The sequence below is a fragment of the Rutidosis leptorrhynchoides genome, chromosome 4 (assembly GCF_046630445.1).
Source record: "Rutidosis leptorrhynchoides isolate AG116_Rl617_1_P2 chromosome 4, CSIRO_AGI_Rlap_v1, whole genome shotgun sequence".
NCBI lineage: Eukaryota > Viridiplantae > Streptophyta > Magnoliopsida > Asterales > Asteraceae > Rutidosis > Rutidosis leptorrhynchoides.
The window spans coordinates 385,545,897-385,617,985 of record NC_092336.1 but is presented as its reverse complement, the minus strand read 5'-3'; the positions used below and the strand labels follow the sequence as shown (position 1 = coordinate 385,617,985).

General features: G+C 34.8%; 2 protein-coding genes and 1 long non-coding RNA gene across 7 annotated transcripts; 2 read left to right on the top strand and 1 right to left on the bottom strand.

The window, feature by feature from the left end:
* Positions 1-8,733: 8,733 nt before the first annotated feature.
* LOC139844010 (uncharacterized) lies at positions 8,734-13,226 on the bottom strand. Its single transcript, XM_071834205.1, has 8 exons — positions 12,920-13,226; positions 11,666-11,775; positions 11,454-11,510; positions 11,028-11,327; positions 10,691-10,938; positions 10,271-10,577; positions 9,917-10,190; positions 8,734-9,189 (listed from the first exon to the last, which is right to left on the bottom strand). Exons 1-8 carry the CDS (start codon positions 13,106-13,108, stop codon positions 8,935-8,937), a joined length of 1,740 nt encoding a protein of 579 aa, XP_071690306.1. The 5' UTR covers positions 13,109-13,226; the 3' UTR covers positions 8,734-8,934.
* Positions 13,227-36,284: 23,058 nt separating this feature from the next.
* On the top strand, positions 36,285-38,328 carry LOC139844007 (uncharacterized). 3 transcript variants are annotated; one of them, XR_011757779.1, is made up of 4 exons: positions 36,285-36,730; positions 37,516-37,628; positions 37,810-38,067; positions 38,231-38,328. XR_011757779.1 is itself a non-coding variant. In XM_071834204.1 (4 exons), the coding sequence occupies exons 1-3, from the start codon at positions 36,694-36,696 to the stop codon at positions 37,970-37,972; spliced, it is 318 nt and encodes a 105-aa protein (XP_071690305.1). In that variant the 5' UTR covers positions 36,285-36,693; the 3' UTR covers positions 37,973-38,067; positions 38,231-38,328. The 3 variants fall into 3 exon arrangements, 1 of the variants encoding a protein (XP_071690305.1); XR_011757778.1 differs by having other exon boundaries at positions 37,516-37,709; positions 37,805-38,067; XM_071834204.1 differs by having other exon boundaries at positions 37,805-38,067.
* Positions 38,329-38,444: 116 nt separating this feature from the next.
* LOC139844008 (uncharacterized) lies at positions 38,445-59,815 on the top strand. Of its 3 annotated transcripts, none has more exons than XR_011757782.1 (8): positions 38,445-38,492; positions 55,489-55,603; positions 58,132-58,282; positions 58,352-58,406; positions 58,556-58,733; positions 58,840-59,090; positions 59,337-59,454; positions 59,551-59,815. It is a non-coding gene; the product is annotated as an uncharacterized lncRNA (long non-coding RNA). The 3 variants fall into 3 exon arrangements; XR_011757781.1 differs by having other exon boundaries at positions 58,357-58,406; positions 58,835-59,090; positions 59,551-59,814; XR_011757780.1 differs by having other exon boundaries at positions 58,835-59,090; positions 59,551-59,814.
* The last annotated feature ends 12,274 nt before the right edge of the window (positions 59,816-72,089 follow it).

Here is a 72,089-nt window from a genome sequence, read left to right as displayed (position 1 = left end):
AGGTCATGCTCCACCAATCGCATACTCCCATGATGAAGTCAGCGGACCCTAAAGGTCATGCTTCATCAATCACCAATACCATGATGAAGTCAGCGGACCCGAAAGTCATGCTTCATCAATCAACGCCCTTTTGGCCTCGAACGACGAGTAGCGTAACATCGCGCTCTGCTACGCCATAGTGAATCCTAACGGATACCACTAACCATTCACATACACGAGCAAGAACCACCTATATCAAACATAGGCACAAAACAATTATTCTCTAGAAGAGAATCCGACACACACCTCCCTTAACCGAAGGATTTCACCTTGCTCGCCAAACACGTCCATTATCTCTCAATCGAGATTTACCACATTACCACCTCGGTGATAATTCAAATCCAAACCATAAGTACAATTTATCCAAAATTGTAATCTACCACAAATCGACCAAAATCAGGTCTCGACAATATTTTCCGGATCTACCAAAAGCATCATCCGAAATCTCACACTAAAACTTCCTCGTGCGGGAGTGTAACTCCCCCATTTGGAACTACGTCCCATATCCACAAGAACCGTACAATGCTACTTAAGGTAGACTTTACAAAGATTGGGCTCACACGACCCGTCACCATATCTTGCTCCAGCCTTGAGCACACAAAGGATTTCAATCAATCCTTAAACACTTCGAGCAAAAAGTGTACCACGATTACACAAACCATACCTTCGCAATCATCCAATTGCTTTAGTTTGTCAAATTACACCTAGTCACTCATGTACCTAAGGATTTCACTTCGGTACCCTAAGTACAATGTAACCGCAACATAATCGGAGTCGAACACCACGCTAGTAGGTATAAAAGAGGCACCTAATGTCGCGTCATAAAGACTCCATTACCAACATACATCGAGATTCAAAACACTCGATCTCAAGGGTTTCAGCCCACCCGTCGAACCTCACGGTTCATCGACCTCAACACAAAAGCGAACACGCGCTTAACAACCGAACACCAACTCATTTCCATGGCTTGGTAGAAACATTTTACAAATATCAAGGAATGCTTGGTTACACCAAGTCTTACGCCCTTCGCCCGTCAATCAAAACGTCGTCATAGGGTACTTCCATTAGGAACGTCACCCATATCAATAACATGCACAACACAATGCATTTAATAAACTCAACTTCAAACGGCACTTAATAAATAATCAAAAGACATATTTATTAAAACGAAACGTACCTTAACGTCTCCTTGCCGGCCCCGTCCCCGCTAACTTGGGACATTCCGACTTACGATGTCCTTCTTCTTGGCAACTGAAGCACACCATGCCATCGCCTTTTGGTACCGAACATTCCCACGACTTGTGACCCCTTATGCCACAATTGTAACATCTAGACGCACTAGAATCCAATATACCCGTCCGTGTACCACCCGTGCTCACACTCGGACCCTTAGTCCTCTTACTCGGAGCACCATGCGAAACAACCCTTCTCTCGCTCGAAGGTTCACCCTTCTTTGATCGTGAATACGACTCGAAACCTCTAGCCACGGCGAATAATTCCGCAAACGATTTCGCGTGACCCCGGCTAATCTTATTCTTCAAGTCATCATTCAAGGTTCGATAGAAATCCTCCATCAACAACCGATCATTCCCTAAATACTCCGGGCAAAAATGAGTCTTCGCCATAAAGGTCGTCTTGAGAGTATTCAAATCCATAGATCCCTGTTGCAAGTTTCGCAACTCATCACGCAATTCCGACAAGTCGGCCGAAGTCCGGAACTCCTCGAAGAATTCCTTCTTAAAATCGTCCCACGATAATGCCATAAACGGCTCACCACCGACAAGATCAATCTTACCATCCAACCAATCCTTCGCCCTACCCCGCAATAAACTAGTAGCGAGTCTTGTATTTTTCTCGGGAGGGCATTCAATAGTACGAAAACACCCTTCAACATCCGAGATCCAAGTTGTGCTTACTAAAGGATCCGGTTTCCCGTCATACATCGGAGGTTTAGTCCTCATGAAGCTCTTAAGACAATGCTCCATTTCTCCACCATTTCGAAATTCGGAATACTTCCTATCCATTTCTTCTCGAAATGCACTCATTTGCTCCGCAACAGCGGCCGCAACTCTAGCGTTAAACTCAGCGTCGTTCGTCTCGATCCCATTTCCCGTCGCCATTCTAAGGAATGCAAAGCGGTTAGACCACGAACGTGTAAATCACACGCACAACACCGCCCCATCTTGCTAAACATTTGTCGTACATCACTTGCTAAACACGATTTGCACCCGTAATAAGGTTTGCAAGTCCTTATTACGCATACACGCTGTATCGGCTCGTTAGTACAACAACCGTCTCGCTCGATGATATATGCAAACACAAACAAAATTCTACGCGATATAAACACACGCGAGAATTATTATCACATCACAATAGCATATTAATAATATTCGCATTACTAATATAAACGTTAGTCAACCTATAAACAAGGCACTAGCTAGAACCCATTCCGACCCGTACTCCTACAAGTCCCGCAACAAATTAAGCACACACAAAAGTCTAAGTCTAGGCACCTATCTCAAGTCACCTAAATCCCTTAGACCATGCTCTGATACCACTTGAAACAACCCAACCCGTATTAAAACCGGCCCATAAAAATTTTTCCTTTTAATACGCGTTAAATAATACTTTAGGTCCCGTTACACATATTCCAAAACGTATTTGTTATCAAAGTAAGTTCATCGAACTTAAAACATACATTAATGATTTAAACTCCTTAATACAATGGTTCATTAATTAAATCGTAAACCGGTTATAATCATTATGACCCGACTAGTTACGTTTACACAAAATCGAGCATGGTGATTTGGGACTACGCTACCCAAATCCTAATCGAGTCCAAAAGCAAGATCTTCTAAAGCAACCTAGCCGAGATCTCTAATTCCCAAGCTTACCCGAGCCGCCAAGCATGCGAACCTATAAAAATATCAACAACGAGAGGGTAAGCTAACGCTTAGTGAGTGAGAATATACTACATACATATATATGCATAAAATGGACACGCCACAAAATAGCAAATACCGCATACCGGAGCATCCAAACATAAAGGCAAGCTAGTCTAAGCATACCGTAAGATCACTAAGCAATGAGCTAAAGATACATCAACAAAATATAAGTTTGCCAACAACGATGTGAACAATGCCAATAAGCTACACCCGGGGGGTTAGCTACAACACGACAATACAACATTATATGTATACAATATATATGTATATATATGTATATATCTCTCGAATAACATAATTTGCTTACGCTTACAACACAATAACCATGGTTAACCAATCGTACAAGGGAACGATACTCGTAAGAGACCGTCGGAGTTCGTAACATCCATTAGAGTTACTTAAACACCGCGTAATCACTAATCCCCCGGGTGATGTCTTAAACACCGCGACTAATTCACCCCCATGACAATGTGGCGTCTTAAACACCGCGACGAATCCACACGTCAATCAAAATAATGAGTGGTGTCTTGAACACCGCGACAATTCCACTCCCATGACAATGTGGTGTCTTAACCACCGCGACAATACCACATGCCAATCAAACAATGAGTAGTGTCTTAAACACCGCGACACTACTACTCGTTACTTAGAATGTGGTGTCTTGAACACCGCGACAATTCCACTCCCATGACAATGTGGTGTCTTAACCACCGCGACAATACCACATGCCAATCAAACAATGATTAGTGTCTTAAACACCGCGACACTACTACTCGTTACTTAGAATGTGGTGTCTTGAACACCGCGACAATTCCACTCCCATGACAATGTGGTGTCTTAACCACCGCGACAATACCACATGCCAATCAAACAATGAGTAGTGTCTTAAACACCGCGACACTACTACTCGTTACTTAGAATGTGGTGTCTTGAGCACCGCGACAATACCACATTCATACTACACAAATAAATACATTATATACGTACACGCATAATTATTCCACTCACAATATTAACCCTTCGCCATTGGGGTTATATAATCCACATCACACGCCCATGTGATAGAGTACATGCAAGGTGTGCACCTCGTCAAAGATGGTCAACCAAAACGCACAACCGTGCCAATTGGACCTACACACAAGTCCATCAATCCACCTATATGTGAAGTGAGCTCTATAACCGAGAACCACTTCACCCGACCCGCACCCATCCTACACATACATATGCATATAGGATATTAACACTCACCTTAAGCCTTGATGAATGCAACCAAGTAATCCGCAACTCGTCAATGGAAAGTACCTATTCCATTATCACAAATTCAACAACACACTTAGATTGGATTTACAAACCAACCCAATTTGACACTTAGTGCAAATTCGACCCAAATGTAATTCCAAGTACAAACCGCGCCCAAACTAACCAATAATTACTAACACGGGTGAAAATGGTCCTAATATGCCAAGTAAACCCAAACACAAGTGTTAAACACATGTCTCACCCATTTTGACACCAAAACCCTAATTTTGACCCATTAAGTCAAAATCTCACCGTTTACAAGTCTTGACACCAAAACACATTTAACTCGGTTTAATACTTCAACTTAATCCATTTTAAGTTTATAAACCTTAATAAATCAACAATCGGGTCAAAATCATCACCAAACCCTAATTTTGGCTCTAGTCAAAATTAGTCAACTCCAAGAACCCTAAATGTCCCCAAAACCTCAATAATCACTAATACTAGTGATTATACACCATTTACAAGTCTTACAAGCATGAACTTGCACACCAAACCCAAAACCCGACATTAACAACAAAAAAACCCGAATCTTGGTGTTAACCTTCAATTAACAACTAAATGGGTTTCACCTATGAATCATACAATCAAAAGCCCTAAACTTGAATGATGAACACGAAAATGAATTTCGGAGTTAGAGCTTACCACTAGTATCACCGTGTAGCTAAGAACGAGGAGAACACACTTGTCAACTACGCCAAGGATCAACTCCCGATCCTTCCTTTCCAAAAATCCTTTTGAAATCAAATGGGTGTTTGAGTTTGAGAGGAAAAATGAAAAGAAAAGGGAAATTAAAATGAGAAATGAAATGAATGGATGAGGTTAAATCCTCAAATCTGGCTCAAACGCGAAAAGACCAAATTGCCCTTGAACTTCATTTAAATTTACAAGAATCTGGTGCCAGTTCACACCATTCGCCGCGCCGCGGCCTAATTCGTCGCGCCGCGACGATTGCCTCGAACTGGTGACTTTGTTAACAAGCTTTCTGATCTGGATTTATTTGAAAGGCCGCGCCGCGGCTCCCTTTGTCGCGCCGCGACACCCAACGTGGCCTGACACATTTTCTCGCATACAAGACTTTAACACCCAAACATGTATCGAACCCTTCATACGCCTGTCGTACATACACAATACACCTATAAATCATGTACGGGGAAAAACGGGGTGTTACATAAAAACTATCATTTTTATTAAAGTTATCATTTTTAGTAAAATTATCATAAGATATAAAATTATCATTTTTATTAAACTTATTATTATTATTATTATTATTATTACTATTATTATTATTATTATTATTATTACAACAAATATTATTTATCTAAAATATAATTATTACATATCTATACTAATATTACATAGTTTTATATTTTTTAAACAAAATATTATTTTTATTAAATGATACATACTATATAGATATATTATACAATATAGATAGTAATATGATTATATATGTAAAAATTAATCTTAATACATTATAAACTTAGTTGATTAATATAATATGTGTTAATATATGACTGATATAGGTTCGTGAATCCGAGACCAACCCTACAATTGTTCAATGTCGTCATATGTATTTTTACTACAAAATACATTATGGTGAGTTTCATTTGCTCCCTTTTTAAATGCTTTTGCAATATATATTTTTGGGACTGAGAATACATGCGCTGCTTTTATAACTGTTTTACGAAATAGACACAAGTACTTAAAACTACATTCTATGGCTGGATTATTAAACCGAATATGCTCCTTTTTAGTCTGGTAATCTAAGAATTAGGAAACAGACACCCTAATTGACGCGAATCCTAAAGATAGATCTATTGGGCCCAACAAGCCCCATCCAAAGTACCGGATGCTTTAGTACTTCGAATTTATCATGTCCGAAGGGAGTTCCGGAATGATGGGGATATTCTATATGCATCTTGTTAAGGTCGGTTACCAGGTGTTCAATCCATATGAATGATTTTTGTCTCTATGCATGGGACGTATATTTATGAGTATCTTGTGGTCTATTATATTATTGAAAATGATTGTTTATGATAAACTAATGAAGTCACCAACCTTTTGGTTGACACTTGAAAGCATGTTTATTCTCAGGTTTGAAAGAAATCTTCCGCTGTGCATTTGCTCGTATTAGAGATATTACTTGGAGTCATTCATGACATATTTCAAAAGACGTTGCATTCGAGTCGTTAACTTCATCAAGATTATTATTAAATTAATTATAGTTGGATATATTATGAAAGGGTATGCATGCCGTCAACTTTCGATGAAATGAAAGTTTGTCTTTTAAAAACGAATGCAATGTTTGTAAAATGTATCATATAGAGGTCAATTACCTCGCGATGTAATCATATGTTATTGTATTCGTCCTTATGGATTAGGACGGGTCGCTTCATAATACTTCAAATTATATTTCGAATTATTATTTATATATACATACACACATATCTATTTACAATTAATTGTTCGTGAATCGTCGAGAGCAGTCGAAGGTCAACTGAATATATGAACATCGTTTAAAAATTTTCTAGACTCAACATTACATACTTTGTTTATCGTATCGAAATCATATAAAGATTAAGTTTAAATTTGGTCGAAAATTTCCGGGTCATCACATTTTTTTCATTTATAAAGCGTATGGTTTCGATGAATGGATTAAAAGATATAGCCAATTGAATTATTATTCATTTTAGTATTATTATTGTTAAAATGATTATTATTACTATCGTCGTTATTATCTTCGTTATTATTATTATCTAATAATTATTATTATTATTATAATTATTAGTATTATCATTAATATTATTATAATACTTATTAGTATCACCTAATTATTATAATTGCTATTATTATCATTAATATGAATGCGATATAAAAGAAGACTAAAAGTTAGTAAACAAATCGATTAGAAAATAATGAGTATAAGTATCATGATGAAATTAAAATATTGTAAGATATTGACTTAGATAAAAATATCGTTTTCATTATTTTTATCATTATTAATATTATTAAAAGTATTATTAATATTAAAACATTCATTTTTACTAAAATTATCATTTTAATAGAAATATCATTGTTATTATAAAATATAATTATTATTATCATTTTAGTATTATTATTATTAAAAATTATCATTTTGAATAGAATTATTATTTTTACGAAATATTATTATTACTGTTAACATTAAAAAGTATCGTTATTATTAAAATTATCATGATTAGAATTATCATTTTAGAGGAATATTCAAATGAGACCAAACTTTAAGTTGAGATTCAAGGGACCAATCAGATTGCGACACGTGTCGCGATAATCACATGTGATTGAAAAAAAATTTAAAAAAAAAATAATTTCGAAAAAAAAAATTTCAAAAATTTTTTTTTTCGGATTTTTTTTTAATTTTTTTGAAATTTTTTTTTTAATTTTTTTTTCAATCACATGTGATTAAATTTAACATGCAGTAAATCACATGTGATTGGGCATGCCAATCACATGTGATTGTAAAACTCAATCACATGTGATTGTTGCATGTCAAATCCAATCACATGTAATTGAAAAATAAAATTCAGTAAAATGACGAATAATAACGAATTTCACTAAATTTGTGCTAAAACCTTCAAACACCAAGTTTTGGATCAAAACTTGATTAAATCACCGAATTAAAGTGAAATGATCACGAAACGCTAACAAACTTGATCAAATCACCAAATTAAAGTATGTTTCCGGTTGAAATTTTTTTTAAAAAATTGTAATTTTTTTTAATCACATGTGATTGGATTTGATATGCAGAATCACATGTGATTGAGTTCCACAATAACATGTGATTGGGTTTTACAATCACATGTGATTGAATTTGACATGCTAAATTTAAAAAAAAAAAAAAATTCATAAAAAAAATTTTCGAAATTTTTTTTTTTTTAAATTTTAAAATTTTTTTAATTTTTTGTCCAATCACATGTGATTGTCGCGCCACATGTCGCGCTCTGATTGGTCCATTGAATTTCAAGCAAATGTTTGGTTTCAAGGGAATACAACTCTATCATTTTATTATAATTAATATCATCATTAGTAAATATAAATATGGTTATTATTATTAACAGAATAATAATAATAATTATTATTATTACAAAATAATACCACTTTTAATTAGTATTATTATTATAAATATTATTTTATCAAATGAATATGTGATACAAAGATGCGGCATGAATAATAGATGCGGCATGAATAATTTAGAAAAAAAAACAGATGCGGCATTTCATCTATAAAGACCATTTTGATCTGATTTGGTATCACGCTAGAAACAAACTAAACCAAACTAAAATAATCCAAACGACGTGGTTCAGAAATTTCAACACATCAAAAGCAAACACACCACAAAAATAAGACACCTCAAAGATGAACGCTATACTTTTCTACAGAACTGAAATCATATCATTACAATGTACCACTTTCACTAAAAGTTTCTGTATCATTTAGACTATGCCAGATAGCAACTTCCCAGAAACAGATGTATTCATTTCTGAGTATGACGAAACAAAAAAGGTAAACCCAAAAAGGCAATGTCATATTAGTACATAACTATTACTATTATGCACATGCTACACTCTTATATATAGTATATAGTTTTCTTTTTCTGTGAGGAAAACATTCACGAGGAACACGAGAGCATGCACACACCTGGACGATAAGCCCAGGCAGGAGGCAACCGAGCATATCTTTGCATATCAGGTTGCTCATCGTACGGTCTCTCCATTACCTTTAGTAACCGCCTAACCTCTTCAAAGTCACCTTGTTCAGCCATATCTATTGCACTCTGGCATAAATAGTTCCTGAGAACGTACTTAGGATTCACAGAATTCATTGAAGCTTTCCTTTCCACATCCGAAACACCGGTACCAGATAGCTGCACGTAAACAGATAGTTGTATGTAAACAATGCCTTGAATAACCTCAGCATGGAATGGGTCAAATGTGGGATATGTTTTATCTCTAACTAAACAGAAAGTGGGTCAAAAGTTGCCCAAAGTATATGTTTGATGCAGAAAACCTCCGATATTTCTAACCCAAACAATGTTTGTTTTTATTATTGGAATTTTCCAAGTGTTGAGTGCAATAAAAGAGTAACCATTATTCCATTTACAATTCTGGGCAATATTGTATTCTCTATCTTTTAAGAAGATACAACCTTCCAAAATTTTCTACTTCGTGCAGCTAAAATAGAAATGTGGACGCAAATGCAGAAATCACCTTTTTAGGCAGCACAAATGTACCCATGATAAAATATTACATAAATCTACAATCAAAAGTTGTTGACCCAAAATGGAAAAGCATTTAGTAGCTTACCTTGAGTAAAACCTTTTGAAAGTGGATTACTTTTCCTGAGTGAGTTAATACCACATTGCCCATAGTAGAAATTCAAGAGAAGTTGTACCTTTTTGCATTTGGTATATATTGATATTATGTTTGTCAATATTTATATAAAAAACCACAATTAAGTTTATTCGACGAAGAGTTTCTGGACAATTATAGATTCCCCATTTTGACCCGGTCACGAACCAGCCCATTTTTACCACAGTTAACAAAAAAACAAGCCACATGTCAATTTTGATACGAGTTCAGAAGTCATGCTACCTCAGCAATATAACGTTTGACCCAGCTGGTCCAAGCCTCCTTACGCTCTCTGCCAATATCTAGCAAAGCAGCCTTGATTGGAACCAACAATTCTTTATCAGGAACATTGGGATCAGTCTTAATGTTGGAAAGTAATCTGAAGAAGTTCGTGTAATCAACTTTGTCAACTGCCATGTTGTTCAGCAGCTCACCAATAAGCTCTTTATTATACCTGGGCAGGCCAACTTTTTTAGTCATTATGGCCTGATACTCATCCATAAATTTAGTACCATATCTGCAATGAAACATAAAATTAAAGTGTTACTGTCATGATTAAAGTGTTCTGCAAACAAACACGAACTAATGTTTATATACCTATCCATTGCATAATTGAGTTCTTTCTTATTTATGAGCTGGGCAGTTGAAAGAGCTAATGCAAATTGGCCTATATTCCACGACCCAATATCGGGTTGTTCTGCAAAGCAATACCTTCTCCCTGGAAGATCGGTTGTGTTTGGGGTAAAACTAGGATCAAAGGCGTCAAGAAATCCAAACGGGCCGTAATCGATCGTTAGCCCTAATACGCTCATGTTATCGGTATTTAACACACCGTGGGTGAACCCAACACCCTGCCATTTTGCAATTAAGGAAGCAGTCCGTTCAGCAACTTCTACCAGCCAAGCTGATATAAGGATTCAAGATCAGACTAAAGTGCACACACACACATACATAACTTGGATATATAAGTGACAATATTTAGACTCACAATAATCGATTAATTCTTATAACATTCACCTGCATACTTGTTAGAAGTTAGATCCACAACATCGTCGTTTCCTTCACCAGTAGAGAAAGATAAATCATCACTTTTGCTGATATTTTCTAAATGAGGAAAGTGATGTTTGATGGTGTAATCGGCCAACATTCGCACAATGTCAAGATCCTCTTTTCCTCTTTTAGCATGTATCTGGAATGAGCCAAAACGCAAAAACGATTGTGCTACACGGCACACGATAGCGCCAGGCTCATCTTTTGGATTCCCACTGTAACATAAAAGGTAAGGCAACAAACACAACTGAGTTATTTGCACGAAATCAAAACTGAAATAAATTTGCTAATTTGCAAAACTTACTCATAAAACATGTCACGACTCACTAATTTTCCAGTCATTACAAGGCTAAGTGCACGAGTGGTTGGTATACCAAGACTGTGAATTGCTTCACTACAAAGAAATTCGCGAATGCTGCTACGTAAAACGGCTAAACCGTCCGCAAAACGGCTATACGGTGTTTTCCCGGCACCTTTCAACTGAAGCTCCCATCTTTGGTTCTTGGAGCTTAGTAACTCACCGAGTGTGATTGCCCGACCATCACCCAACTGGTCAGCCCATACTCCAAATTGATGCCCACCATAACATTGAGCATATGACAATCTGAATCACAATTAACTGCTAAAATCAGCCTTTTCTTGAAAAAAAAAAAAAAAAAAAAAAAAAAAAAAAAAAAAAAAAAAAAAAAAAGATTTTTCTAAAATATTAACGTGAATGAATGCCACTCACCCTCCTTTTAAAGGAGTTGCTCCCGAAAACAGATATGGAAAGTCGGGTCTTTCAAATCTGCAACACACATAGAAACTTAGAGTGTATTCAAGTGTCGTATATAAAAGAATGGTGGACACAACAGTATAGAAAGATGAAATATTTGAAAACTTCTTATATTGACTTGGCAGAAGTGATCTCTGTATGTATATATTATGTGGTAAATAACTCACTCTTTAGGATCTAAATCAATAATATCAGCAACAGACTGTGACCAAACGACTAACACAGGGTTATCAACTTCAGCAGATGGAAATACTCTTGAATAACAAGCATGAAGTACCTATAAAAATTCAACCACAAAATATAAAATAAATTTACGAATACATACTGTGTGAATACAAATTGTGAGCAATAACATATCTTCTAACGATTAAACATACGTAGCATACGAATATCTGTAAACAATATACTTGCTTATCGTTTGGTGAAAGAATGATCAAAGTGTTTATAATGTAACAAATATCTATCATAGATATTAATCTGTATTTGTGTATTATTCTTTACTTTCCCAGTGATTAGTAATTAAGAAATGGTCAGTTGGTTCTTAATTTTTTGGTTTCAGTTTAGGTTCAAAAAATGTTGAATCGATATTAACTGGTTCTCAATTAATCGAATCGCGGGTTAACCATACATGAACATTCCAAATGAAACATGTACAAACATATTTTTGTTTTTTGAACGACACGATATTATATACTCCGTATAAACGTGTGGATAAATTATATTTATGAAAGACTGATTTTGTTTTCTGTTTTGGCTGAATTGAATGCCGGACAAAAACTCTAGATACAAAACTACGATTTAAGGAAGAATCTCCAAGGAAACAAAACAAAAAGGTTCGTGAATGAGGCAAGAATGTGAGGCGAAAATTTGTAAAAACGGGAGATCACTTTACGCATAACTATTCCTTTCATGTAATGAACTGATACCATCATGCAAAGTAAAAGACATAGTGTTTATGTCACACTAGCATGAATAATAGGTACACTATGACTAATTCCTAAACCCTGAACTGAAACTGAAACCGAAAAAACAAACAGACTTGACTAATTACAAGAAGATTATGCATTATGACTAAATCCTAAATTCACACCGCCACTGATAGGTACACATGATTTCTTCCTAATAAGAGTGTGTCCTAAGGCTATTTATAGGCTGATCTGAGATCAGAATATTAATACTTCATTGACTCAAAACAATTTCTGCTATTAGGAGTGCTAATTTTATTTTATGTCATTATATCAATCAAGCCCTAATTACAAATTATAAACTCATACTACAACTTAAATATTATATCAGTATCAATATCAATTACAACAAGCTACATAATAAATACATTCAATAACATAATTCCTAAATGACATATAAATTAAATATTAAGGCCATATGATACTCTTTATTTAATACTTAATAAAAAATTTAACCTCTCGAGAAACGATATCGGTAAGAGGATCGGCAGGCAACTCACGAACAAATGAATGATCCCAATTTAGATGTTCTATTTTCAACTTAACCCTAGAATTTACACCCGAACTCTGATTCTGCAGTTCACCGGTGACCGGATCAGCAGATAGAGAAGCAGCGGCAACTGGAGGCGGAGATTCAGACGACATTTCAGTTAGTGAGAGTAAGGAGTAGTAAGTAATGCAGAGAAATGGAGAAGCAGATGTGGTTACTTGTATGTTTTATTTTTTTTATACAACGAAAAGTTTGTAATAATAATAATGCTTAGATGACTTTTAACAAAGAATTGATCGACTTAATCGAGTTTGTTGTGATCTCGTCTTTAGCCAACAATTGTACTTTGGTCTTTGGCTGGACATAAGTCAGTAGTAAAATGAAAGATTAATAAATAAATTTGTCAACATTAAAATATAACCATAAATAATATTAAAAGTGTGCTAATGTAAATAGCGTAGTCATACAAGCACTTTTCTTTTTTTCCAATATAGTTTATATATCTAAAAAAATAGGATATGTACTTTGAATTGAAAACTGTACTAATGTAAACAAAAGCTGACCGGTTACCTATTATACCAGTTAAACTGATTATTTGTCATTTTTTTAATTGAAAACATTACACTTACAGTCCATGTGATTTGTTCATTTTGCTTGTGCAGTTCCTAAAGTTAACAGATGTTAAATGGTCCGTTAAATCGAATAAGATACCAAGCATCTCACATTCACTAGATGAAAGTGAACAACTCTGCACTTTTACATTTTTCAATTTCGTTCCAGATTGTTCTAGAGGCTAAAACGGTCACGATGAAGGTGAATGAAGAACTTCAATCATATTCACCACGAATATGCCCTAATTTACATTTGTATAAGAAAAGTTGAAGATGAACTAAAGATGAAAAACGATATAAAAATGCCCTCACTTGCTTTGCACATGACTGAAAAACTGCTTTCGTGCGGTCTCTTTCTTTTTCGGATGAAGGTGAGTGGCAAAGTCTGGTTCAACTAAGGAGTAGGTCGCCATCCATGCAAGCTCCTCCAGTTCGATTATGATTCTTAACTTGACTTATTATAAAAACAACTCATTATCCAAATGAAAGACGATTGATTATCTACCCAAGAATAAAGAGAGTCCCACATACGAGAAAACTTCACAAATAGAGTTGAACCAAGTTACATTGCAAAGGCATAATAATAGTAGGGTCGGGATATCCCCGCCCTCCAGTGAGGGTCTCCCCTCATCCGGCTCTCCGCAAGGGAATCTCCACTCACTGCTTCCCCTAATATCCTCCATTTACCACATAATGGGCACCTCAAGTGATAACGAAGGTCTCGCTATAATGCTTCAACGTAGTGACTGGAGTTGAATTGAAAGATCTGGGCAAGGCTGAGTATAACGCTTGATTTGATTGCAGGTCAGACTATCTTCATGTCCTTCAAGGGGGGACCATGTGGGTTAGACTACGACATTATCTGAATGTGAGTAAGTGGAGACCTGATTGACGGCCAATAGACTAGCTTCAGCCACTTAACAACTGTCAAACCTAGGACCGGCTAGGAAATTCTTTACAGGAAGTGATCGAATCATTACGCCTTGCCCTAATGAACGTCTGTTGGAGATAGAGGTATGGCGAAGAGCTTCGGAACTTTTCTTATTGGATCGAGAGTGCTCGTTATCTGCCTTAGCCGCGGGAAGAATGTTGGGATGAGGTCTTTTTCCAATACCAAGCCTAAAAGAGAACCGAATCCATTGAGAAGACTACCTGTAACGACCCTGGTTTTTCCAACGTTATTTATTAATAATTATTATTATTAATACGCTTGATTAATCGAATGTATGTTATTACATTTACATGTTGCTTTGATTGCCCGTACTTGAACTTTAAATGCCCGAAACGTCTTTGTGACACCCGGAACTTGCACGAATAATATTTTAAGATATTATTTACATTCATGATTAATTTTATTAATCATTTTAATTAACTAAGGTAATAGATTAATTACTTGGGCTTTATTTGGTTTAACTAGAGATTTATTGAACTTGGGCTTTAATTAATGAAATGGACTCATGACTTTGGGCTTATAAGCCCACCCTACTTCCTATATGGACTTAACTAGCCCAACATTGCATGTAAGTATTACTTTCATAAGTAACTAGTTAGTTTGTGCATTTGGAATCAAATTACTTGCTATCCCCATGCACATACACCAAGTAACCACCTTTTTCAAGCTTTACACTCTAGTAACCATTGAACTTATCCTCCCCCCCTTTGTGAAGAGCAAAACCGTCGGCCTAGGTGGTTAGAAGGGGATTCAAAACTTTTTTTTTGCATTACATACTCACTTGAAGTCTTCATTCCAAAATACACACACACTAGCATTTCAAATTTTCTCTCAAACTCTCTCTAGTTCTTGTAAGTGTATGAACTTTATTTCTCTTCTTTTTTTCTTCAACCAAAACCGATTTCCAATCCATCTTCATCATCATTCTTTGTTGTTAAATTGTTACTTGTTCTTGTTTAAGGTTGATTACTTGTAAGTTACTAGTTATTATTTACTTACTTACTTGTCTTTCTTTACTAAGTTACAAGATCAAACTTTCTAGTTTTGATTCTTCATCTTTATCTTGTTATGACAAGAACATCAAGAACATAATCTATCTAGTTATGTTCTACATATTTTGTTTCAAAAGATTTAAAGTTTATAATCTTTATAATTGTTACTTGTGTTCTTGTTTGTTGTATGTTACTAGAATACCACCTTCATGGTTGGTTTAGGCTTATCATTCATTTTCTTTATTTCTTATTGTTAGTTGCTTACTACACATTTGAACAAGGACATGAAACCAACAAGAGCTTACACTTTGGTGCAAGTATCATGGATCCAACACTTGGTTGTGATCTTTCTTAGTGTTCATGAACTTGTTCATAAACTTACATGTAACCTTGGTTCATCAAACACTTACAACACTTGCACTTGAGTTATGATGGACAAACCTTGGTTAAAATGATGTTAACACATCAACGAGTTGTACACTTGAAGCTATACGCATCAAGAATGAGAACCGTGATGAACATCAAGCACCGAGACAACCGGAACTCTCCAAAACCCACTGCATTCTGTCCAAAAGTTTCTGACCTACTGCTTCTGGAACAGACCAGTAGACCTGGGCTGTTCTAACCTTGATTTTTAGATAGAACTTTTCGAGTAGATAACTTTTCATATAGGACTCGTCTTAATCCGAGTTACGGTTTAGGATTTATGGCCCTCCGATCGTTACCATGTCCTTTAACGTTGTGCAGAAATTTCTGACCTACTCGCACTTAGACCGTCGCCACGGTCAAACCAAGACGAGTTTGCTTCTGTAAATTTTACCACACTTAAGGGACTCATAGACGGAGCCATGACCACTGGTCTCACCTTAATTCAGTAAGGGTAGAGGCCGTGGTGACTGACCGAAGTCAGCCTTTGTTTTAAACGACTTTCATAAACGAGTCTTACTTGTTACCTTTTGTTTAATGATGATTGATGATGACCCTTATGACCTTAATTACGTACTTGTAAACCTTTTGAGACGACTTATTGACTTAGTGCTATTTGACTTAGGTTGAGGACGTTTGGACCGTTACTTGCACACCACTTTCCGACTACTACCTTACCATTACTACTAATCATTGTGAGTTATAGCATTCCCTTTTTACTTTAACTTATTTTGGGAACTGAGAATACATGCGGATTTTATGTTTTACATACTAGGCACGAGTACTTAAACTTTATATATGTGTGGGTTATATAACGGCAGAAACATTCCCTTTAGCTCGGTAACGTTTAATCATTGGTTTTTGAACCGTGAACGCGAATCTTAGATATGGATCCATAGGGTTTGACATCCCCACTCGGGCTAGTAGCGCTAGCATTTAACGAGTGTTTAATACTTCGAGGTTATACGCACTTGCCAAGTGCACTTTAAGGGGGTACATTAAACGTTAAGTTAGTTACCGGGTGCCCACGGTTAAGCATATACTTTTACATACTTTTGAAACGCTCGTTGTAGCACTGAAATCTCGTGGCCTACTTACATTACTGTTATACTTAAACTATAGCTCACCAACCTTTGTGTTGACCTTTTTAAGCATGTATTTTCTCAGGTGCTTGAAGTCGCTTCCGCTATCATACTTGTTGTGCTGTAGAACCCGCTGCCTAGAGTTGTTAACGCATGACTACTTATGTTGCATTCAAACTTTTTACTTATGAACTTATGTTATGTAACGACCATTATGGTCACGTACACTTATTTAATGCTTCTACTTAGCGAAGCATACTTTTGATTTGTAAAACAATTGACGTATGTTATGACGTCACTTTTATTAATGAATACAAACTCTGTTTTGAAAACGCATATAGTACTTAACCTTGTAATGATCCTGTTGTTGATGGTCCGTACATGATGATTTAGTACGGGGCGTCACATTTGGTATCAGAGCATTGGTTGTAGGGAATTAGGATGCATTAGTGAGTCTAAGACCGACCCGAGTAGGATTCACTAATAGGGCTAATCTACAACTTGTTAGTTTACTTGTTTCCGCTGAACTTACTGCATGCTGCTGCTTACTGTTACTGCTATATGCCGTATGCTACTGCGTGATTTCACTACTGCATGCTATTACTTGCTTTCGATTGCATGCTAGTTTCGTACGACTACTGATATTGCCATGCTACTTATTGTTATACATGATTTAAACTGTTGGCCTATTATTTGCTTGCTTTATGACATACTGACATGGAAAATTTATTTTTCCTTGTTCAGATGTCGGACGTTCCACCTACTGACATCCCGAGCGGCTCAGGCCCCGTTGTTCCACCCACTGCTGCACCTGTTGCTGCTGCTGCTGCTGCCGACATTCCGGCCCCGACACCCACTGGCGACCCCGGCGCCTCTAGTTCTGGAGCTAGCTCTAGTGTGCCTATCCCGGCGTCTTCTTCCAGACCCCTGAGGCAACTGGCTCGCATTGGTGGCATGGAGATCCCCGCGGAGTTCGGGGAAGGTCCCTTCCGTAATCACTGGCGCACACCTTGCCGACGCACTGCCGACGGCCGCTTAGCCGTGATTACGCCAGGCCGACACCGACAGATGTTGGCCGCTTTCGGATATGTTGAGCCACCCGCGCCACCACCGCATGATTCAGACGACGGTTCTTCCACCGATGCTTCTTCAGACGACACCTCATCTGACGACTCCAGTGAGGAGGAGGATCCCGCTGACCGACCGATTCAGGCACCTTCTACCCCGCCGAAGAAGCGGTATCGCTTCGCTGGCATAATTCCTGGTCGTACTGTCACTGACGCTTATGGTCGGCGTCGTAGGATCACTGCTCGTAAACGGCTGGTGCCGTACCCCGCCGACCCACAGATATTACCGTCTCCACCCAGAGCCGGACCATCCACTTCAGCACCACTGGCTCCACCTGCACCGCCAGCACCACCTGCTCCATCACCTTCCTCTAATGAGGAAATGAGGCGGGAGATTGAGATTCTCCAGACTCGAGTTACTGAGCTCGAGGAGCAGTTGACTCATGTTTTGGACATCTTGTACCCACCATCGCCGTAGGACTTTGTACTAGATTCTGTATTGTAATCACTTTTGTAATTTCATATTTCACTTATGTAATGCACGAACTTATTGTAATGTATGAACTTATTATCATTAATGAATGGAATCTGTGTTGCTTACTTCTTGCGCAAGTGTTCTATTTACGTTATCATCTCATGGTTTTGTGGTACCTATATCTGCTTGCGTTATTTAATCAACATGTGTTGTGCTGTTTTCATGTTGGTTGTTATATAATGTACTATTATTATTTGCATAATGGATTTTGACTTGAGTCAAAATGTTTGTATAGAACATCATGGCCAACGGGAGATCTATCCCCACCGCGGCACAAATTGAGGAAATGATTAACGAGCGAGTCGCTGCTGCACTAGCTGAAAGACAACCCCAAGTTCCACCACCACCGCCTGTCAATCCACCTGTCGTCCGAGATGGGTGTACTTACAAGGAATTCCAAAACTGCAAGCCACACTACTTCAGTGGCACTGAGGGACCCGTCGGTCTCACCAGATGGTTCGAAAAGTTGGAATCGGTATTCAGGGTTAGCAATTGTTCTGAGGCTAACAAAACGAAATTTGCATCTTGCACGCTGTCTGATGGCGCGCTCACATGGTGGAATACCATGGCCCAAGCGAAAGGAATTGATGAGGCGTATGCTACGCCTTGGGAAGAATTTAAATGTGCTATGATCGAGGAATACTGTCCGAGAACCGAGATTCAAAAGATGGAAATCGAATTTATGCAATTGAAAACCGTAGGGAACGACCTTAACAACTACAACCGTAGGTTTTTGGAATTGGCTCTTATGTGTCCAACCATGGTCACCCCCGAATTTAAGCGTTTGGAGAAATACTTCTCGGGACTTCCTAAGTCCATCAAGGGTAATGTTACCTCATCCAAGCCACCAAGTGTTCCCGAAGCAATGCGCATGGCGCATACTCTCTTGAATCAAATCATCCTTGACGAGCCGGAGAAGGCTAAGTTTGAAACTGTTAGTGGTGAAAAGAGGAAATGGGACAACAACCACAACAACAACAGGGGTAGGAACTATGATCAAAACCCGGCAAAACGACATGAAGGGTTCAGGCAAAACAACAACATGCACAACAACAACACCAACCCCAACAACAACAACCGCACCAATCCGAACTACAAAGGAACCCTACCACAATGCAATAGGTGCTACAAGCACCACACTGGGTATTGCAATGTTATCTGTGAGAAGTGCCAACGATCTGGACATGTTGGCAAGGATTGCAAGGTTACCACTTTGAATGTGAAGCCAAACCACAACAACAATGGGCCTAAGAAGTGTTATGAATGTGGAAAGACGGGCCATTTCAGAAACGAGTGTCCTAACAAGCGTAAGGATGGCGGACCACCACGTGCTAGAGCCTTCAACGTTAATGCAAGGGACGCTCGCGACAACCCCGACTTGGTGACAGGTATATTCAAGATCAACAATCTTTTAGCTTCTGTCCTATTTGATACTGGTGCCGATAGGAGCTATGTGTGTAGACATTTTTGTGATAAGTTAGATTGGTCGTTAGTTCCTTTGAAGGAAAGTATGCTTGTCGAGGTCGCCAATGGAAAACTTGAAAAGGTCGACCATATTAGTCGTGGAGCTATTATCAACATAGCTGGTGCAGATTTCGAAATTGATTTGATACCTATCAAACTGGGAAGTTTTGACGTGATCGTCGGTATGGATTGGTTGAGCAAGATAAAGGCCGATGTTATCTGTGGAGATAAAGCACTTCGCATACCACAAGGAGATGGCGAACCACTGGTTATCTATGGAGAGAGATGTACCTCGAAGTTGAACCTCATTAGTTGCGTGAAAGCGCAAAAGATTATGAAGAAGGGACGCTTTGCTGTCCTAGCACATGTGAAAGCGGTAGAAACTGAGATGAAGAACGTGAACGACGTTCGAATTGTGAACGAATTTTCTGATGTCTTCCCAGAGGAATTGCCTGGATTACCGCTGCAGAGAGCAGTAGAGTTTCAGATTGACTTAGTGCCAGGAGCTGCACCTGTAGCTCGCGCACCTTATAGACTCGCACCTTCCGAGATGCAAGAATTACAGAGTCAACTACAAGAGCTATTAGATCGAGGGTTTATCCAACCAAGCTTCTCACCTTGGGGCGCACCTGTGTTGTTTGTAAAGAAGAAGGATGGATCCTTCTGTATGTGTATCGACTACCGTGAACTCAACAAATTGACTATCAAGAATCGATATCCTCTTCCACGAATTGATGACCTTTTTGATCAACTACAAGGATCGAGCGTTTATTCAAAGATTGATTTGCGATCCGGATATCACCAGCTGAGGGTGAAGGAAAGTGACGTGATGAAAACTGCATTCAGGACCCGTTATGGTCATTATGAGTTCCTCGTGATGCCATTCGGTTTGACAAATGCCCCTGCCGTGTTCATGGATCTCATGAATCGTGTCTGCAAGCCTTACTTGGATAAGTTTGTTATCGTCTTCATAGATGATATCCTCATCTACTCTAAGAGCGAAGAAGAACATGAGCAACACCTTCGGCTAGTGCTTGAACTCTTAAGGCAAGAGCAACTTTACGCCAAATTCTCCAAGTGCGAATTTTGGTTGAAGGAAGTACAGTTTTTGGGTCATGTTGTGAACGACCAGGGTATCAAAGTTGATCCCGCCAAGATTGAAGCCATCAGCAAGTGGGAGACCCCCACTACTCCAACGCATATTCGCCAATTTCTAGGTCTCGCCGGTTATTATCGAAGGTTTATCGAAGGATTTTCTCTGATTGCGCGTCCTTTGACCGCACTGACTCACAAGGGCAAGAAGTTCATTTGGGAACCCACACAAGAATCAGCATTCCAAACTTTGAAGAAGAAGTTAACCTCCGCACCTATCCTATCACTTCCTGAAGGCAGTGACGACTTTGTTGTTTATTGCGATGCATCGAAGAGTAGTTTTGGTTGTGTACTGATGCAACGATCAAAGGTTATTGCCTATGCCTCCCGCCAATTGAAGATTCACGAGCGGAACTACACTACACATGATCTTGAACTTGGAGCCGTTGTCTTTGCACTCAAATTGTGGAGACATTATCTGTATGGAACTAAGAGCACTATCTTCACCGACCACAAGAGTCTCCAGCACATCTTTGATCAGAAGCAACTAAATATGAGACAGCGTCGATGGATTGAGACGCTCAACGACTACGATTGTGAACTCCGTTATCACCCTAGCAAGGCCAATGTTGTAGCTGACGCTTTAAGCCGAAAGGAGAGGACGGCACCTCTCCGTGTTAGGGCTCTGAACATCACCATCCATTCGAACCTCAACAACCAGATCAGAGTAGCCCAAGTTGAGGCTCTCAAGGAGGAGAACATATCTCACGAGCATTTGAACATACTTGTCTCTCGATTCGAGGTTAGAGAGTCTGGACTCCGATGTTATGCCGGAAGAATTTGGGTACCTTACTATGGAGATCTACGAAGCCTGATACTTGATGAAGCACACAAATCGAGATATTCGATTCACCCCGGTGCAGGTAAGATGTACCACGACCTTAAAGAACAGTATTGGTGGCCAAATCTTAAGAAGGACGTTGCGACTTATGTTGGTAAGTGTTTGACTTGCTCGAAGGTTAAAGCCGAACATCAGAGACCTTCTGGGTTACTTCAACAGCCGGAAATCCCACAATGGAAGTGGGAAAGGATCACAATGGATTTCATTACTAAGCTGCCGAAGACGGTGGGCGGATGCGATACTATTTGGGTTATTGTTGACCGCCTCACCAAATCTGCACACTTCCTAGCGATGAAGGAAACTGATACAATGGAAAGACTTGCTCAGCTGTACATCAAAGAGGTTGTATCTCGTCATGGTGTACCTTTATCAATCATCTCCGATCGCGATCCCCGTTTTGCTTCCAGATTTTGGCGTTCTTTGCAAGAAGCCATGGGAACTCGTCTTGACATGAGTACTGCTTATCATCCTCAGACTGACGGGCAAAGTGAACGAACGATTCAGACCTTGGAGGACATGCTGCGTGCATGTGTCATTGATTTTGGAAAGGCCTGGGAAAGGCATTTGCCACTCGCCGAATTCTCGTACAACAACAGTTATCACTCAAGCATTAATGCTGCACCTTTTGAAGCATTGTATGGTCGTAAGTGCCGATCTCCTATTTGTTGGGCCGAAGTAGGCGAAAAGCAAATCACCGGACCCGAGGTAGTTCACGAAACTACGGAGAAGATTGCTCAGATCCAAGCTAGACTTAAGACTGCCCGTGATCGCCAAAAGAGCTATGCCGATCTTAAACGGAAAGACTTTGAATTTAATGTTGGTGATCGTGTAATGTTGAAGGTTGCACCTTGGAAAGGTGTGATCCGTTTTGGAAAACGTGGAAAGTTGAACCCACGATACATTGGTCCTTTCGAGATCTTGGAACGTGTTGGACCAGTTGCATACCGTTTGGATCTACCAGCACAATTGAGCTCAGTTCATCCTACCTTCCATGTGTCAAACTTGAAGAAGTGTCTTGCTGCACCCGAACTCATCATACCATTGGAAGAACTTACTATTGATGACAAACTCCACTTTGTGGAGGAACCTGTTGAGATTATGGATCGTGAGATCAAAACTTTGAAACGCAACAAGATTCCGATTGTACGAGTACGATGGAATGCCAAACGAGGACCTGAGTTTACTTGGGAACGAGAGGATCAAATGATGCGGAAATATCCTCATCTTTTCCCGACTCCTCCATCTACTTCAGCTTAAATTTCGGGACGAAATTTTCTTTAACAGGTGGGTAATGTAACGACCCTGGTTTTTCCAACGTTATTTATTAATAATTATTATTATTAATACGCTTGATTAATCGAATGTATGTTATTACATTTACATGTTGCTTTGATTGCCCGTACTTGAACTTTAAATGCCCGAAACGTCTTTGTGACACCCGGAACTTGCACGAATAATATTTTAAGATATTATTTACATTCATGATTAATTTTATTAATCATTTTAATTAACTAAGGTAATAGATTAATTACTTGGGCTTTATTTGGTTTAACTAGAGATTTATTGAACTTGGGCTTTAATTAATGAAATGGACTCATGACTTTGGGCTTATAAGCCCACCCTACTTCCTATATGGACTTAACTAGCCCAACATTGCATGTAAGTATTACTTTCATAAGTAACTAGTTAGTTTGTGCATTTGGAATCAAATTACTTGCTATCCCCATGCACATACACCAAGTAACCACCTTTTTCAAGCTTTACACTCTAGTAACCATTGAACTTATCCTCCCCCCCTTTGTGAAGAGCAAAACCGTCGGCCTAGGTGGTTAGAAGGGGATTCAAAACTTTTTTTTTGCATTACATACTCACTTGAAGTCTTCATTCCAAAATACACACACACTAGCATTTCAAATTTTCTCTCAAACTCTCTCTAGTTCTTGTAAGTGTATGAACTTTATTTCTCTTCTTTTTTTCTTCAACCAAAACCGATTTCCAATCCATCTTCATCATCATTCTTTGTTGTTAAATTGTTACTTGTTCTTGTTTAAGGTTGATTACTTGTAAGTTACTAGTTATTATTTACTTACTTACTTGTCTTTCTTTACTAAGTTACAAGATCAAACTTTCTAGTTTTGATTCTTCATCTTTATCTTGTTATGACAAGAACATCAAGAACATAATCTATCTAGTTATGTTCTACATATTTTGTTTCAAAAGATTTAAAGTTTATAATCTTTATAATTGTTACTTGTGTTCTTGTTTGTTGTATGTTACTAGAATACCACCTTCATGGTTGGTTTAGGCTTATCATTCATTTTCTTTATTTCTTATTGTTAGTTGCTTACTACACATTTGAACAAGGACATGAAACCAACAAGAGCTTACACTTTGGTGCAAGTATCATGGATCCAACACTTGGTTGTGATCTTTCTTAGTGTTCATGAACTTGTTCATAAACTTACATGTAACCTTGGTTCATCAAACACTTACAACACTTGCACTTGAGTTATGATGGACAAACCTTGGTCAAAATGATGTTAACACATCAACGAGTTGTACACTTGAAGCTATACGCATCAAGAATGAGAACCGTGATGAACATCAAGCACCGAGACAACCGGAACTCTCCAAAACCCACTGCATTCTGTCCAAAAGTTTCTGACCTACTGCTTCTGGAACAGACCAGTAGACCTGGTCTGTTCTAACCTTGATTTTTAGATAGAACTTTTCGAGTAGATAACTTTTCATATAGGACTCGTCTTAATCCGAGTTACGGTTTAGGATTTATGGCCCTCCGATCGTTACCATGTCCTTTAACGTTGTGCAGAAATTTCTGACCTACTCGCACTTAGACCGTCGCCACAGTCAAACCAAGACGAGTTTGCTTCTGTAAATTTTACCACACTTAAGGGACTCATAGACGGAGCCATGACCACTGGTCTCACCTTAATTCAGTAAGGGTAGAGGCCGTGGTGACTGACCGAAGTCAGCCTTTGTTTTAAACGACTTTCATAAACGAGTCTTACTTGTTACCTTTTGTTTAATGATGATTGATGATGACCCTTATGACCTTAATTACGTACTTGTAAACCTTTTGAGACGACTTATTGACTTAGTGCTATTTGACTTAGGTTGAGGACGTTTGGACCGTTACTTGCACACCACTTTCCGACTACTACCTTACCATTACTACTAATCATTGTGAGTTATAGCATTCCCTTTTTACTTTAACTTATTTTGGGAACTGAGAATACATGCGGATTTTATGTTTTACATACTAGGCACGAGTACTTAAACTTTATATATGTGTGGGTTATATAACGGCAGAAACATTCCCTTTAGCTCGGTAACGTTTAATCATTGGTTTTTGAACCGTGAACGCGAATCTTAGATATGGATCCATAGGGTTTGACATCCCCACTCGGGCTAGTAGCGCTAGCATTTAACGAGTGTTTAATACTTCGAGGTTATACGCACTTGCCAAGTGCACTTTAAGGGGGTACATTAAACGTTAAGTTAGTTACCGGGTGCCCACGGTTAAGCATATACTTTTACATACTTTTGAAACGCTCGTTGTAGCACTGAAATCTCGTGGCCTACTTACATTACTGTTATACTTAAACTATAGCTCACCAACCTTTGTGTTGACCTTTTTAAGCATGTATTTTCTCAGGTGCTTGAAGTCGCTTCCGCTATCATACTTGTTGTGCTGTAGAACCCGCTGCCTAGAGTTGTTAACGCATGACTACTTATGTTGCATTCAAACTTTTTACTTATGAACTTATGTTATGTAACGACCATTATGGTCACGTACACTTATTTAATGCTTCTACTTAGCGAAGCATACTTTTGATTTGTAAAACAATTGACGTATGTTATGACGTCACTTTTATTAATGAATACAAACTCTGTTTTGAAAACGCATATAGTACTTAACCTTGTAATGATCCTGTTGTTGATGGTCCGTACATGATGATTTAGTACGGGGCGTCACACTACCACTCAATGATGGACGTGGGCTTACTACCGTCAAGTAGCCTATTCAGTCTCAAATTGAGTACTAAAGTCAAATTCTCCTCCACAAAAGAAAGCAGCATACATACCCGTTTAAGCATAGTCGTTCGGTTAAGGTCTCGGGATAAGAGGTGAGGCGGTTTCGAGTGCTCATGGGCCAATTTTGGGTGAGGTAATGCTAATTGATCCTCCGTAGTTGATGAACCTCTTTTAGAGCATGTTACTCGTAAGTCAAAAGAGTTCTATGCCCATGGAAAATAGGATCTCAATGTTCAATGTTGATTTATGGTCGGCCAAATGAATGAGACTTGTTCACCTTTGGAAAAAGAGAGTGCTAACCCGAAGCACCGTCCCCCTTACAGTTGTATGTTAGGAAGAATTTAATCTCAAGCTCAAGACTTTAGAAGGGGAAGGTAGCAGTCTTCCGAGGGGATGTTATAGCTGCTACATTAATTGGAGATGGAGCTTCTACAATTGCTTTAGCGGGAGGCGATCGAGCGACAACTTCTAAGGAAGGTCTTCATTCCCCATTGGAAGAAGTAAAAAAAAAAGGAAATGGATAGAGATAAAGTTGCAGAAGTGCTTCAAGATCTCATGAAATAAGGCAGAATTTAGAACAAAACTTTCCATCTCTTGCTTTCATAAATTTTTATTTATTTATTTTTTATTTGTGAAAATCCCAATTACATTACCGCAGGCCAAAATACTGTTTGGAAAAGCAAGCCAGAGAAAAGCTATTCATCTTAGCAGTTACACAAGTGAATGAAATGATTCTTCCCCCGAGGGTGACTTCACTACCTAGATCCTCATCTTTTGAACTCGTTCTGGCAGCTAGTTTAATGGCACCGGCATCTAATCTAGTCTAGATCGATTCCTTAAGAGCTTCTTCTCTAGCAGGCGATTTGGCCCATTTTATCTTTCCTGGTAATAAGGAAAGGCATTTCCCTATCACCATCGCCTTCCTTTATTCTGAATTCATTTAGTCTCAAAAGAAAGAGCTAGCTAACCACACCAATTCCATTCTAATTATCTCCGACAGAGCTGGATAGTTGCCATCAACCCTTTAGAGCGAGGGCCCTTCGAGACCAATCCAGAAGGAATAAGGCCTTTACGCCTTGATCCTTGAGCAAAATCATTGACCTTGCACCTAGTTTGATTAGGACATTGTCGCATTTCATCTCAAAGAGGATCTAACTCTTTCTTTCCAGCTTAGCCGAACTACTTGGCTCGGATCAATTCACTCTTTCTTTATCACAAGAAAATAGCCAAAGAGCTGATGAGAGAGCACCGTCTTCTCTTATTCCTGAAAACAGAGCAGTTATTACAAAAAGACTCGCATCTCTAACAAGAAAATCGAGAAAATACCTCCCCTTTGGTTTGATGGCCTCCTGATAAGAGTGAAAGCAGATTCAGAATCGGACTCTTGGACGTGGGATCTTACCTAAATCAATTTTCATTGAGTGGGGTAAGTCTCAAAAAGCATTTCACCGGTGCTCAGTCCTTCTCCCCTTACTCCAAGAGCCGATACAGCCTCTATTCCTTCAACTGCAGTTAGGCCTTTTTCTAATCCTAAAGCCCTTATCCCAAGAGTTTTAGAAAAGGCTACCAACTTCCTCTGAACCAAGAGGATAAGTCGATGGTGTGGCCTCTCCGAACGCTGCTTGTTAAGTACACTATTCCGCTTAACTTAAAGCCCCTACTTGAGTAGATCTATGTTGTGTAAGCGCTATTCAATGTTGGCTTTGAAGTAGCAGGCACGAGGGAGCGCGGAGCTTGTGCGCGTACAAGTATTGCTTGGTGGCTTAACTAACGAAAGAAAAATGGAACCAGATACATTCTTAAAGGAATGCGCTTCGCCTTGGATCATCATCTGGCATCAGGGTTATGTTCAGTACGATCTTAAGGAAAGCATACGGGGAAACAATCAAGAAGCTTCCTGCCTGGTATCTGATTAGATGCACTGGTCTGGCTATCTCATAGTCTGGTACTCACTGCGAGTAGAAAAAATCAGGTATATAGTAAGCTCTCTTGCAGCCGGTTACTACGAAAAAATTAACAATGTTAGCATGTATAACAAATACCTTATTTATCAGGTTAACAAGTTAAGTTGGTTTACATTAACATACTTTTTCCAAAAATATATAGCCTATAATAGTAATTTTTTTGGGTATAGCCTACATTGAAACAAAATTATTGAGTAGCTTAAAACCTTTTAAATTTGTTGTAAGTAGTTTAATTATTTTTAATGACCTAATATATACAACAACAAAGAGCTAAAGTAAGACGTATATACTTTAAGAATAAAGAGATGAATACTTTAAGAAGTATATTGAAGAATGGCGTGTCTTCGCAACATATTTGATTATACTAAAAAAGAAGTTGCAAATGCTATTAAACTTAATGATTCAAGTACGGTGAAATAGTAAAAAAAATGTGGTGCAAAGCATTCATATCATGACTTTTGAGGCTTGTATTATAACTCTCCCTTGAAAGACAATTTATTTTGTTTGAGAGCAACTAGTACGGTCTCGATAAAGAACTTGCTAAGAAAACTCAGTGGGAAAACACTTTAGCTAAGGAGAAAAAAAGTGCAACATATACTATGAACCGTTAAACGTTGAAATGTTTTAAACACGCCGCATGTCAATATTGTGAATGTGTTTTCTCAAAACACACAACTATAAAAAGTCAATCAAAGAAATCAACAAAACAATTCATCTCTTACATAATTTAATACTTTGCTTTTGAAAACAAAAAAAAAAAAACAAAAAAAAAACCCTTTGTAATACCATGCGCAATTGCGAGTAAATTAATATCACGGATTTTTGCACGGAGATATGAATTTTTGAAGTTGATGCAGTTCTTTGAATTAGATGCAATTTGGGTATGCTGCCGCCACCAAAAAGGTTTTCATCTGTCATTGAAAACGATTGGCCGCTTTTCTTCAAAAAGTCTCGTCAAGTTTTTTTTATCCGGTTTGACCGTTCATTTTTCTCTATTTCAAACCGAGAGCCAGAGGGCATATTTACCAATATAACTAATAGACAAAATTTGTCTTATTTGTTATGAATAGTACTATTCATAACAAATATTTACAAACTTAACCCCCTAACTTTCATTAAAATACAAATCGAACCCCCCCACTTTATACTTATATTCTAAATTATTATTTATCTCATCACTAACATCAAAAATACTGAATAATAACACCCACCACGCTTTATCGACTTGTACACTGCGCTCAAACAGTAGGACCCACATAGGCCACTACTGTGCTACATTTTTTTTGTCTCCAACAATAAAAGAGGCAACTTTCTTAAAATGAACAACCCTTCAATGCTACCAAAAGATGTCGAAAAATATTTTTTTTTTTTACAAATTAGATCAACTAACATTAACGCTAAAAGAAGCAACTTTCACAAAAGGAACAACCCTTCAATGTTAGATGTCGAAAAAAAATTCTTTTTTACAAAATAGATCTACAAAAGGAAAGACATTTTTTTTAACTCGCATTCAAAACGGAGCACCCGGCGTGAAGCGAGGGCTCCACAACTAGTTAGAATTAAATGATATATCTAGAAATATATTCAGTTATGTTATAATTCAGTAGGCTTATAACTACCTTTAGTGGTTTGATTCTTGATGTTATAATTCAGTAGGCTTATAACTACCTTTAGTGGTTTGATTCTTGATGTTATAATTCAGTAGGCTTATAACTACCTTTAGTGATTTGATTCTTGATTTAGAATACTAATAATGAAGTGTAAGAACAAAGATGATAATGGAGAGAAAGAAAGAAACACTTTGTAAGTGTGAGAAATGGTGCAAGTTTAATGCTTGCATTCATGAGTATTTATAGCCTAAAATCTCAATATAAAAATACATACTTTGTGTACCAAAATTGACTATATGTATACACCAAAATTGACTATCCATATCTATATTATTATTATTATTATAACACTCCCCCTTGGATAGCAATTTTATTTTGTTGAAGATCAACTATAAATTACTGCCTCGTAAAAACCTTGCTTAAAGAAAACCCAGTGGGAAAAAACTTTAGCTAAGGGAAAAAGAGTGCAGCATGGAGTTGACTCCCCCTCAAGTAGACATCGCTTCAGCTGTTACATCTTTTGAACATGTCTCATGCCAATGTTATGAACGTGTGTTCTGAAAATAGCAGTTGGAAGCGCTTTCGTGAAAAGATCAGCAGAGTTTTTGCTAGATTGCACATATCTCATTTCAATCTGGTTGTCCTTAATGAGATTTTGAGTGTATGAGAAGAATCTAGGTGGTATGTGTTTTGTTCGGTCACTTTTGATATACCCTTCTTTCATCTGTGCTATGCAAGCTGCATTATCTTCATAGATAGTTGTTGGACTTTTATCGCGTTCTAGTCCACAAGAATCAGTAATGAGTTGTGTCATTGATCTCAACCAAAAACATTCTCGAGTAGCTTCATGTAATGCAATCACTTCGGCATGATTTGACGATGTAGCAACAAGTGTTTGTTTTTGAGAACGCCATGATATTGCAGTACCTCCATTTAGGAATACATATCCAGTTTGAGATTTAGCTTTATGTGGATCAGATAAATAACCTGCATCTGCATAACCAACCAAATCTTGTTTTGATTCGTTAGAATAAAATAATCCTAAATCAGTAGTTCCTCGAAGGTATCGAAATATGTGTTTGATCCCATTCCAGTGTCTTTTGGTAGGAGCAGAGCTGAACCTTGCCAACAAATTAACTGCAAAAGAAATGTCAGGTCTTGTACAATTTGTAAGATACATAAGAGCTCCAATTGCACTAAGATATGGTACTTCTGGTCCAAGAATGTCTTCTTGATCTTCACATGGACGAAATGGATCAGCTTCAACATTGAGTGATCTAACAACCATAGGAGTACTTAATGGTTTTGCCTTGTCCATATTGAAACGTTTCAAAATCTTTTCAGTATATGTTGTTTGATGTACAAGTAAACCATTAGGCATATGCTCAATTTGTAAACCAAGGCAATACTTGGTTTTTCCGAGATCTTTCATTTCAAATTCTTTCTTTAGAAGTTGAATGGCTTCATGGATCTCTTTATTTGTACCTATGATGTTAAGATCATCAACATAAACAGCTATGATCACATATCCGGATGTTGTTTTCTTAATGAAAACACAAGGGCAAGTAAGATTATTTGTATACCCTTTGCTTATCAAGTAATCACTTAATCGGTTATACCACATACGTCCCGATTGTTTTAACCCATATAAAGATCTTTGTAATTTAATCGAATACATTTCTTTGGGTTTTGCATTTGATGCTTCTGGTACCTTAAATCCTTCAGGTATCTTCATATATATATCACTATCAAGTGATCCATATAGATAAGCAGTCACAACATCCATGAGATGCATTTCTAAATTTTTAGAAACTGCCAGACTGATTAAGTACCTAAAAGTAATTGCATCCATAACAGGAGAATAAGTTTCTTCATAATCAATTCCCGGTCTTTGAGAAAAACCTTGAGCTACAAGTCTAGCTTTATACCTTGTAACTTCATTTTTCTCATTTCTTTTTCGGACAAAAATCCATCTGTATCCTACAGGTTTCACATCTTTAGGAGTGAGAATGATGGATCCGAAAACTTTTCTTTTATTGAGTGATTCTAATTCAGCTCGTATTGCTTCTTTCCATTGAGCCCAATCATGTCTATTTTGACATTCAACCATAGATGTTGGTTCTGGATCATCATCATTATTCATGATGTCATATGCAACATTAAATGAAAATTTCTCATCAAGATTTTTCATTTCATTTCGGTTCCATAATATTTTTGAATATGCATAATTGATTGCAATTTCTGTATTGACATCATCAATCTCCTCTGCAGTAGGAGTACTGATTTGTGGTTCTTCTTGAACACTTTCTTTTACTTCATTATCAGCTGATTTTCTTTTTCGAGGATTTTTATCCTTTGAACCGATTGGTCTTCCACGTTTCTGACGTGGCAAAGATTCATGAGTGACGTTATTGCCAGCTTTTGGAATTTCAATTCGAGCTGGAGTATTTACTGCTGGTATATATGATTTTGTCACCGTTTTTGTATCTGTAAATGCATCAGGCAATTGATTTGCAAGTTCTTGTATATGCATTATCTTTTGAACTTCTGTCTCGCATTCTTTTGTGCGAGGATCAAGATACTTTAATTGAGGTTCACACCATGAAACATCATTTTCTTTATTTTTCATTTCTCCCCCTAATCTAGGGAACAATGTTTCATTAAAATGACAATCAGCAAAACGTGCTGTAAAAACGTCACCTGTCATAGGTTCAATATACCTTAATATTGAAGATGTTTCATATCCAACATATATTCCCAACCTCCTTTGAGGACCCATTTTTGTACGTTGTGGTGTCGCAATTGGAACATACACTGCACAACCAAATGTTCTAAGATGGGAAATATTTGGCTCTTGACCAAAAGCAAGTTGTAGGGGGGAATATTTATGACTTGCACTTGGTCTGATGCGAATCAATGCAGCAGCATGTAAAATTGCATGACCCCATATAGATACAGGGAGTTTTGTTCTCATTATCAATGGTCTAGCGATTAACTGTAAACGTTTAATCAATGACTCGGCTAAACCATTTTGTGTATGCACATGAGCAACAGAATGTTCAACAACAATTCCTATAGACATGCAATAGTCATTAAATGCTTGAGATGTAAATTCACCAGCATTATCAAGTCTCACCCTTTTAATGGTGTAATCAGGAAAATGAGCTCTCAATTTAATAATTTGGGCAAGAAATTTTGCAAATGCCAAATTACGGCTTGATAACAGACAAACATGAGACCATCTGCTAGATGCGTCTATTAGAACCATGAAATATCTAAATGGTCCACATGGTGGATGAATTGGTCCACATATATCACCTTGAATTCTTTCAAGAAACATTGGTGATTCTTTCTCAACCTTAAGTGGTGAGGGTCTAGTTATCAATTTTCCAAGAGAGCAAGATGTACATGGAACCATTGTATCATGATGGATTTTTCTATCCTTTAGTGGATGTCCATGAGTACATTCAATAATCCTTTTCATCATTGTTGATCCTGGATGGCCTAATCTGTTATGCCATAAACTGAATACACCAGGATCAATATATTTTTCGTTAACTACCATATGTATTTCTGGTACATTTATATGTGTATAATGTAATCCAGAACTAAGTCTTGGCAGTTTTTCAACCACATGACTCTTGTCAGTGATACTTAAATATTTCTCATTTTCTGTTGTCACTGACTGATAATCATACCCGTTAAGGTATATGTCGGAGAAACTCAATAAATTTTTGCTTGACTTGGGAGAAAATAAGGCATCATTTATTAAAAATTTTGTACCATTTGGTAGTATGAAATTTGCCTTTCCTATCCCTTTTATCAAGTTAGCAGGTCCTGATATTGTATGTATAGTTCCTTCCGTTGGTTTTAGATCAATAAAATATTTCTCGGATTTAAGTATAGTGTGTGTAGTTCCACTGTCTGCTATACAGAGATCTCCACCACTTGATTGATGTTGTATTCCAGCAAAATTCATATTGAACTTCATATATAAGAAATAAATAGTGAGTACATTAATATTACACAATATTTTAAACGCAAATAGATAGTACTGAAATATTTAGCAAACATAATGACAAAGACAGACGATATTAAATCGTTTATTTTTCAAAAGACACACAACTTAAACATTCAAGAAATCTTCATATAAATCAGATGGTTTCTCAGTGACTGTTGGATCAATATTATCCACAAAATTTACTTCCTTTTCTTTACCTTTCAGCGAATCCTGATACATCTTAACAAGATGTTTAGATGTTCGGCAAGTATTAGCCCAGTGGCCCATTCTACCACATCTGTAGCAAGATTCTTCAGAATTTTTAGAAGAATTTTCTTCAACATCTTGTTTAATGGGCTTGTTTTGTGGTTGATATTTATATTTTCGTGGATTACTATTTCTTTGACCACCACGGCCACGACCACGACCACGTCCACGCCCATTACCATTACCATAAGGATGGTTTCTACCATAGTTATGGCTTTTGGCATGATGATGGTGATGGTTATTATAACCACGACCTTGCCCGCGTCCTTGTCCCTGTTTATAATTATTTGCAGTATTTGCTTCAGGGATTGCAAGTGTACCAGTAGGACGGGATTGCTGATTTTTCATTAATAGCTCATCATTTTGCTCTGCAACTAAGAGATATGAATTAAGTTCAGGATATGTTTTGAACTTTAGCATTCTCAAATTTCTTTGCACTGTGATGTTTGCAGCATTCATTGTGGAGAAAGTTTTCTCCATCATGTCTGCATCACTAATTTCATGTCCACAGAATTTAAGTTGTGAACATGTATTATACAGAGCTGAGCTGTATTCATTTACTTTCTTAAAGTCTTGGAACCTTAATGTTCTCCATTGTTCCATTGCAGCTGGAAGTAAAATTTCTCTTTGATTATTGAATCTGCTTTTGAGACCTTCCCATAAAACATGGGGATCTTCTACAGTCACATAATTATTTTGTAAGCATTCATCAATATGTTGATGAATAAAGCAACATGCCGTAGCTTGTTCTTTTTCAGAACAAGTGTTGTTTTCATTTATGGTTTCAAGAATGCCCATTGATTTAAGATGCATTTTTACTTTTATAACCCATGGCATGTAGTTGTTTCCAGTTGATTCTAAAGGAGTAAATTTAAGCTTTTCCAGATTCGACATTTTCTATTATCAAAAATTAAAACAAACATCATGATAAATTAGAGTCAATTTATATTCATAAGTATATAAACATTAAACATAAATTTAATATAACATAAATGATAAGTAGGTGACAGTGTCGACCATGTGTAAGCAATCATAAATAAATGTTATATAACAAAAATATAAATATTAGTAAACATAAATGAAAATTTGGCGACAGTGTCGACCATATATTTTTTCAGGTGGTATAACCGACCTATATCATTCTGGTGGTATAACCGACCATATATCATTTTGGTGGTATAACCGACCATATATCATTTTGGTGGTATAACCGACCATATATCATTTTGGTGGCAGAGCCAACCATATTTAGTATTAAGATTATCGTGCTGATAACGTGTTATAATTCAGTAGGCTTATAACTACCTTTAGTGGTTTGATTCTTGATGTTATAATTCAGTAGGCTTATAACTACCTTTAGTGGTTTGATTCTTGATGTTATAATTCAGTAGGCTTATAACTACCTTTAGTGATTTGATTCTTGATTTAGAATACTAATAATGAAGTGTAAGAACAAAGATGATAATGGAGAGAAAGAAAGAAACACTTTGTAAGTGTGAGAAATGGTGCAAGTTTAATGCTTGCATTCATGAGTATTTATAGCCTAAAATCTCAATATAAAAATACATACTTTGTGTACCAAAATTGACTATATGTATACACCAAAATTGACTATCCATATCTATATTATTATTATTATTATAACAAGTTAGAGACTATTTAGTAATTATATCTAATTAATGTATCTATCCAGGGTCGTCTAATTGCTTCTGAGGACCCTGTGCAGGAATAAAAATGGAATCTCAAACGTTAATTATTGTTTGAGTTAAACTGATATAATACCAGCTTTGTGAATCAACACTAATTCGGCCCAACACTAACTTTTTGGGTTAAAAGTATATAATTATAATTATAAATGATTTACAAAATTTTAGGCCCCTTAAAATTTTCGGGTAATTGCACATTTTACACATGTCCTAAGACGCCCTGCTCCTTATTATTTTTATTATTTTGATTATTTTGCATCTATAGTTACTTATTTGTAAACAAGTTACCTTAGCATATAAATCTCTCTTCTCTCTTCTCTCTTATATATAATAACAAAACCTAAATTAGCTCATCTCTCTTATATATAATAACAAAACCTAAATTAGCTCACTTTTAAACTAGAGAAACAATCTTAACCACCCATTACATTAGCTTCCTTTGATCTCAACCCTTGATTAACTACTAATCTAGATTATGAGCTAATAATCCCAACCTTGAATTATTTGATTACATATTTACCCCTCTAAGCTAAAAAATACGCGGCCTTTTTCACAAAAAATAGGGGTCTCAGCTTTTTTTACCATTTGCAACCTATCAACTCCCAATCAAGCGACTAAAACTCTATCAACCTCTCATAATGGAAAATAACCACAAATCACTCTAATTTCCTCTCAAAATGAGACGAATCATATCAGTAACAGCTCCATCGATAACTCTCAAATATGCTAACGAGATCCTTTATGAAGATTGAAATCGAATCAAATCACTTTTTAACAACAGAAATTGATAAATATTATGTTCATGGTTCGGGCTCAAATCGGTAGATTAATGCATCTGCAATTGGATGAAATTGATTCCAGATCGATCCACGGGCGAAATTGGTTGGAACTAGTTCCAACTTTAAATTTAATCGATGGAAACGCCAGCGCTACAATGATGAACTATTCAAGTGATTGGATTCAGTTCAGGATCTAAATTTATTCGATTGAAAATGGATGAAATTGATGCTCAACAATGGTCTTACTCCGATCACGGGCAAAACATATCAGAGGTAATCCGCTGAATAATCAAAACATTACTAGGATTCTAATCACATATATTTTTTTACTTTTTTATATTATAATAATTTAGGTTGAACTAAATGGGTTTCTAAATTTACGCATGTTTTATAATTGCCAAAAGGTATTCATTTTATTAATATGATAATTGATAATCTCTAACAATTAATAATTTGTCCCTAATTCCTATTTCGAATTCTCTAACATTCATGTTACTGTCATTTGTAATCTGTAACAGGATGAAATTTCATGAATCATTGTATACATCTTGATACATTAACTCTGAAATTAGTATTCTGTTCTCCAATAAACGATCTTTAGATAAACAGGCATAAGGATATATAATTGATGATTGACAAGCAAACAGTCTTTACAACCCATATACAAATGGTTCTAAATCGGCATACTTATCATAAAATGGTTAATCTATGAATATAAGATTAACAACTAAAGTTTTTTAATTGCCTCAGTTTGTTTCAATACATTGTAACATATCTTATTACGTTAATAAGATGATTGATACTATACCATTATATTAGGAAGTTCAATGACAGTTATAAAAAACGGTAATGTACAGGTAATACCCGAATTTAGTCTAAAAATAAGTTGACTTGATTTTATCTGTTACGGGAATTTAATTCAAATTTTCCTTGATTTTAGCCTCAATTGATTATAATTGATTTGAATGTAATATCATCCATAATTAAAACCGTGTATATATTTTGGTTTTTTAACCTTATAAATATGTCCTCTATATTTATAAGATCCTCATTCACAGATCACTTCAACACTCAAAAGCAACATAAAGCAACATCAATGGCTAATGTTTCTGCAGTAACCCCACTGAACCAATTGACCAAAGAAAAGGATGACTACAAGATTGAAGTAAAGGTACACATTGTGTGAAAGAAGTTCTTTTTCTCCAATGCATTTGTTCCATCCTCACTTGAAATGGTTTTGATCGACAAAGAGGTTTCTTGCTTTGTCTATGTATAAAATTTTTAAAGTAACATCTCTAAATCTTTGTTACATTTTTTATGATTTGAAATTCATTGTATGGTAACAAGATTAGGGCTGGGATTGAGAAGGATGTAATCCGTTATTTTGATGCTACTCTTAAGGAAGGACTATTCTTATACCTTTCTAGGTTCAGTGTCATCGATATTATAGATGACAAAATCAAGTTTATCACTAATCCTTACAAGATTATGATTTATAATACCACCAAGGTATAGAAGGCTCCTGGGTTTGAATTCCAAAATGACATATTTCGAATGGTTACTTACAATGAAGTCAATGAAAAGTTGTTGACACCTGATGAAATTTTTTGGTTAGTGATGTTGATTTATTAATTTCATGCATAAATATGCACATGTAAATGTATAAATTTATTGATATTTATGTAAATATCTATATTTAGGTAAATGAGTTTCTGAATTTCTCAGTTTCTGATATGAAATTGAAATTAATATAATTGTCTTATACATCAATAGATGTAACTGGACGGGTGATCAACATAATCAAGTTTCGAACAATCAAAGAAAAGATTGTAGAGAGGAAATTTTTGAAATTTGAGCTGCTTAATTATAGGTAATTAAACTTTAAAATAAAACTTTGTTTATTATTGATGTTTGATAAACCTAACATTTTTGCTGATATGTTAACTCCTGATCTTTAAGTGATGAGCGTATACGATGTGCTTTATGGGGAGAACATGCCATCAGATTGCTTGCATTAGCTAAAGAATATCAAGCAGCTAATTGATAATGCTAAAAACGAACATATATTTCATAGCATTATTCCTCAAGAAAGACAAGCTTTTAGTTGCAATTGTTCTATTTACAAGTGATATTCGTTTAAATAATAAAAGGTGAAGACAAAAGACAGATTCGACGATTTGAAGACGCAAACGACCAAAAAGCTCAAAAGAACAAAAGACAATCAAAAAGGTTCCAATTATTGATAAGAAACGTCTCGAAATCACAAGAGTACAAGATTCAAAACGCAAAGTACAAGATATTAAATTGTACGCAAGGACGTTCGAAAATCCGGAACCGGGACCAGAGTCAACTCTTAACGCTCGACGCAACGGACTAAAAATTACAAGTTAACTATGTATATAAATATAATATAATATATAATTAATTATATTAATTATATATATATTATATATATATATTATTAAAACCGTCGGCAGCCAGAAACTCCAAGGGTGTGAAATGAAAATACCTCTCCGCGACTCGCGGAGTTTGAAGGGCTTTTTGCCGCGAGTCGCGGAGCCCCAAAATTCATTTCTGGCTATAAAGCCAACCGAATTCTGATCGAATACAACATCTTTTTTTTCTCTTCCTCTTCAACGTAATATATTTATATTTATAATTTATATTTTAATTTTAATTATAATTCTAATAATAAGGGTATGTTAGCGAATGTTGTAAGGGTGTAAGTCGAAATTCTGTCCGTGTAACGCTACGCTATTTTTAATCATTGTAAGTTATGTTCAACCTTTTTATATTAATGTCTCGTAGCTAAGTTATTATTATGCTTGTTTAAAACGAAGTAATCATGATGTTGGGCTAATTACTAAAATTGGGTAATTGGGCTTTGTACCATAATTGGGGTTTGGACAAAAGAACGACACTTGTGGAAACTAGACTATGGGCTATTAATGGGCTTTATATTTGTTTAACTAAATGAAAGTTTGTTAATGTTAATATAAAGATTTACAATTGGGCGTCCCTATAAATTACCATATACACTCGATCGGACACGATGGGCGGGGTATTTATATGTACGAATAATCGTTCATTTAACCGGACACGGGAATGGATTAATAGCCACTAGAATAATTAAAACAGGGGTGAAATTACATTCAAGGGTAATTGGTGTAATTGTTAACAAAGTAGTAAAACCTTGGTTTACACGCAGTCGATAACCTGGTGTATTCATTAAACAAAGTATTAAAACCTTGTTACAATTCGAATCCCCAATTAGTTGGAATATTTATCTTCGGGTATAATAATAATTTGACAAGGACACTTGCAATTTATATTTATGACTGATGGACTGTTATGGACAAAAACCAGACGGACATATTGAATAATCCAGGACAAAGGACAATTAACCCATGGGCATAAAACTAAAATCAACACGTCAAACATCATGATTACGGAAGTTTAAATAAGCATAATTCTTTTATTTCATATTTAATTTCCTTTATTTTATATTTAATTGCACTTCTAATTATCGCACTTTTATTTATTGTTATTTTATTTTATCGCATTTTTATTATTCGCAATTTCATTATCGTTATTTACTTTACGCTTTAATTTAAAGTCTTGTATTTATTTTATATTTTACATTAGGTTTTAACTGCGACTAAAGTTTTAAAATCGACAAACCGGTCATTAAACGGTAAAAACCCCCCCCTTTATAATAATAATATTACTTATATATATATTTGTAATTTTAATAAAAGTAAACTAATATAGCGTTGAGCTTTGCTTAAAGATCTCCCTGTGGAACGAACCGGACTTACTAAAAACTACACTACTGTACGATTAGGTACACTGCCTATAAGTGTTGTAGCAAGGTTTAAGTATATCCATTCTATAAATAATTAAATATCTTGTGTAAAATTGTATCGTATTTAATAGTGTTTTCCTAGTAAAATAATAACTATTTTATATACACCTCGTTCGACATCAAGTATTTTTGGCGCCGCTGCCGGGGAAAACATCTTAAAAGCCGGAAGCGCAACGCTAATAAAAAAAAAAAAGATTTTTATTTACTTTTATTAAAAGTCGTTTTTGTAAAAATTACGTTTTAATCATTCAAAAATATAAAAAGAAAAACAAAAATATAAGTATTTTTAGGATTTTGTTAAATATTTAAGTTTTATAAGTTTCTTTATCTTTATTTTAATTTATAAAAATATAAATTTTATTAAAAATCGTTTATTTAAATTAAAAACAGAAAAAGAAAATAAAAAAAAAAAAAAATAAAGAAAAACGCGTAAAAAGTGAAACCTGTCAACTGTTTTTCTGAACCCCGCGACTCGCGGGGTTTTCCTCTTTAATCACCGCAACTCGCGGAGGGCCTCTGACACTCGGACAAAAACCCTAATCACGGGTTATTATTTATTATTATTATTATTATTATTAAAACCTAATTACTATTATTATTATTATTAGATTTAATTTTACTTTTTATTTAATTTGTTGTATTTTGTTAAATTAGTTTTAATAAAATTGTATTATTTGTAGTTTTATTAAATAAATAATATAAAAATAATATTTTTATAAAAATTGTACCTTTTACAACTTTTTGTATATTTTTATATTTTGTACCTTTTTAATCATTGTAGCGTAATATTTGTATTTTTTTAGCTCATAATTAATTTTAAACTTAGTTTTAGCTATAGTTATTTTTACTCCTAGATTTTTAGGCTTTGCCGTAGAATTCCTTAAGTGCTTTTTCTTTAGACTAAGATTTAGGTGCTTTAGAATTTTGCGACGCCTTTTTAAGTTTTAGTTTCTTTTTAAGTTATTTCCATTTGGGATTTAGTTTTTCTTGTAAGCTTTAATATTTTTAGACACCTTTTTACTATGTATCAATTATCATTTCAATTAGTAATATCAATTTGCGATTATAATTTTAAGTTAGTTATAGTAATAAGGTTAAATTAGTTAAGTATTTTTAAGTTTTTATAAGTTTCTTTTATTTTTCCGTCACCTTTTATTTTTCAACCATTTCTTTTTCGACATTTTGCGACGAACTCTTTGTCTTTCTTATTTCTCGCTATTCTAGTTTTAGGACTTAGAATTTTTTCTACTTCTTATCTAAATTTCTAAAAATTACGAAAACTTATTTTAAGTGGTTAAATTGATAGACATCAAAATTTTCTGGTTCGTAGTAATAGTTGGATTTGTACGTGGACCGGGTTATTGGAGCCAAACAGTCCTCAATTATATTGAGACCAAACGAATCCTGCCCCTCTGCTGCATCTTTTGGCTATTCGAAACGTGGGCAAAATCAGAAAAGTCTATTGATTGGATAACTTATTATAATTTTTCTTTCCTTTTTAAAACTAATAGGATATTCTGTGAATGCACCGAGCAAGACGTTCATCACCTTTTGTACGTTCACCACCTGTAACTCGATCAAGACATCGTTTAACAAATATAACCGCCGTTGATTTTTCTTTAGAATCATCATCCAGTCGACCAAGTACTTCAGTTCAAATTTCCGATAATCCAGTTTTTGAAACAAACCTCACAATTGAGAATCCAGAAAATATTCAGGAACGGTTCATAGATCCTGAACCATTAAACTTTCCTCCGGAACCACCAATCATTCAAACAGAGATTGTTGAGGAACGAACTATTAAATCTGAAGCATCTAGTGATACCGATTCAACAAATTCAATTATGGAGAATCTGGAACCTTTAAGTATGGAAGACCGAATGAGAGCTAAACGCACTGGCCAAGGTCACGCAATTACTCATCCAGACATTAATGCGCCAGACTATGAAATCAAAGGACAAATTCTACACATGGTGACTAATCAATGCCAATTTAGTGGTGCGCCGAAGGAAGATCCAAATGAACATCTACGTACCTTTAATAGGATCTGCACACTATTTAAAATACGAGAAGTGGAGGATGAACAGATATATCTCATGTTATTTCCCTGGACTTTAAAGGGAGAAGCCAAAGATTGGTTGGAATCGTTACCTGAAGGGGCGATTGATACATGGGATGTTTTAATTGATAAATTTCTTAAACAATTCTTTCCTGCATCTAAAGCCGTAAGACTTCAAGCAGAAATTGTTACGTTCACACAAAAGCCAAATGAAACTCTATATGAGGCGTGGACAAGATATGGAAAGTTATTAAGAGGATGTCCGCAACATGGTTTAGACACCTGTCAAATAGTACAAATATTTTACCAAGGATGCGACATCACTACAAGGAAAGATATAGATATAGCAGCTGGTGGTTCTATTATGAAGAAAACCGAAACTGATGCTTACAAAATTATTGATAACACTGCTTCCCACTCACATGAGTGGCACCAAGAAAAAGATATCATTAGATCATCTAAAGCAGCTAGAGCCGATTCTAGCCATGACTTAGATTCCATTTCCGCAAAGATAGATGCTTTCGAGAGACGAATGGAAAAGATGACTAAAGATATTCATGCTATACGAATTAGTTGTGAGCAGTGTGGAGGACCACATTTGACAAAAGATTGTCTCAGTATTGAATTAACAATGGAACAAAGAGAGAATATTTCATACATAAACCAAAGGCCTGGAAATAATTATCAGAATAATTATCAACCGCCAAGACCGATTTACAATCAAAACCAGAATTATAACCGAAATATTCCATACAACAACCAACAAGGTCCTAGCAATCCACAAGTATCCAATAATGCTTACAATCAGCAAAGACCGAATTTTCAAAACAAACCACCACAACAAACCGATGATAAAAAGCCGAATTTAGAAGATATGATGACGAAGCTAGTTGAAACTCAAACGCAGTTTTTCACATCTCAAAAACAAACCAATGAACAAAATGCTCAAGCATTTAGAAATCAACAAGCTTCTATTCAAAATCTGGAACAAGAAGTAAGTAACCTAGCAAGGTTAATAGGTGAAAGAAAACCGGGAAGTTTACCTAGTGATACAAATGCTAACCCCCGGAATGAAACAGCTAAAGCTATTACCACAAGAAGTGGTACAACACTTAAACCACCTGAAATACCTGTAACTTCTGATGAAACTATTCCTACTACACAAGAACCACAACCTGATCAAGATAAGGAAAAAGAACCGGTAGTTGAAAAGGTTAATGAAGATAACACAGTTAAGGATAAACCTTATGTTAAACCATACCAACCACCACTTCCTTATCCGAGTAAAATGAAGAAAGAAAAACTTGAAGCCGAGCAATCCAAATTCTTGGATATGTTTAAACAGATAAATGTAAATCTTCCTTTCATTGATGTGATTTCAGGAATGCCAAGGTATGCTAAATTCTTGAAAGATCTAATCACGAATAGAAAGAAAATGGAAGAACTCTCGGCTGTTACTATGAATGCTAATTGTTCAGCAGTGCTGTTGAATAAGATACCAGAAAAACTATCTGATCCAGGAAGTTTCACAATTCCATGTTTTCTGGGTAGTCTTAGTTCAATAGAAGCATTGGCAGATTTAGGTGCTAGTATAAATCTAATGCCGTATTCACTATACGCTAAACTAGACCTTGGAGAATTGAAACCAACAAGAATAAGCATACAACTAGCCGATAGATCAATAAAATATCCTAGAGGGATAATGGAGAACATGCTAGTTAAAGTTGGTACTTTAGTATTTCCAGTAGATTTTGTTGTTTTGGACATGGAAGAAGATTCTCAAGTTCCTCTCATATTAGGAAGACCATTCTTAAACACGGCTAAAGCAATGATAGACGTGTTCGGTAAGAAACTGACCCTAAGTATAGAGGATGAGAGTGTTACCTTTTCAGTGGATAGAGCCATGCAACAACCACAATCTGCAGATGATACATGTTATTATATTCAAACTATAGATGCACATGCAGAATTATTAAAAGAATTTCCAGAATTACAAGGAACAGGAGAATGTTCTTTAGGAGAAGGTAATGAACCAATTGATGAAGCTGAAATGTTAACTACACTTATAGCTAATGGATATGAACCAACAACAGAAGAAATTCAAATGCTAAAAGAAGAAGACAGATATCGATATAAATCATCGATAGAAGAACCTCCGAAATTAGAGTTAAAGCCACTTCCAAACCATTTGGAATACGCTTATTTACATGGTGAATCTGAATTACCTGTAATAATATCGTCTTCTCTTACTGAAAATGAGAAATCACAACTCATTTCTGTGTTGAAAGCTCATAAACCAGCCATTGCATGGAAGATTCATGATATTAAAGGAATAAGTCCTTCGTATTGCACACATAAAATCCTTATGGAAGAAGGTCATAAAACGTATGTGCAACGCCAACGAAGACTAAATCCTAATATGCAAGATGTAGTTAAGAAAGAGATTATTAAACTACTAGATGCAGGTTTAATATATCCAATTTCTGATAGTCCATGGGTAAGCCCAGTTCAATGCGTACCTAAGAAGGGTGGCATGACTGTCATCACAAATGAGAAAAATGAGCTTATTCCTACTAGGACTGTAACAGGATGGCGTGTATGTATTGATTATAGAAAATTAAATGACGCCACCAGAAAAGATCACTTTCCCTTACCTTTCATAGATCAAATGTTGGAAAGATTAGCCGGAAATAGTTACTATTGTTTTCTAGATGGATTTTCCGGATATTTTCAAATTCCAATAGCACCCGAGGACCAAGAGAAAACCACATTCACGTGCCCTTATGGTACTTTTGCTTACAAACGCATGCCATTTGGACTTTGTAACGCCCCTGCAACCTTTCAAAGGTGTATGATGGCGATTTTTCACGACATGATAGAAGAATGCATGGAAGTATTCATGGATGACTTTTCAGTTTTCGGGGATACATTTAAATCATGTCTAGTTAATCTGGAACGAATGCTAATTAGATGCGAAAAATCAAATCTAGTACTTAATTGGGAGAAATGCCATTTCATGGTTAAAGAAGGCATCGTTCTTGGACATAAAATTTCAAAAGAAGGAATTGAAGTGGATAGAGCTAAAGTAGATGTAATTGCTAAACTTCCACATCCCACCAATGTTAGAGGAGTTAGGAGTTTTCTAGGGCATGCCGGTTTTTACCGACGTTTCATAAAAGATTTTTCTAAAATTGCCACTCCTATGAATAAACTCCTAGAAAAGGATGCGCCATTCATCTTTTCAGATGAATGTATCAAATCTTTTAATATTCTTAAAGAAAAACTCACTAATGCACCGATCATGATAACACCAAATTGGAATCTACCATTTGAACTAATGTGCGATGCAAGTGATTTTGCAATGGGAGCCGTTTTAGGACAAAGGATTGAAAAACGATTTCAACCTATATATTATGCTAGTAAGACATTACAAGGAGCACAAACGAACTATACAACTACTGAAAAAGAACTCCTTGCTATTGTCTTTGCTTTTGATAAATTTCGATCATATCTCGTTCTAGCAAAAACGGTGGTCTATACCGACCATTCTGCTCTTAGATACCTATTTTCAAAACAAGATGCTAAACCAAGATTAATCCGTTGGATCTTACTCTTACAAGAGTTTGATATTGAAATTCGAGATAAAAAAGGAGCAGAAAATCTCGCCGCTGATCATCTTTCTCGTCTTGAAAATCCCGAATTAGAAGTTCTGAATGAATCGGCCATACAAGACAACTTTCCTGATGAATATCTATTGAAGATAGATTATAAAGAAATCCCATGGTTTGCAGACTATGCAAACTACTTAGTTTGTGGATTCCTTGAAAAAGGATTATCGTACCAAAGACGAAAGAAATTCTTCAGTGATATAAAACACTATTTCTGGGAAGATCCACATCTGTTTAAAAGTTTTCCCGATGGAATAATACGCCGATGTGTATTTGAAGATGAAGCTAGTAAAATTTTAAACCATTGTCACACAGGACCAACAGGAGGGCATTATGGGCCTCAATTAACAGCAAGAAAAGTTTATGAAGCTGGATTCTATTGGCCTACAATTTATAAAGACGCACACCTTCTTTGCAAATCCTGTGATGCATGTCAAAGGGCCGGAAAAATAAGTCAACGTGATGAAATGCCACAAAATGTCATCCAAGTATGTGAAGTATTTGACATTTGGGGTATTGACTTTATGGGTCCATTTCCAAAATCTCATAATAATCTATATATACTCGTAGCCATTGATTATGTATCTAAATGGGCGGAAGCACAAGCTCTCCCAACTAACGATGCACGAGTTGTAGTCAACTTTTTAAAACGTCTTTTTGCAAGGTTTGGAACACCGAAAGCTTTAATAAGTGATCGGGGTACTCATTTCTGTAATAATCAACTTGAGAAAGTTCTTAAAAGATATGGAGTAACTCATAAAATCTCCACCGCATATCATCCACAAACAAGTGGACAAGTTGAAAATACCAACCGAGCTTTAAAACGTATTCTAGAGAAAACCGTAGGATCAAATCCGAAGGAATGGTCCATTAAATTGGAGGATGCACTCTGGGCTTTTAGAACAGCCTACAAAACTCCAATTGGAACCACACCTTTTAGACTTGTTTATGGAAAAGCATGTCATCTTCCAGTAGAAATTGAACACAAAGCATATTGGGCTTTGAAGACATGTAATCTTGATTTACATGAAGCTGGACGTCTACGATTAAGTCAACTAAACGAATTAGAAGAATTAAGACATGAAGCATATGAAAATTCGTTAATCTATAAAGAAAGAACGAAGAAATGGCATGATAAAAGAATCAGAAGTTCAAAAGAATTCAAAGAAGGAGACAGAGTTCTTCTTTTCAATTCACGATTCAAGCTATTTCCTGGAAAATTGAAATCAAGATGGTCTGGACCATTCATAGTCAAAAGAGTTTTCCCATACGGAACGATAGAATTAATAAATTCAAATGGGATTGAATTTAAAGTTAATGGTCACAGAGTTAAACATTACATACATGGTCCGATGGAAGTCGACAACGAAGTTAATCACAATTTCGACACCACAGCTAACTAAGTGTGGGGAGAATCAAGTCTTTAAAGGATAATATGTATTTCTGTTAGAGTTAGATTGTCTGTTTTCGTGTAGTTCTCGAAAATGGAACACGTATGGTCTTTCCCTAGCAGACCCTAAAGAACTAGTCTTCTCCCCCCATTCTGAATTTTTATTTTTTAGGTTTTTACAAAATGAAGACTGCCTGTGAACTAAACCATGGTCTAATGCTACACGCTTTGATCGCTAAACGTAATAATGACATACTACCGAGTGAATTAGTATCAGTAATCAGAGAAAGAATGGACGGAGTTAGAAAAGGATCCAGATGCGAAGATAATAAGTTACAATTTGGTAAAGGAAAATCAAAATCCGCAGCGAAAAGAAGAGCACGACACCTAGAAAAATGTCACAAATGCGGAAAATGGTCACATGGAGGTAAATGTTCAAATAATCAAACCTATTCAAATACCGAATTTGTTACTTTATGCAGAGACGGACCGTTCATATGTTTAGAAGAAAAGACAATGAATGCTCGAGGTTACGCCTATGCAGCCATGGAAAACCAATTAAACCGACTATCTTATGAATATAATAGATCATATAACTAAGAAATCTATTTCACAGGTATGTCTGTACAGTTTTTATTTTTATTTTTATTTTTTTAACCTTTTGATAATAAACGCTAATTTGTTCGCTAAAAAGTATTAAATTGGTATTAAATAAAATTAGGTTTGGCGACCGAAATTATTGATATTGTTCAAAAATTTATTACATCACTGCGAAATTTAACGTTTATTCTTAAGGTATAAATATCTTTAATCAATCAACCCAAAATATTTCAAAAATTCGTCATGAGTTAAATTAGGTCTTGGAACCGAAATTACTTTACCGAAAAGAGGGGCGCATATTTTTGATAATATTTGATTGATTAAAGTGGGATAAAAAGACAAAAAGATTTTTAATTTTATTTTTTACCATGTTTTTAAAATTAATATTTAAATCTTAAATTAATATTGTAAACTTTGTAAAAACAATATTTTTAAAATTGTAAATATTTGAAAAATTAATATAAGTTTGGTATGAATTTATGAATTTTTAAATTAAGTTTGGTGTGAATTTTTAATTTTTAAAATATTAATTTTTAATTTTATGCATTTTAAATTTTGAGTTTGGTGTGAATTTTTAATTTTAATTTTGAATTTTATATTTAAGTTGTGTGAATTTAAAAACAAAAATTTACTTTATCTCATTAAGTTAAAAATATGATTTTTAAAATTCGTCGTAAGTTGAAGACTAGGTCTTTGAACCGAAATTGCTTTACCCGAGGGAGGGACGAGAACTTTTATTATCATTATTTTTAATCTTATTGATTTAAAGTATGCCAAAAACATTGAAAAAACCCAAAAATCTTAGCTTTTAAAACAATCGCTACAAAAAGACAAATTTTAAAAATTTTGTCGAGGGACGGACTAGGACATCAATCCGAAACGACCTCGTCCTAAATAACAAGGGAAACAAAATTTTAAAATTAATTTCTTAATTGTTTTATAAGTTAAAGATTATAAAAAAAAAAAAAAAAAAAAAAAAAAAAAAAAAAAAAAAAAATAACTCCGCGACTCGCGGAGTTTTAAGTTAAAACCTCCGCGACTCGCGGAGGGACAAAATTACAGAAAAAAAATATAACCAGCTGCACGAACAGAATAACACACACACACATACTGCACTTCGAAAAAACCCGAAAAAACCCACAAAAATCATCCCAAAAACTCAATTTTTCACCGTTAATCTTCAAATTTTTCACTACAATCATGTTGAGAAGGATGATATCTAGGAACTACTCAAGAAAACAGGTACAATTACACCCCAAATCACCTTTAAATCCGAATTTTAGTGTGTTCTTGAGCATATTTTAATAATTTGAATTTTGTTAATTTTTAGTGTAATTAGTGTTAAATTGTTAGTATATTATGCATGTATAACCTAGATTGATGCTTGTTAACATGATTTGAAGCCAAAAACTTCAAAATCTTTAGAATCTAGGGTTTGTGTTCTTGAGCAAATTTGGGGCTTTTTGATATAAACAGGTTATGGCCGATTTTTGTCATGAATTGTTGCTAAAATGAGTAGTGTAACATGTCTAGGTAGTTAAATGATCCAAACTTTGAGCCTAAACATGATTTTGAGAATTAAAGTGGACTTTTTCAAGTCCAAAATTCATGAACTTGATTTTTGAAAGATAATGCCATTTGAGACTTGTTTATTTGCTAGTAATGATTATTTTGACATGTTATTTGAGTTGAATGCTTATGAACTTGGCGAAAATTTTCGTATATGCTTATTTGAAAAAGTGTAGATTTGATAAAAATGTGAAAATAAGCTTAAGTTTGATATAAATTGATAATGTCATTGTAATTATTTTGATTGATGATTTTGCTGACACTAATGCATATTTGGATGCACAAAATTTGTGTTTGATGTGTTTTGCAGACTGAAAGGGGTGAATCTTCATCCCAAGCCCGCCATGCTCCTGCTGAGAACTTGGAACAACAGGAGGTAGATAACTACTACAAGCAGGATGTACCTCATCCAGTCATGACCTTTTCAGATATGCACTTGGAACAGTTGCACGCGAACCTGCGATTTGACAGACTTTGGATAGATTATCCAAAATATCAACGGGGTTTGCATACTCTTCACTCTAAGGTTGTTGAGGTACCAAGGGTCATAGAATGGGGACCCTTGGAAGCTGTAGAATTGGCCGGGCCAATTAGGGAATTACTGGTACAGAGGTATGGTAATTCTTCTTTTAATGACTGGATATGTTTATTCACCATACGCAGACCTGTATATAAAGTATGGTGTGAAGAGTTGTTATGTAGTATAGAGTTGAATGATCGGGTAGCCAGTTTAACCGATCGTTCTTTTGTTAGATTTTTGTTAGGCGGTTCGATGCGCCACATGTCTTTACTAGACATGGCTCAGGCTTTACGTATATATACGCCTGAGGAATTAGCATCTGCCGATTGTAGAGGATTGATACTAAACGGTAGGAAAATAGATGAGAATTTTGATACACACGGTGTGTGGAGTCAAATGACAAGCCACCACCGTTTTAAAGGGGGAAACTACTCTTATTTGGATATAGATAGAGCCGAATTAAGAGTAATACATAGGTTTTTAGCTAACTCGATTACACAAAGGGGTAAAAACAAAGAAAAGGTAAATGAACAAGATCTGTTTTACCATATGTGTATTCGAGACCCACACAGCGCTGTAAGTATACCATATTGTGTGGGTTATTATTTATCAGCTATGGTTCGAGGGATGCGTCCACATAGCATAATAGGGGGTGGTATTTTTATTACTTTGATTGGTGAATATCTCGGTGTGGATATAAGTCGGGGGGGATTATTAGTAGAAGAGCCGGAACCCCGCGACACTATAGGTTTAAATGTGTACCATGGTGCGAAAGTTTTGAAGCGGCGAAACAACGCCGCAGTACGATACAATGGTAGACATCCACAGGTAGAGAGAAACCAGGAACAAGGTAATGTAGGAGGGGGGCAAGAAATACATAGGTTTATAGCTTCTCAGGAATACGAAAATGCTAGACAGAGAGCATTTGAAGATTGGCAAGTTCATCAGAACCAGATCATAGCGCATTGCCAACACATAGGTAGAAACTATATTCCTACACCGAAACCCGTCTTCCCTCCTTGGTCGATAGAGATGCAGCCACCATATCCTACGTATGACCCTGCTGAAGCATTCTATAGCACTTACGGTTATGCGTGGAACCCCTATTGGTACCAATATCATCCTTAGTTTATTTATTTTATTTTATTTTTTTTATTATTTTGTAATTTGTAATTATTGACATGTTTAATATTTTTGTTAATATTGTAATCATTTTTATAATTTCTAACTTTTATTCTTAGATTTTAATAATTTTTGAATGTGGGGTAATAAACCAAACTTCAAAAATATGTATATATGTTTGCAGTTTATCTTATGTACACAACAGGGTAAAACAACGCATTTTCAAAGACTGGCATTAAGTTCAGCAAAAGCAAGTAATTTTGACGACAATGATGCAAAATATATGTGAAATAACAACAAGACGGAATGAACAAATGACGTGCACCATTTATCATTCAGCAAACAAACGCCAATATATTTGGAAACTTTGGTAAAAATTTAATCATTTTCACACAAATCACCCTCAATAATTTAAATTGTTACTGATTTCTTGCAAATGAGGGCATTGCAAGATCTTAAGTGTGGGAAGGGATTAAATTCTTTCGGATTTTAAAATTTTTATATTAAACACTTGGTTACCATTAAAAATACTAGTAAAGCAGTAGTTGTATTAGAATCTAGTGCTCTCTGATAATAAAGAACAGCCCTGGTCTTATATACTGACTACCCAATTCTAGTAAAATTTTTCAAAATTTTCAATTAAATGAATTCAAAAACATGTTTATACATATTTATGAACGATAAAACTAGGTTTTAACACCGAAATTATTGTTACCTCAAAAAGGACATAAATTGAGAAACAAACTAAAACGTCAAAATTCATTTAAAATGGAATAGAGGACGATAAAAAGAAAAATAAAAAGCCAAGTGTGGGAAAATTTACCAAGTTATTTTAAACATATGCCACATATATTTGTAACAAATAACTGAAAATACTTTTGCTTTGAACTAAACTAAACTGTTTTACCCAATGAAAGAAAAGAAGAGATGGATCTACACGATGAATCAATTCCATCATTAAAAGGAAGTAAAGTCTTCCGAAAAAGACACGCGCTTCTTGATTTAGGTCATGAAGTTGTCGTCCAGATCAGCTGTAGGTTGACGAAAAATCTAGAAAAGTCATCACTAAAATCAGCAGGAAATCCACGGACCTCAGCATTAAACAGGGTCGCCAAGTGGTCAGATTTATCCTAACCATGAGAAGGATTTATCTCGTACAATGGGGAGGCACCATGCAAATTAGCTGGATAAGACTAATGAATCAGATCCCCAGAAAGGATAATCTCCTTAAAGATTAAAAATCAGCTTTTAAGACTGATATCACTCAATCCTTGAGATTGACCTTAAAGATTGAGAATTCAAACTCATGGAATTCGATGATATCTAAACTCGAGCTTGAACGAGAAAATATTTTGATCAAAAATACAAACCGATTTGTTTTCTGAAAACCCTATTTTCAATACGATCATTACCATTGAACGTAAAATCCTAGGAATTCACCTGGAATTCATTAGGTCACCTGAACTAAATCGGGTGTCAACCGTAAGAACGGTGGTTGCATAACATGGTCAAAGACAGAACCTTGTGCCAGACCGAAAAATTATAAGGGTGAGCTTTTACTATTGCTCCTACCAAGGATAGTAATTGCGTCCGACACGTTATAGACCATAATCAAAAGCATGTCACGGGACATTGCCTTAAACAGTTGCTTGTTCAACGCTTTCCTTTAAAACCGGACGGTAGTTTGCCGAAAGGTAATATACGGAACAAGTAAACTGGACGTGTTGCTTTCCAAATACAAGGTTAGCAAGTGGGTGACACAAAACCGCAAGTTTTGAGCTAAAATTTTCAAATCTGAAACCCACCAAACCCACAAATATTTTGCAAACACCGGTAAAGGGTTATTCCGGAAAACTTATCTAGGGTAAAAACTAGATTTAATTTTCAAAAAGATCAAATGTTTTCATAAAGATCCAATTTCCTTAATGGATCTAAATTTTTATAGTCATGTGGGACTGTAAACCATATCGTTACTACCATTGTTTATACCGCCGTATAGAAATCACTGATGTACAAAGTGTGAAGAATAAAGAAGTGATTCTAGTATTTTAAGACAATATTGCTTGAGGACAAGCAACGCTCAAGTGTGGGAATATTTGATAATGCTAAAAACGAACATATATTTCATAGCATTATTCCTCAAGAAAGACAAGCTTTTAGTTGCAATTGTTCTATTTACAAGTGATATTCGTTTAAATAATAAAAGGTGAAGACAAAAGACAGATTCGACGATTTGAAGACGCAAACGACCAAAAAGCTCAAAAGAACAAAAGACAATCAAAAAGGTTCCAATTATTGATAAGAAACGTCTCGAAATCACAAGAGTACAAGATTCAAAACGCAAAGTACAAGATATTAAATTGTACGCAAGGACGTTCGAAAATCCGGAACCGGGACCAGAGTCAACTCTTAACGCTCGACGCAACGGACTAAAAATTACAAGTTAACTATGTATATAAATATAATATAATATATAATTAATTATATTAATTATATATATATTATATATATATATTATTAAAACCGTCGGCAGCCAGAAACTCCAAGGGTGTGAAATGAAAATACCTCTCCGCGACTCGCGGAGTTTGAAGGGCTTTTTGCCGCGAGTCGCGGAGCCCCAAAATTCATTTCTGGCTATAAAGCCAACCGAATTCTGATCGAATACAACATCTTTTTTTTCTCTTCCTCTTCAACGTAATATATTTATATTTATAATTTATATTTTAATTTTAATTATAATTCTAATAATAAGGGTATGTTAGCGAATGTTGTAAGGGTGTAAGTCGAAATTCTGTCCGTGTAACGCTACGCTATTTTTAATCATTGTAAGTTATGTTCAACCTTTTTATATTAATGTCTCGTAGCTAAGTTATTATTATGCTTGTTTAAAACGAAGTAATCATGATGTTGGGCTAATTACTAAAATTGGGTAATTGGGCTTTGTACCATAATTGGGGTTTGGACAAAAGAACGACACTTGTGGAAACTAGACTATGGGCTATTAATGGGCTTTATATTTGTTTAACTAAATGAAAGTTTGTTAATGTTAATATAAAGATTTACAATTGGGCGTCCCTATAAATTACCATATACACTCGATCGGACACGATGGGCGGGGTATTTATATGTACGAATAATCGTTCATTTAACCGGACACGGGAATGGATTAATAGCCACTAGAATAATTAAAACAGGGGTGAAATTACATTCAAGGGTAATTGGTGTAATTGTTAACAAAGTAGTAAAACCTTGGTTTACACGCAGTCGATAACCTGGTGTATTCATTAAACAAAGTATTAAAACCTTGTTACAATTCGAATCCCCAATTAGTTGGAATATTTATCTTCGGGTATAATAATAATTTGACAAGGACACTTGCAATTTATATTTATGACTGATGGACTGTTATGGACAAAAACCAGACGGACATATTGAATAATCCAGGACAAAGGACAATTAACCCATGGGCATAAAACTAAAATCAACACGTCAAACATCATGATTACGGAAGTTTAAATAAGCATAATTCTTTTATTTCATATTTTATTTCCTTTATTTTATATTTAATTGCACTTCTAATTATCGCACTTTTATTTATTGTCATTTTATTTTATCGCACTTTTAATTATCGTACTTTTAATTATCGCAATTTTATTTTATCGCACTTTTAATTATCGTACTTTTAATTATCGCAATTTTATTTTATCGCATTTTTATTATTCGCAATTTCATTATCGTTATTTACTTTACGCTTTAATTTAAAGTCTTGTATTTATTTTATATTTTACATTAGGTTTTAACTGCGACTAAAGTTTTAAAATCGACAAACCGGTCATTAAACGGTAAAAAAACCCCCCCTTTATAATAATAATATTACTTATATATATATTTGTAATTTTAATAAAAGTAAACTAATATAGCGTTGAGCTTTGCTTAAAGATCTCCCTGTGGAACGAACCGGACTTACTAAAAACTACACTACTGTACGATTAGGTACACTGCCTATAAGTGTTGTAGCAAGGTTTAAGTATATCCATTCTATAAATAAATAAATATCTTGTGTAAAATTGTATCGTATTTAATAGTGTTTTCCTAGTAAAATAATAACTATTTTATATACACCTCGTTCGACATCACTAATACTCCAATCACAACACTTATTCATAATTGCAAGCTCAAGATTTGGGATGATAACATTTTTCTTATCCAATAAGAAGTTTAATTGAGTATTATTACAGGTGATTCCAAATTTATGTTATTGAGCAGAGGGTCCACAAGTCAACAACATCTTCTTTGGAACAAAGGTGTATCTCAATGAACCACTGTCACAATGCATCTTTCAGTGTATTTCAGGTAATGCATTAATTTAGGGTTCACATTCATGAAACAACCCAACCCGTATGCAACCCGAATATTTTTTTTTTTTATAATATAAACCATTAACGCGCCATTTAAATGATTACATAACGTAAACCAATTCATACAACCCGTTTAATCATACAAGTTTTAATGTTTACAAAGAGGCACGAAGGCCCTTAATCAAATGTATCATGAGTTCGACCTATAAATGATAGTTTTAAACCAAACGACACTCGAGCATGGGAATATTTAATTCCCGACAACCCCTTTCTCCATACTCGTACCTAAAAATATAAACAACGAGAGGGGTAAGCAAAGCTTAGTGAGTGCAATAAGTATACACATGCATATATAATATACCTACTTGCCACCGCTTACACACATACCACAAACTTGCTAGCAAATTAATATTAGCATACGAACTCCAAGTATAAAACTAATAACCTCCATTACCGCAACTAGCATAAACAATAGCATATACTCCAAATATATTATGCTACACTACAATACATACACAAACTATATGGTTAACCATACTCGCGTCATGGTGCTACCGGTTCCGTGGTTCACACCATACGCAATGCTATGACGCTACCGGCTCCGTGGTTCACGTCACTACGCATTCGAGTCATACTCTTTTATAGTGCTACGGCTCCGTGGTTCACACTTTGGTGTTACCGGCTCCGTGGTTCACACCTCATTTTATAGTGCTACCGGCTCCGTGGTTCACATTTTAACGACTCGTGCTATAATGCTACCAGCTCCGTGGTTCACACTACAACACGCGTACCATGATGCTACCGGCTCCGTGGTTCACATCATAGCACACTTGCATATACTATGGCACTACCGGCTCTGTAGTTCATATCATAGCACACAAATAAATATGCTATATACATACATGCATAAATATCCCACTCACCATAACGCCAAGGTGATGATTAAAACCCGCAAGCCTCAAGCGAAGTACCTAATACATTAAGTACCCAAATCAACATACAAACTTGTGGAACTAACCACCAATACTTAAACCTTGAGCATTTAATGACCCAAGTGCATTAAATGACCCATTTACACCAAAACCGCCCATTAATGGCCAAGACTCATCATAAATCACTAAAAGCTAGTGATTATAGTCCAATAACAATAACTAACACCATTTAGGGTATTTTCATACCCATCTTGCCCAACTAGGTCAACACTACCCCTTTTGACCCATTTTAACATTTAGACTCACAAATTGGTCAATCTTGAACCCATTAACAATATTTCATTATTACACAAATGTATTAGTGATCTAATAACACAATTAATACTTACAAACACCAAACCCATGACCAAACCCTAGATTAAAAGCCTTAGGGTTTCCATACACCAATTTAACCCAAGTTCACCCATTTAACCCCCAAATGGGTCTTACAAGTCCCAAATGAACAAACCCTAGCCATAAATCAATTAAAACTCAAAACACGAAGTTAAGACTTACCAACATTATCACGACGTAGCTAGAGACGTAAGGAACAACTTTAAAACTTGAGCTCGGATGAGATTTGGTCTCCTTCTTCCCCAAGTGAGCTTTCTCTCACTAAAACCTTAACTCTCTCTCTAAAATTGAAAGTGGTGTAGTTAGAAATGTGTTAAATGAGTTATGATAACTCATGTATCAGTTTTCTAGATCTAAAACAGTTCACAAGTGAAAAGACCAAAATACCCCCAAAAGATGCCATTTAATTGGGTCAAAAATGTCAAACAGCGACATCTGTCGCGATGTCGCGTTTCGCGACAATCTGTCACGTTACGCGACACCCAGGACACGATAATCCACACCAGGACGAGACAAAGTAGACAGTTGAAGAATTTTGACCTGTCGCGTTTCAGCTTGACCTGTCGCGTATCGCGACGTGCTGAAACACGATACATGGCCTCAGAACGCGACAAAAGGCCTGATCTTCCATTTTCTACATTTTCAAACATTTAAACTATATACAAATATTCGCGGTTAATATTAAACGTTTACAAGGTAAAATACATACCTTTAGTCTATGAAAGAGGAAAAACGGGGTGTTACAATTCATTTAATCGAAAGTTTTCTTTTCGTATAAGAAACAAACATGATATTTACTTTGTAGAAAAAACAAACAGTAATTCCGAAGAAAAAATCTGAATCTTTCTATACAACTTCAGGATGCAACGGACGATTGTTATGTTTTTATGGGTTATCCCACCTCGTGGACAACTTTTAAGTTTTGGATCAAATGATTTTGAATTGGTTGTGAACATGAAGAATCCCAATTCCTAAGTGTTTGTTTAAATCGACTTTGTAATGACTTTGTTTGTAACTGTTTGGTTGTTTTGATCTGAGAATTATGTGTATTAATTATATTTGATCTTATTACACTGAAGTTATATAAGATAAGTTTATATTTGCAGTTTTGTTTTGCTTTTCATGCCGCTAAATCTATCTAATATGATGGAATTTTGTTTACTTCGTTTTGTATTTGATTTATGATCATCCTTCGCAGTTTTACTTCAGTGTTATGTGAGTACCTTTACTCCCACAATGACTCAAGGGGCAGCAAAGACAGTGCACTATTATACAATTGATGTTTCAGTACTTTACCTGTTAATGGTATTGCACATATCAGATGCAAAGTATGGTAGAGACCAACCCAGGTATTTTCTCAGTCAATTTTAATTTGCAGATGCTTTTGAATCTGATTTTGGCTATTCCTTAATATAAAGTCTAGATAACTCGAAGCATTGGTTGAGAGTCATTAATTATAGGGATGCTATTATTGTAAGTCCTCTTCCCATTTAGTAATTCAAACTTATAAGTCATTTAGCTAAATGGTTTAGACTTTGGGTTGATCAGGTTACATAACTTATGGAAGAGGAAGTATGTTTGCTTATTATTATATATTTTGTTTGTCTTTCATGTTTAAATAGGAAATACGGGTTTGCTCTTTGTCAGTGTAAATGGTTGCATTTCATAGTTGAGGTGTCAATATGGGTAGTTCAGACATGTTAGGTAATGGATACAAATAAGTTGCAAAACCAGACTCAAGGAGTTACTCTTGATATGTTCTCTGTCAAAGTAGAAAAAAAGAGACAGAAAGAAAGAATGGTATGTAATTACATGTCCTACTACCCTTATTTATTTACATTTATATTTTCCTTTTCTCGATTCATGTATTCATATAATGCTACATGCCAAAATTGAAAAAGTTAAGAAGAGAAGGGAAGAAATGGCTATTGAAAAAGCTCAGCATGAGGAAGAGATGATAAGTTCTTTTTTGTATAACTGTCATTTACTTATAAATTTTTGATTATAAGAAACTTAAATCTGATTTGGAAGTTTAAAACCTTTTTTCCATATTTTTAATTGATGGTGTCTAACATGAACTCTATTATTTTCTAGGCTTTGCTTGCTAGAGAACGTGCTCGGGCCGAGTTTCAAGACTGGTAAAAGAAAGAAGAAGAGGTATATATCTTCAATTCTATACTATACCTTAAGTGTTAAAACGGGTCTGGGTCAAAAATATGGGTGAATCTATGGTACGGGTTGGATTGACTCAAATTACTTTTTGTCTAGAATTATATGATTATGATCAATAGTGATATGAATTGACTAAACTGAATTGGTAGGTTAAGTACTTGGTGTGTTAAAATTATTACCAAAATATACTATAAATAATGATCAATTTAATTGAATAAAATAACTTGGCAGGGTTTATGTAGTTTGACTGACTTTTTATGACAAAACTCACTGCAACTGGAATGGAAGCATTCAAAGAGTCCTAAATACAAAACATAAAATTTCTACAAACAATCGGTCGATAATCAGGGTACGAGTATGTTCATTTGATAATTGTAAGTTATAAATTTAATAATTTGAGAGGTTTATTTGTTTTTTTTTTTTTTTTTTTTTTTTTTGATTAAAGTGATAAGGGCATGAGTGCTGTTGCAGAAAACTCAAAAAGTGAACAAAATGTTGCAGGTGTGTTAAATCGTTCATCCATCATACTAATTTCTTGTGCTTTATAGTCATCCATCATACTATAACATGTTTTGAATTAAGAACACGAGTTTTGTTGTCAAGAATTGGATGTCCGTTAATAAAAAAACAAGTGTTATGAAGTAGACGTTGATAGTGCTGTAAATGAACATATATTTAGTCGCAATATCACACCAATATGTAAAGTTTTTAGTTGTAATTATTCTATTTTTAAGTTGTAATTGTTTAAATAAATAAATGCGAAGACGAAGGACGAAGATTAAAGAATTGAAGAAAAAGTGCCACTAAAACTGGAAAAGGGTCCTTAAAGCCATAATGCACTCAAAAGCGTCCTAAAAAGTGAGTGACTTGCGCGGATTTTGGGAGTTAAGGAAAATAATTTTTTGTGCAAATTACAAATTGCGAAACATAAAGTACAAGATATTAAAGCGTACAAAAAGACGTTCGAAAATCTGGAACCGAGACATAAACCGAGCATCAACGCGCGAGTCAACGAAGCAAAAATTACGAGTCAACTATGCACAAGAATATAATATAATATATATATATAATTATATAAAATTATATATATTATATTATATATATATTAAATAACTCAGCAGCCCACGTTTGAATTGCAAAATATCTGAGTACAGGCTGGCCATGCGATCGCATGGCCAGGAAGCATGAAAATCATGCGATCGCATGGCAGGGGAATCCTGGCCAAGTCTATAAATTGCAACATTTTTGGACGAATTTTACACATCTTTTTCTTTTCCTTCCTCTGATCAATGTAATATATATTTATATTTATAATATTAAGTTTAAATTAAGTTTAATAATAAGGGGGTTATTGTAAGAAATGTTTTAAGGTTTTGTAAGTCGGAACTCTGTCCGTGTAACGCTACGCGATTAATCACTACTGTAAGCTATGTTCTTCCTTTTTAAATTAATGTCTCGTAACTAAGTTATTATTATGCTTATTTGAGCCGAAGTAATCGTGATGTTGGACTACATATTAAAATGGGGTTATTGGATTTTGTACCATAATTAGGGTTTGGACAAAAGACCGACATTTGTAAACATTGGACTATTGACTATTAATAGGTTGGGGGTATTTTCTAATTGAATGACAACTCATTGGAACCTGTCGAACCCATCTTCAAATTAGTTAATCTAATAATTATTTAAATGATTATGAATGTTCTATTTAGTGACGTTTATACGACATCTGTTAAAATCATTTAATTAATTATTCGAGTTGGGTAATTGATTATTTAAACTCATCAAGTGGGTAAATTAATATTCATATCTCATTAAAACAGGGGTGGATTACATACAAGGGTAATTGATGTAATTATTAACAGAGTATTAAAACCTTGAATTACACGCAGTCGATAACCTGGTGTAATTATTAACAAAGTATTAAAACCTTGTTACAGTTCGAATCCCTAATTAGTTGGAATATTTGACTTCGGGAATAAGGTTAATTTGACGAGCATTTTATAATTATGACCGATGAACTATTATGGACAAAAACCAGATAGGTTTCAAATAATCCAGGACAAAGGACAATTAACCCAGAGTAATAAATTAAAATGAAAACGTCAAACATCATGGTTACAGAAGTTTAAATAAGCATAATTGTGTTATTTTATATCTCATCGTACTTTTATTTACTGTCATTTATTTATTGTTATTTTAAATATTGTTATTTATTTTACGCATTTTAATTATCGTCATTTATCTTTACGCTTAAAATATAAAATCGACAAACCGGTCATTAAACGGTAAAACCCCCCTTTATAATATTACTACTTATATAATTATATATATTTTATACAAATATAGTTGTTAAAAATATAGTATGTATCACTAGCTCCCTGTGGAACGAATCGGACTTACTAAAAACTACACTACTCTACGATTAGATACACTGCCTATAGTGTTGTAGCAAGGTTTAGGTATATTTCATCCGTAAATAAATAATTAAACTTGTGTAATTTGTATCGTATTTCGTATTAAAAATAATAGTATTTCGTACACCTCCGCTCGCACATCAACTTTTTGGCGCCACTACCGGGGACTCGGTGAAACACGCTATATTAAAAATATATAATTTTTAATTTCTTAAAAATATTTTGTATTTATAATAAGTGTTAAATATAGAAAGAAAAAAAATTAGTAACTGGGCCGAACTTAATTCAAAACCAAATCTAACCCAACAAGAAAAATAATTAAAAGTGGGCCGAACCTGTCGAAACCCAAAATCTGGCCTGGAACCCGAAGCCATGCGATCGCATGGACAGAACAAACAAACCTCATGCGGTCGCATGAGTTGAAAAGACAGGTCTGATCCTAGTACGTACGAATTAGGGTTAAGTTTAATATATAATTAATTATAATTAGGGTATAATTAAAATATTAATTAGTTTTATTCAGTTTTATTTTTAGTTTTAATTAGTATTATTAAGTATAATAATTATTATTAACTATATAAATTAATACTTTTATAAAATATAATATGAAAATAATATTTTTATAAAATTTGTATTTTTATAATTTTAGTTATAATTTGTATTTTTATCTTTTATTTTGTATATTTATCGTTCGTAATTAGTTTTAAATTTAGTTTTGTCGTAGTTATTTTATATTTCTAGATTTTTAGGCTTTGCCGTAAAATCCCTTAAGTGCTTTTTCTTTAGATTAAGATTTAGGCGCTTTAGAATTTTGCGACGCAGTTTATAAATTTTAGTGCGTTTTAAGTTATTGCCGTTTTGGATATAGAATTCCTTCAAAGCATTAATACCTTTAGAAGCAAGTTTTAATTTTTAGTTTTTAGACTTTTAAAGTTTCGACGCTTTACTTTCTTATTATTATTTTTCGACTTTTAGTTTTTCGACGTTTGTTTTTCGACCCTTATTTTTCGACGCGCTTCTTTTTCTTTTTCATTTCTACGCTCTAGTTTTTAGGACATAGATTTTTATTTCAAAATTTTGACGAAAAATTATTATAAGCAATTAAATTGATAGACATCCAAATTTTCTGGTTCGTAGTAATAGTTGGATTTGTTAGTGGCGAGTTGTGGGCTTCTGATTTAAAGGGTCCTGGCTACCTGCTGCATCTCTTGGCTATTCAAAACGTGGGCAAAATCAGAAAAGTCTATTAATTTGATAACTTATATAATTTTTAGTTTTATAACTAATAGGATATTCAGTGAATGCACCGAGCAAAACGTTCACCACCTTTCATACGTTCACCACCTGTAACTCGATCAAGACATCTAGCCAATATTGTCGCCGTTGATTTTTATTTAGAATCATCATCTAGTCGAACAAGTACTCCAACTCAAATTTCCGATAATACATTTTTTGAACCCGACTTCACAACTGAGAACCCGGAGGACATTCAAGGACAATTCCAAGGTCCTGAACTACTAATCATTCCTCCTGAACCGCAAACCGTTAAATCAGAATCTTCTAGTGATTCGGATTCAACAAATTCAATTATGGAAGAAACATAACCTCAAAGTATGGAAGACCAAATGAGAGACACACGCACGGGCCAAGGTCACGCCGTAATTAAGCCAGATATTAATGCGCCAGATTTTCAAATCAAAGGACAAATCCTACACATGGTCACTAATCAATGCCAATTCGGTGGTACAGCAAAAAAGATCCAAATGAACATCTTCGAACTTTTAATAGGATTTGTAATCTATTTAAAATCCGAGAAGTTGAGGATGAAACTATTTATCTTATGTTGTTCCCATGGACTTTAAAAGGAGAAGCCAAAGATTGGTTAGAATCGTTACCTGAAGGAGCGATTGACACATGGGATGTTTTAGTTTAGAAATTTCTTAAAAGATTCTTTCCGGCATCTAAAGCCGTGAGACTTCAAGGAGAAATTGCCACGTTCATGCAAAAGTCAAATGAAACGTTATATGAGGCATGGACAAGATTCGGAAAAAATGTTGAGAGGATGTCCTCAACACGGTCTAGATACTTATCAAATAGTTCAAATATTTTACAAAGGAGTCGACGCCACCACACGAAAAGACATCGACACAGCAGCTAGTGGTTCCATTATGAAGAAAACCGCAACCGAAGCTCACAAGATAATTGATAATACAGCTTCCCACTCTCATGAGTGGCACCCGGAAAAAGATATCTTTCATTCATCTAAAGCGTCTAGAGCCGATTCTATCCATGACTTTGATTCCGTTTCTGTAAAAATAGATGCTTTCGAGAGACGAATGGAAAAGATGAATAAAGATATTCACGCAATACGAATCAGTTGTGAGAAATGCGGAGGACCACACTTAATAAAAGATTGTCACATTGAACAAACAATGGAACAACGTGAGAATATTTCCTACATGAACCAAAGGCCGGGAAATAATTATCAAAATAATTATCAACCGCCAAGGCCAAACTTTAATCGAAATCAAAACATTCTTTACAATCCATATGGACCCAACAATAAATCGTATAACCAACAAGGTCCGAATAACCAATTAACTCAAAACAACACTTTCAATCAACAAAAACCTAGCTTGTATAAACCACCACAACAAACCGAAGAGAAAAAGTCAAATCTGGAAGAAATGGTACAAAAGCTAGTTGAATCTCAAACACAATTTATTGCAACTCAAACCCAAATGAACGAGATGTTTGATCAGTCATTTAGAACTCAACAAGCTTCCATTTTGAATCTAGAAAAACACGTAGGTACTCTTGCTAACATGATGAGTGAGAGGGAACAAGGAAAGCTACCGAGTGATACTGAAGTAAATTCTCGGAATGAGAATGTTAATATGGTGTCAAAAAATTCTGAAAAACCAGCACCAGAAGATGAGAAGGTTTTAGATGTGAGTAACAATGAAGAATTTACACCACCACCACCACCCGAGTATGTAAAGCCAGTGGTGGCACCATACAGACCACCCATCCCATTTCCAAGAAAAGGAGTTGAGTATGAGCAAGTGATAGGTAATAAAGTCTGTAATACCATTAGAAAGAAGAAGAAGAATAAGAAAGTGCAAGAAACAAAAACCGTAAAAATAAACCCGGTGAAGACAGTTCCACCAAAACCTCCACCCAGGTTGGGTGATCCGGGTGAATTTATTGTTCCTTGTCTACTTAGTGATTGTGTCATGTATGATGCACTAGCAGATTTAGGTGCAAGTGTGAGTGTTATGCCTCTTTCATTATATAAGAGATTAGGAGTAGGTGAGTTAAGTCCAACGGAGATGAGTGTTCGACTCTTTGATCAAACCATTAGGCACCCAGTTGGGATTGCTGACAACCTACCCATTCAAGTAGGTAATTTAACCTTTCTAGTCAAATTTATTATCATTGACATAGAATAGGACTCAAACATTCCTCTAATTTTAGGTCGACCATTCTTAGCATCCACCGGGGTGTTATTTGATGTAAGAGAGGGTAGAATGACACTTAGTGATGGTGACAAATCGGTCACCTTTGTGACTCGAAAGGCTAAATTTCCACCAACCAAAACCGTTGAACCAACAAAAACGATTGGTAAGAACCATGTTGTTTTACCAACTCCAACGGTAGTGCTTAACAATAATAAAACGCCTAAGTGTGGGGAAAATGAAGTAACACCTAATGATGGGTTGATAACAAAGAACCCCGTTGTTGATACGAAATTAAATGACCCGGTTATTAACAGTTCAATGAAGAAACTTTATAAACGGGTTTACGATGCTATAATTAAGGGGAACTTTAAGTTATGTAACCGGTTAGTATCCAATCTGTCGCCTAAAGAAAAGGTGAAACTAGTTGAATTTGTGGATAATACAGAAGAAGCCAGCCACTGGCTTAAAGCAAAAGTCACAGATATACAAGTTGATTATGGTCCATGAAAAATTGACGATGAAGTTAATCACAATTTCGACACCACAGCTACCTAAGTGTGGGGAGATTCAAATGTTCTAAAAAGAAAATGCTGTCTAGAGTTAGTTGTTCTGTTCTCGTGTAGTTCCGAGAATGGAATCCGATTGGTCTTTTCCACTAGCAGACACTAAAGAACTAGTTTTCTCTCCCCATTTTGAATTTGTTTTTTTTTTTTTTAGGTTTTAAATTAATATGCTTTTTAAATTTAAGTTTTATGTGAATTTAAAAACAAAATTAACTTTATTTTATTAAGTTTAAAAAAATGGTTTCTAAAATTCATCGTGAGTTAAACACTAGGTCATAGAACCGAAATTGCTTTACCCAAGGACGGGGCGAAACATTTTGTTATCATTATTTTAATATTATTGATCTAAAGTATGCCAAAAATATTATATGAATATGGGGTTATATATCAAACTTCAAAAATATGTGTATATATATGTTTGTATTTTATCATGAACATTACAGGGTAAAACAGCACACTTTCAAAGACTGACATTAAGTTCAGAAAAAGCTACTAATTTTAACGACAAGACGTAAAATATCAAATGTGATATAAAACAATATGTTTGGAAACTCGGTATTTTTAATCATTTTTCTACAATAATCACCCTCATGAATTTAAATTTTTACTGATTTCTTGCAAATGAGGGCATTGCAAGATCTCAAGTGTGGGGAAGGGTTATAAATTCTCTCGGGTTTACACTTAGTTTAATTGCCAAATTTTGTGAAATTTGAAAAAATTTTAACTAAATGAACTCAAAATCATGTTTATACATATTTATGAACGATATAACTAGGTGTTAATGCCGAAATGATTGTTACCTCGGAGAGAACATAAATGGAGAAACAAACTAAAATGCTTGAATTCATTTAAAATGGAATAAAGAAGAATAAAAGGCAAAGAAAAATAAAAGCTAAGTGTGAGAAGAATTTACCAAGTTCTTCAAAACATATATCACATATTTGTACAAGATTATTGCAGGTACTTTTGCTTTGGACTAAACTAATCAGTTTTACCTAATTTACTGTAATATATTTGAAAGAAAGATGGATCTACACGATGAATTAATTCCATCATTAAAAGGAAGTAAAGTCTTTCGAAAAAGACACACGCTTCTTGATTTAGGTCCGGAAGTTGTCGTCCAGACCAGCTGTAGGTTGATGAAAAATCTAGAAAAGTCATCTCTAAAATCAGCAGAAAATCCATGGACCTCAGCATCAAACAGGGTCGCCAAGTGGTCAGATTTATCCTAACCATGAGAGGATCTGTCTCGTAAAATGGGGAGGGGGCCGTGCAAATTAGCTTGATAAGACTAATGAATCAGACCCTTTAGAAAGGATAATCTCCTTAAAGATTAAAAATCAGCTTTTAAGTCTGATATTACTCAATCCTTGAGGTTGACCTTAAAGATTGAGAATTACAAACTCATGGAATTCAATGATATCTAAACTCGAGCTTGAACGAGAAAATATTTTGATCAAATTAAAACCAATTTGTTTTCTGAAAACCCATTTTCAATGCGTTCATTACCATTGAACGTAAAATCCTAAGAAATCACCTGGAATTCATTAGATCACCTAAACCAAATCGGGTGTCAACCGTAAGAATGGTGGTTGCATAGTATGGTCGAAGACAGGACCTTGTGCCAGACCGAAAAACTATAGGGTGATCTTTACTATTTCTCCTACAAAGGATAGTAATTGCATCCGACACATTGTAGACCATGAACATCTGCATGTCATTATACATTGCCTTAACAGTTGCTTGTTCAACGTTTTCCTTTACAACCGGACGGTAGTTTACCGAAAGGTAATATACGGAGCAAGTATAATGGACGTGTGCTTTTCTAATACAAGGATTAGCAAGTGGGTGACACAAAACCATAAGTTTTGAGCTAAAATTTGAAAATATGAAACCCAAAAAACCCACAAAAATAATTTGCAGACACCGGTGAAGGGTTATTCCGGAAAACTTATCTAGGGTAAAATCTAGAATGAATTTTTAAAAGATTAAATGTTTTCATAAAGATCCAATTTTCTTAAAGGATCTACATTTTCATAGTCATGTGGGACTGTAAACCACATTGTTACTATCATTGTTTATACCGCCGTATCAAAATCACTAATGTATAAAGTGTGAAGAATAAAGAAGTGAGTCGTGTGATTTAATTTCAAGTTCTGTATTGCTTGAGGACAAGCAACGTTCAAGTGTGGGGATATTTGATAGTGCTGCAAATGAACATATATTTAGTCGCAATATCACACCAATATGTAAAGTTTTTAGTTGTAATTATTCTATTTTTAAGTTGTAATCGTTAAAATAAATAAATGCGAAGATGAAGCACGAAGATTAAAGAATTGAAGAAAAAGTGCCACTAAAACTAGAAAAGGGTCCTTAAAGCCATAGTGCACTCAAAAGCGTCCTAAAAAGTAAGTTAAAGACTTGCGCGAATTTTGGGAGTTAAGGAAAATAATTTTTTGTGCAAATTGCAAATTGCGAAACATAAAGTACAAGATATTAAAGCATACAAAAAGATGTTCGAAAATCCGAAACCGAGACATAAACCGAGCATCAACGCGCGAGTCAACGGAGCAAAACTTACAAGTCAACTATGCATAAGAATATAATATAATATATATAAAATTATATATATTATATTATATATATTAAATAACTCAGCAGCCTACGTTTGAATTCCAAAATATCTGAGTACAGGCTAGCCATGCGATCGCATGGCCAGGAAGCATGAAAATCATGCGATCGCATGGCAGGGGAATCGTGGCCAAGTCTATAAATTGCAACGTTTTTGGACGAATTTTACACATCTTTTTCTTTTCCTTCCTCTGATCAATGTAATATATATTTATATTTATAATATTAAGTTTAAATTAAGTTTAATAATAATTGAGTTATTGTAAGAAATGTTTTAAGGTTTTGTAAGTCGGAACTCTGTCTGTGTAACGCTACACGATTAATCACCACTGTATGCTATGTTCTTCCTTTTTAATTAATGTCTCGTAACTAAGTTATTATTATGCTTATTTGAGCCGAAGTAATCGTGATGTTGGACTAAATATTAAAATGGGGTTATTGGATTTTGTACCATAATTAGAGTTTGGACAAAAGACCGACACTTGTGAACATTGGACTATTGACTATTAATAGGTGGGGGGTATTGTCTAATTGAATGACAATTCATTTGAACCTGTCGAACCCATCTTCAAATTAGTTAATCTAATAATTATTTAAATGATTATGAATGTTCTACTTAGTGACGTTTATACGACATCTGTTAAAATCATTTAATTAATTATTCGGGTTGGGTAATTGATTATTCAAACTGATCAAGTGGGTAAATTAATATTCATATCTCATTAAAACAGGGGTGGATTACATATAAGGGTAATTGGTGTAATTGTTAACAGAGTATTAAAATCTTGGATTACACGCAGTCGATAACCTGGTATAATTATTAACAAAGTATTAAAACCTTGTTACAGTTCGAATCCCTAATTAGTTGAAATATTTGACTTCCGGAATAAGGTAAATTTGACGAGCATTTTATAATTATGACCGATGAACTATTATGGACAAAAACCAGATAGGTTTCAACTAATCCAGGACAAAGTACAATTAACCCAGAGTAATAAATTAAAATCAAAACGTCAAACATCATGGTTACAGAAGTTTAAATAAGCATAATTGTGTTATTTTATATCTCATCATACTTTTATTTACTGTCATTTATTTATTGTTATTTTAAATATTGTTATTTATTTTACGCATTTTAATTATCGTCATTTATCTTTACGCTTAAAATATAAAATCGACAAACCGGTCATTAAACGGTAAAACCCCCCTTTTATAATATTACTACTTATATAATTATATATATTTTATACAAATATAGTTGTTAACAATATAGTACGTATCACTAGCTCCCTGTGCAACGAATCAGACCTACTAAAAACTACACTACTCTATGATTAGGTACACTGCCTATAGTGTTGTAGCAAGGTTTAGGTATATTTCATCCATAAATAAATAATAAAACTTGTGTAATTTGTATCGTATTTCGTATTAAAAATAATAGTATTTCGTACACCTCCGCTCGCACATCATACATTTTTGTGATAATGGTGACCATGATGTGACAACATTTTTTTAGTGTTTGGGGTGAGAAGTATTGTCGGTATGTTAAGAATTGAACATGTTCATATGTTAACTTCTTTGATATGAACATGTTAAAATTAGCTGCTTAAACTTCAGTTTTTTTGTAGTTGAATTGTTATCACGTGTTATCTGAACATGTTCATTACTTAAATTAATAATGAGTTAAGTTGTTAACATCTGGAATTATGTTTTTAATAAATGGTTGATATATTTTCTGTGATGAACTTGACTAGGATGGCACCAACAGTATCAGTAGTTTAGGTGCATACAAGTAAGTTAGTTCATTTATGTTAAATATGGGACATGTTCACATGTTTGGTATGCAGGTGTTCACATTGGTATTCTACATTTTTTAAATTATGTGGTACGAAGATAATCAAATAAGTTGGTTACAGTTGTTAGTGTTAGTTGATTTGCGTCTGAGACAACCCGTCCTAATCCATAAGGACGAATCCAATAACATATGGTTACATTGCGAGGTATTTGACCTCTATATGAAATATTTTACAAACATTGCATTCGTTTTTAAAAGACAAACTTTCATTTCATCGAAAGTTGACAAGCATGCATACAATTTCATAATATCCAAACTATAAATGACCTAATCTGTCATTTACTAAATAATAATCTTTATTGAACTCAACCACTTGAATGCAACGTCTTTTGAAATCTGTCATGAATGACTCCAAGTAATATCTTTAAAATGAGCAAATGCACAGCGGAAGATTTCTTTAATACCTGAGAATAAACATGCTTAAAAGTGTCAACCAAAAGATTGGTGAGTTCATTAGGTTATCATAATAATTCATTTCCATCATTTTAATAGATCACAAGATTTCAGATATTTAATTGTACACGTAACCTGAGTACAAAATAGTACGCATAACCTGTGAATTAAAAATCATTCATATGGTGAACGCTTGATAACCGAACTAACAGGATGCATATAGAATATCCCCATCATTCCGGGACTCTCATCGGATATGATAATCGAAGTACTAAAGCATTCGTACCCCGAATAGGACTTGTCAAAGTCCATAGATCTATCTTTAGGATTCGCGTCAATTGATGGCAATTATTATAAATACCAATTCTTAGGCTACCAAGCTAAAAAGGGGCATATTCGATTCGATAATCTAACCATAGAATGTAGCTTCGATTACTTGTGTCTATTTCGTAAAACATTTATAAAAGCAGCGCATGTATTCTCAGTCCCAAAAATATATATTGCAAAAGCATTTAAAAAGGGAGCAAATGAAACTCACAATACTGTATTTTGTAGTAAAAATACATATGAAGTTGAACAAGTGTAGGGTTGGCCTCGGATTCACGAACCTATATTAAGTATATATATTTATATGTTGATCAATATCTATCTAACAATTTAGGTCAAGTCATAGTGTATCACAATCCTAATGCTCGAGACCAATATGCAAAAGTCAATAAAAGTCAACTTGACCCAAAATGACTTCCAAAATCAATACATGTTTATAACTTAAATATAATCGTTTTAAATATATTTATCAGATTTTATTAGAGTTAATAATACAAGTCATTTATTAATAAATAAAAATTTATATTAAAATTTATATATGATAAAAATATACTTTTATATATCTTAATTAATAAAATTTATAAAGTTCACTCAATATCATAAAAATATAGTGGTATGTATTATTAATTTAATTATATTACATGTGGTAAAAATATCTTTGTATCACATATTTATTTGATAAAATAATTAATATTAATAATGAGTAAAAGTTGTATTATTTTGTAATAATAATAATTATTATTATTATTCTACTAATAATAATAATAACAATATTTATTTACAATTGATGATATTAATTATAATAAAATGATAATTCTAATCATGATAATTTTAATAATAATTATACTTTTTAATAGTAATATTTTATATAAAAATAATAATTCTATTTAAAATGTTAATTTTAATAATAATAATACTAAAATGATAATAATAATGATATTTTATAATAACAATGATATTTCTATTAAAAATGATAATTTTAATAAAAATGATAGTTTTAATATTAATGATACTTTTAATAATAATAATAATAATAATAATGAAAAAAATAATGAAAACGATATTTTTATCTAAATCAATATCTTACAATATTTTAATTTCATCATGATACTTATACTCAGTATTTCCTAATCGATTTGTTTAATAGCTTTTAGTCCTCTTTTATATCGCATTCATAATAATGATAATAATAGTAACCAAAATAATTAGATGATACTAATATTAGTTTTAATGATAATGATACTAATAATAATATTAATGATAATACTAATAATACTAATAATAATAATAATAATAATAATAATAATAATAATAATAATAATAATAATAATAATAAT

What these genes read in the sequence shown, in the direction of transcription:
- LOC139844010 (XM_071834205.1), bottom strand. Translation starts at nt 13,108, where the DNA reads ATGTCGTCTGAATCTCCGCCTCCAGTTGCCGCTGCTTCTCTATCTGCT. An exon ending in GCAACTCCTTTAAAAGGAGG is followed by an intron (nt 11,328 to 11,453) that starts GTGAGTGGCATT and finishes ATTGTGATTCAG; the next exon opens with ATTGTCATATGCTCAATGTT. An exon ending in AGTCGTGACATGTTTTATGA is followed by an intron (nt 10,939 to 11,027) that starts GTAAGTTTTGCA and finishes TTTATGTTACAG; the next exon opens with TGGGAATCCAAAAGATGAGC.
- LOC139844007 (XM_071834204.1), top strand. Translation starts at nt 36,694, where the DNA reads ATGGTCTTACTCCGATCACGGGCAAAACATATCAGAG. An exon ending in ACGGGCAAAACATATCAGAG is followed by an intron (nt 36,731 to 37,515) that starts GTAATCCGCTGA and finishes CCTCATTCACAG; the next exon opens with ATCACTTCAACACTCAAAAG. An exon ending in ACTACAAGATTGAAGTAAAG is followed by an intron (nt 37,629 to 37,804) that starts GTACACATTGTG and finishes TATGGTAACAAG; the next exon opens with ATTAGGGCTGGGATTGAGAA.